The following is a 72,089-nucleotide window of genomic DNA, read 5'->3' on the forward strand; positions in this document are numbered from 1 at the left end:
GGTGACCGCTCCACTACTATACCCAGGTGACCGCTCCGCTACTATACCCAGGTGACCGCTCCGCTACTATACCCAGATGACCGCTCCGCTACTATACCCAGATGACCGCTCCGCTACTATACCCAGATGACCGCTCCGCTACTATACCCAGATGACCGCTCCGCTACCCAGATGACCGCTCCACTACTATACCCAGATGACCGCTCCGCTACCCAGATGACCGCTCCGCTACCCAGATGACCGCTCCACTACTATACCCAGATGCCCGCTCCACTACTATACCCAGGTGACCGCTCCACTACTATACCCAGGTGACCGCTCCACTACTATACCCAGGTGACCGCTCCACTACTATACCCAGGTGACCGCTCCACTACTATACCCAGGTGACCGCTCCACTGCTATACCCAGATGACCGCTCCACTGCTATACCCAGATGACCGCTCCACTGCTATACCCAGGTGACCGCTCCACTGCTATACCCAGGTGACCGCTCCACTGCTATACCCAGGTGACCGCTCCACTGCTATACCCAGGTGACCGCTCCACTGCTATACCCAGGTGACCGCTCCACTACTATACCCAGGTGACCGCTCCACTACTATACCCAGGTGACCGCTCCGCTACTATACCCAGGTGACCGCTCCTCTACTATACCCAGATGACTGCTCCACTACTATACCCAGGTGACCGCTCCACTACTATACCCAGGTGACCGCTCCACTACTATACCCAGGTGACCGCTCCACTACTATACCCAGGTGACCGCTCCACTACTATACCCAGATGACCGCTCCACTACTATTCCCAGATGACCGCTCCACTACTATACCCAGGTGACCGCTCCACTACTATACCCAGGTGACCGCTCCACTACTATACCCAGGTGACCGCTCCGCTACCCAGATGACCGCTCCCCTACTATACCCAGATGACCGCTCCACTACTATACCCAGATGACCGCTCCACTACTATACCCAGATGACCGCTCCACTACTATACCCAGATGACCGCTCCACTACCCAGATGACCGCTCCACTACTATACCCAGATGACCGCTCCGCTACCCAGATGACCGCTCCACTACTATACCCAGATGACCGCTCCACTACTATACCCAGATGACCGCTCCACTACTATACCCAGATGACCGCTCCACTACTATACCCAGATGACCGCTCCACTACTATACCCAGATGACCGCTCCACTACTATACCCAGGTGACCGCTCCACTACTATACCCAGGTGACCGCTCCGCTACTATACCCAGGTGACCGCTCCGCTACTATACCCAGATGACCGCTCCGCTACTATACCCAGATGACCGCTCCGCTACTATACCCAGATGACCGCTCCGCTACTATACCCAGATGACCGCTCCGCTACCCAGATGACCGCTCCACTACTATACCCAGATGACCGCTCCGCTACCCAGATGACCGCTCCGCTACCCAGATGACCGCTCCACTACTATACCCAGATGCCCGCTCCACTACTATACCCAGGTGACCGCTCCACTACTATACCCAGGTGACCGCTCCACTACTATACCCAGGTGACCGCTCCACTACTATACCCAGGTGACCGCTCCACTACTATACCCAGGTGACCGCTCCACTGCTATACCCAGATGACCGCTCCACTGCTATACCCAGATGACCGCTCCACTGCTATACCCAGGTGACCGCTCCACTGCTATACCCAGGTGACCGCTCCACTGCTATACCCAGGTGACCGCTCCACTGCTATACCCAGGTGACCGCTCCACTGCTATACCCAGGTGACCGCTCCACTACTATACCCAGGTGACCGCTCCACTACTATACCCAGGTGACCGCTCCACTACTATACCCAGGTGACCGCTCCACTGCTATACCCAGGTGACCGCTCCACTGCTATACCCAGATGACCGCTCCACTGCTATACCCAGATGACCGCTCCGCTAATATACCCAGATGACCGCTCCGCTACTATACCCAGATGACCGCTCCCTGCAGCCTATTGGTTCATTAATCAAGGCAAGCTTTATCAATCCCAGATGAATGTGTCTGAAATGGGCCAGTTACCTCAATATTATTAAAGCTGTCCGGCAGTGGTCGACCTCTCCTGTTTAGAGAAATAGTATTGGTCGAAAGAGTGGAGAGCACGCCCCCATCCACATCACCAGGGCTGGAGTGGAGCGGGACGAGAGGTCGAAGGTCCTTCACATCACTAAGGACTTAACATGGTCCACACACACCACCACAGTTACGAAGAGGGCACGGTAGCGCCTCGAGCCCCTCGGGGGGCTGAAAAGATTTGTCATGGGCACCTCCGATCCTCAAAGTTCGACAGCTGCACCAACAAGAGCATCTTGACTGGCTGCATCACCGCTTGGTACGGTAACTGCACCGCCCTTGACCTCAAAGCGCTACAGAGGGTGGTGCGGACAGCCCAGTACATCCCTGCCATCCTGGACCTCTATATCAGAGACTCCAGCCACCCAAGCCATAGACTGTTCACTCTGCTACCGTCCAGCAAACGCAGTGTTCTGATACTCCTTCCATTTCAATATTATCGCTTGCACAGTGCTCCTTGGGATGTTTAAAGCTTGGGAAATCTTTTTGTATCCAAATCCGGCTTTAAACTTCTTCACAACAGTATCTCGGACCTGCCTGGTGTGTTCCTTGTTCTTCATGATGCTCTCTGCGCTTTTAACGGACCTCTGAGACTATCACAGTGCAGGTGCATTTATACGGAGACTCGATTACACACAGGTGGATTGTAATTTATCATCATTAGTCATTTAGGTCAACATTGGATCATTCAAAGATCCTCACTGAACTTCTGGAGAGAGTTTGCTGCACTGAAAGTAAAGGGGCTGAATCATTTTGCACGCCCAATTTTTCAATTTTTGATTTGTTAAAAAAGTTTGAAATATCCAATAAATGTCGTTCCACTTAATGATTGTGTCCCACTTGTTGTTGATTCTTCACAAAAAAATATAGTTTTATGTCTTTATGTTTGAAGCCTGAAATGTGGCAAAAGGTCGCAAAGTTCAAGGGGGCCGAATACTTTCGCAAGGCACTGTGTACACTCACTAGACTATATATACACTCACTAGACTATATACACACTCACTAGACTATATATACACTTGATATACACACTCACTAGACTATATATACACTCACTAGACTATATATACACTCACTAGACTATATACACACTCACTAGACTATATACACACTCACTAGACTATATACACACTTACTAGACTATATACACACTCACTAGACTATATACACACTCACTAGACTATATACACACTCACTAGACTATATATACACTCACTAGACTATATATACACACTATATACACACTCACTAGACTATATACACACTATATACACACTCACTAGACTATATATACACACTCACTAGACTATATATACACTCACTAGACTATATACACACTCACTAGACTATATACACACTATATACACACTCACTAGACTATATATACACTCACTAGACTATATATACACACTCACTAGACTATATATACACACTATATTGTGACGGCCCTGAATTTTTCTGAACCGTCTCAGTGCAGCTCCTTCCAATAGGGCGCTTTCCCTTTAATTCCCAATTAAATGGCCAGTATCAGCTGCGCAAAAGTGGGGTTTTGTGATGGAGACGTGACTGAGGATGTGTTCAACCCTCAGTTCCGAAGCTTCTCTATTCCGTTTGTTTTGTTGCCGTTAAACGTGTGTTTTGTAGCCTAAGAGAGTTTACCCAGGATCGGATCCACTCTTTGCGTCCCTGGACTACACCTCTCCGTTCTTCGTGGCCTTTCTCCGCTGGAGATCTATTGGCGGATTGGATTGTCTGACTGACCGACTGACTACCACCTTTTTGTATATGGTATTTCATTTGTTTGGATGTGATGTATACTGTGATTTGTGTAGTTAGTGGTAGTTGAGGACTTAATTAAGAGTTGATCCGCTTTAAGGTTCTGTGGTAAAGTAATTGTTATATTGATTGTATGTTTAATACTGGGTTTACGCTACACGGAACGAACGGACAAACATCGCGTGACAAAAGTCACTTGAGTTCACTGAACTCCTTTACCGGGCAGGACTCTTTTTAGGCCCGAGGTACAGGACATTTCTGGAGGAACCAGAACTCATTGTGATATTATTATATATGTGTGTAATCATTGTTGTTGCTAATACAACCCACGCAACAGAATATAATTGTTTTTGAAGTTCTTTTCAATGTTTTAAGGGTTTATGAAAAGTTTATTTCCATCCTGACTTTTACATACGTCCTTTGTATTGGTGTAGACTTGATGGACCAGATGGGACTCATTCCCACCCAAACTAAAAGGAGAAACTAATGTTTTCTCTGGTAGGCACAACCTACCTGGCACCCCTATAAATAATAACCTCAAGCAATTAGCAAGACATCCCCCAATAAAGGAGTGGTTCTGCAGGTGATAACCACAGACCACTTCTCAGTTCCTATGCTTCCTGGCTGATGTTTTGGTCACTTTTGAATGCTGGCGGTGCTTTCACTCTAATGGTAGCATGAGACGGAGTCTACAACCCACACAAGTGGCTCAGGTAGTGCAGTTCATCCAGGATGGGACATCAATGCGAGCTGTGGCAAGAAGGTTTGCTTTGTCTGTCAGCGTAGTGTCCAGAGCATGGAGGCGCTCCAGGAGACAGGCCAGTACATCAGGAGACGTGGAGGAGGGCGTAGGAGGGCAACAACCCAGCAGCAGGACCGCTACCTTTGCCTTTGTGCAAGAAGGAGCAGGAGGAGCACTGCCAGAGCCCTGCAAAATGACCTGCAGCAGGCTACAAATGTGCATGTGTCTGCTCAAACGGTCAGAAACAGACTCCATGAGGGTGGTATGAGGGCCCGACGTCCACAGGTGGGGGTTGTGCTTACAGCCCAACACCGTGCAGGACGTTTGGCATTGGCCAGAGAACACCAAGATTGGCAAATTTGCCACTGGCGCCCTGTGCTCTTCACAGATGAAAGCAGATTCACACTGAGCACATGTGACAGACGTGACAGAGTCTGGAGACGCCGTGGAGAACGTTCTGCTCCCTGCAACATCCTCCAGCATGACCGGTTTGGCGGTGGGTCAGTCATGGTGTGGGGTGGCATTTCTTTGGGGGGCCGCACAGCCCTCCATGTGCTCGCCAGAGGTAGCCTGACTGCCATTAGGTACCGAGATGAGATCCTCTCGCTCCATCCACCAACACCACGTTGCACCACAGACTGTCCAGGATGCTTTAGTCCAGGTCTGGGAGGAGATCCCTCAGGAGACCATCCGCCACCTCATCAGGAGCATGCCCAGGTGTTGTAGGGAGGTCATACAGGCACGTGGAGGCCACACACTACTGAGCCTCATTTGGACTTGTTTTAAGGACATTACATCAAAGTTGGATCAGCCTGTAGTGTGGTTTTCCACTTTAATTTTGAGTGTGACTCCAAATACAGACCTCCATGCCTCCATGGGTTGATAAATTTTGATTTCCATTGATAATTTTTGTGTGATTTTGTTGTCAGCACATTCAACTATGTAAAGAATTTTTTTTTAAATAAGAATATTTAATTCATTCAGATCTAGGATGTGTTATTTTAGTGTTCCCTTTATTTTTTTGAGAAGTGTATATATATTTTTTTCTTGTGTATTTAGCTATTTGCTTTTGTTAAGATGTCATAAATCAACACTGCAGAGCTCTCCCTGTCCTCTGCCGTGCCCTGACTGTATTACTTTGCTGTTATTTTGAAACCCTCTCTGTTCCATCGCCTGCCTTCCCTCCATGTAAAGGGATATCAACCAGATTCCTTTCCCTATGGCTTCCACATGGTGTGAACAGTCTTTAGACATAATTTCAGGCTTTTATTCTGAAAAATTAGCGAAAATGATCACATTGCATCCCCAGAGTTTTGCGCCAACAGCTTGGAGCAGACCTTTTCTCTCTCTCTCTCTACTATTGAAAAAGCGACCGTACGGTTGAAATGTTATCAATTATTTATTGTAAAAACAACCTGAGGATTGATTATAAAAAACGTTTGTTTCTACGAACTTTACGGATAATATTTGGAATGTTCGTCTGCCCAAAACGCGCCAACCAAATGGAGATTTTTGGATATAAAAATTATCTTTATGAAGCAAAACGGACATTTATTGTGTAACTGGGAGTCTCATGAGTGCAAACATCCGAAGATCATCAAAGGTAAGCAATTCATTTTATTAAACATTCAAATAGCTCTTTAACTGTTGCTGGGTGCTATCGTCCTCCATCTTCACCGGCCTGTACCCGACCTGCTCTAAGTTCCCTCCTGGCACCTTACACTAAGTCTGAATTTGTCCTGCTAGGTGACCTAAACTGGGACATGCTTGTTACTGACAAGAAGCACATGGCTGAGCTCTTTAATCACCACTTCATTAAGTCAGGATTCCTATTTGACTCAGCCATGCCTCCTTGCCCGACCAACATTTCCTCATCTCCCACCTCTTCTAATGCGACTAGCCCCTAGGCTCCTCCCTCTTTTCCCACCTGCCCAGCTACAAAGTTTCTCCCTGCAGGCAGTCGCTGAGGTGCTGAAGGACCCCCAAAAAACATCTGGGTTTAGACCCTTTCTTCTTTAAGGTTGCTGCCCCTATCATCGCCAAGCCTCTCTCTGACCTTTTTAACCGGTCTCTCCTCTCTGGGAAGGTTCCCATTGCTTGGAAGGCAGCCACAGTGCATCCTTTATTTAAAGGGGGAGATCAAGCTGATCCTAACTGTTATAGGCCTATTTCTATTTTGCCCTGTTTATCAAAAGTGTTGGAAAAACTTTCAAAAATAACTGACTGGCTTTCTTGATGTCTATAGTATTCTCTCGGGTATGCAATCTGGTTTCCACTCAGGTTATGGATGTGTCACTGCAACCTTAAAGGTCCTCAATGATGTCACCATTGCCCTTGATTCTAAGCAATATTGTGCTGCTATTTTTATTGGCTTAGCAAAAACTTTTGGTACGCTAGACCATTCCATTCTTGTGGGCCGGCTAAGGAGTATTGGTGTCTCTGAGGGGTCTTTGGCCTGGTTTGCTAACTACCTCTTTCAGAGAGTGCAGTGTATGAAGTCAGAAAATCTGCTGTCTCAGCCACTACCTGTCACCAAGGGAGTACCCCAAGGCTCGATCCTAGGCCCCACGCTCTTCTCAATTTATGTCAATGTATGTATTGTTGTTTCTAACCTTCTTGCTCTTTGTGCTGTTGTCTGGGCCCTATAATGTTTGTACCATGTTTAGTGCTGCTGCCATGTTGTGTTGCTACCATGTTGTTGTCATGTTGTGTTTCAACCATGTTGTGTTGCTACCATGTTGTGTTGCTACCATGTTGTTGTCATGTTGTGTTGCTACCATGTTGTTGTCTTATTGTGTTGCTACCATGTTGTTGTCATGTTGTGTTGCTACCATGTTATTGTCTTATTGTGTTGCTACCATGTTGTTGTCATGTTGTGTTGCTACCATGTTGTTGTCTTATTGTGTTGCTACCATGTTGTTGTCTTATTGTGTTGCTACCATGTTGTTGTCATGTTGTGTTGCTACCATGTTGTTGTCATGTTGTGTTGCTACCATGTTGTTGTCTTATTGTGTTGCTACCATGTTGTTGTCATGTTGTGTTGCTACCATGTTGTTGTCATGTTGTGTTGCTACCATGTTGTTGTCATGTTGTGTTTCTACCATGTTGTTGTCATGTTGTGTTGCTACCATGTTGTTGTCATGTGTTGCTGCTTTGGTATGTTGTTGTCTTCGGTCTCTCTCTATGTAGTGCTGTGCTGTGTCTCTCTTGGTGTGATGTAAAACATATTTAAAAGATATGCATTACAAGGTAAATGGAGGAAGTTATTTAAGAACTCATCGGTAGACTCTCATGGATTGGAAATACAGAACATCTTTATCCAAGCTGTCACAGTGAACACAGCGGGACAATTTAATTGCCAAATTCATTTAATATTCATTTAATAGCGTTTTTCAGTAGAATCTACAGTTGTGATAACTTCAAGTTCATTACAAAATAGAGTCTTTGCAATAAATAAATAGAATATAGATTTATATTTATACTTTATATGTAATAAAATAAATATATAGTACATCTCATAAATATGATCATTCATATGTACATCTCAGCTGGTTGTATTTTAATAATGTTCCTCTGTACAGGCTGAACATTACAAGTCCCTTTCTCTCTCTGGTCTGTCCGTTCCAAAGCTCTCCCTCTGTGCAGGCTGAACATTACAAGTCCCTTTCTCTCTCTGGTCTGTCCGTTCCAAAGCTCTCCCTCTGTTCTACAGCTCTCCCTCTGCTCTAATGCTCTCCCTCTGCTCTACAGCTCTCCCTCTGTTCTACAGCTCTCCCTCTGTTCTACAGCTCTCCCTCTGCTCTACAGCTCTCCCTCTGCTCTACAGCTCTCCCTCTGCTCTACAGCTCTCCCTCTGTTCTACAGCTCTCCCTCTGTTCTACAGCTCTCCCTCTCCCTCTGCTCTACAGCTCTCCCTCTGCTCTACAGCTCTCCCTCTGTTCTACAGCTCTCCCTCTCCCTCTGTTCTACAGCTCTCCCTGTCCCTCTGTTCTACATCTCTCCCTCTGTTCTCCCTCTGCTCTACAGCTCTCCCTCTGTTCTACAGCTCTCCCTCTGTTCTACAGCTCTCCCTCTGCTCTACAGCTCTCCCTCTGCTCTACAGCTCTCCCTCTGCTCTACAGCTCTCCCTCTGCTCTACAGCTCTCCCTCTGCTCTACAGCTCTCCCTCTGCTCTACAGCTCTCCCTCTGTTCTACAGCTCTCCCTCTCCCTCTGCTCTACAGCTCTCCCTCTGCTCTACAGCTCTCCCTCTGCTCTACAACTCTTCTACAGTAACCTTACTCTAGTGTAACCTCACTCTAGTGCAACCTCACTGTAGTCTGGTAGTGTAACCTCACTGTAGTCTGGTAGTGTAACCTCACTGTAGTCTAGTAGTGTAACCTCACTGTAGTCTAGTAGTGTAACCTCACTGTAGTCTGGTGGTGTAACCTCACTGTAGTCTAGTGGTGTAACCTCACTGTAGTCTAGTAGTGTAACCTCACTGTAGTCTGGTGGTGTAACCTCACTGTAGTCTAGTAGTGTAACCTCCCTGTAGTCTAGTAGTGTAACCTCACTGTATTCTGGTAGTGTAACCTCACTGTAGTCTGGTAGTGTAACCTCACTGTAGTCTAGTAGTGTAACCTCACTGTAGTCTGGTAGTGTAACCTCACTGTAGTCTGGTAGTATAACCTCACTGTAGTCTGGTAGTGTAACCTCACTGTAGTCTGGTGGTGTAACCTCACTGTAGTCTAGTAGTGTAACCTCACTGTAGTCTGGTAGTGTAACCTCACTGTAGTCTAGTAGTGTAATCTCACTGTAGTCTAGTAGTGTAATCTCACTGTAGTCTAGTAGTGTAATCTCACTGTAGTCTGGTGGTGTAACCTCACTGTAGTCTAGTAGTGTAACCTCACTGTAGTATAGTAGTGTAACCTCACTGTAGTCTAGTAGTGTAACCTCACTGTAGTCTGGTAGTGTAACCTCACTGTAGTCTAGTAGTGTAACCTCACTGTAGTGTAACCTCCCTAGTCTGGTAGTGTAACCTCACTCTAGTCTGGTGGTGTAACCTCACTGTAGTCTGGTAGTGTAACCTCACTGTAGTCTAGTAGTGTAATCTCACTGTAGTGTAATCTCACTGTAGTCTGGTAGTGTAACCTCACTGTAGGCTGGTAGTGTAACCTCACTGTAGGCTGGTAGTGTAACCTCACTGTAGTCTGGTAGTGTAACCTCACTGTAGTGTAACCTCACTAGTCTGGTAGTGTAACCTCACTGTAGTGTAACCTCCCTAGTCTGGTAGTGTAACCTCACTGTAGTGTAACTTCACTAGTCTGGTAGTGCAACCTCACTGTAGTGTAACCTCACTAGTCTGGTAGTGTAACCTCACTAGTCTGGTAGTGCAACCTCACTGTAGTGTAACCTCCCTAGTCCGGTAGTGTAACCTCACTGTAGTGTAACCTCACTAGTCTGGTAGTGTAACCTCACTGTAGTGTAACCTCACTAGTCTGGTAGTGTAACCTCACTGTAGTGTAACCTCACTAGTCTGGTAGTGTAACCTCACTGTAGTGTAACTTCACTAGTCTGGTAGTGTATCCTCACTGTAGTCTAGTAGTGTAACCTCACTGTAGTCTGGTAGTGTAACCTCACTGTAGTGTAACTTCACTAGTCTGGTAGTGTAACCTCACTGTAGTGTAACCTCACTAGTCTGGTAGTGTAACCTCACTGTAGTCTAGTAGTGTATCCTCACTGTAGTCTGGTAGTGTATCCTCACTGTAGTGTAACCTCACTAGTCTGGTAGTGTATCCTCACTGTAGTCTGGTAGTGTATCCTCACTGTAGTCTGGTAGTGTATCCTCACTGTAGTCTGGTAGTGTAACCTCACTGTAGTCTAGTAGTGTAACCTCACTGTAGTGTAACCTCACTGTAGTCTAGTAGTGTAACCTCACTGTAGTCTAGTAGTGTAACCTCACTGTAGTCTAGTAGTGTAACCTCACTGTAGTCTGATAGTGTAACCTCACTGTAGTCTAGTAGTGTAACCTCACTGTAGTCTAGTAGTGTATCCTCACTGTAGTGTAACCTCACTAGTCTGGTAGTGTATCCTCACTGTAGTCTGGTAGTGTATCCTCACTGTAGTCTAGTAGTGTAACCTCACTGTAGTCTGGTAGTGTAACCTCACTGTAGTGTAACCTCACTAGTCTAGTAGTGTATCCTCACTGTAGTGTAACCTCACTAGTCTAGTAGTGTATCCTCACTAGTCTGGTAGTGTATCCTCACTGTAGTCTAGTAGTGTAACCTCACTAGTCTGGTAGTGTATCCTCACTGTAGTCTGGTAGTGTAACCTCACTGTAGTCTAGTAGTGTAACCTCACTGTAGTCTAGCAGTGTATCCTCACTGTAGTCTAGTAGTGTAACCTCACTAGTCTGGTAGTGTATCCTCACTGTAGTGTAACCTCACTAGTCTGGTAGTGTATCCTCACTGTAGTCTGGTAGTGTATCCTCACTGTAGTCGTATAGTGTAACCTCACTGTAGTCGTGTAGTGTAACCTCACTGTAGTCTGGTAGTGTATCCTCACTGTAGTCTGGTAGTGTATCCTCACTGTAGTCGTATAGTGTAACCTCACTGTAGTCGTATAGTGTAACCTCACTGTAGTCTGGTAGTGTAACCTCACTGTAGTGTAACCTCCCTAGTCTGGTAGTGCAACCTCACTGTAGTGTAACCTCACTAGTCTGGTAGTGTAACCTCACTGTAGTCTAGTAGTGTAACCTCACTAGTCTGGTAGTGTAACCTCACTGTAGTCTGGTAGTGTAACCTCACTGTAGTGTAACCTCACTAGTCTGGTAGTGTAACCTCACTGTAGTGTAACCTCACTAGTCTGGTAGTGTAACCTCACTGTAGTGTAACCTCACTAGTCTGGTAGTGTAACCTCACTGTAGTGTAACTTCACTAGTCTGGTAGTGTAACCTCACTGTAATGTAACCTCCCTAGTCTGGTAGTGTAACCTCACTGTAGTGTAACCTCACTAGTCTGGTAGTGTAACCTCACTGTAGTCTAGTAGTGTATAATCTCACTGTAGTGTAACCTCACTGTAGTCTACATACAGCATCTTCTAGTCTTTCTTGATGCCACAACATCTGCTATTATTATGAGTGTGAGGATAGTCTGTATCAGAGAGGAGAAGGCTGTTTGGTTGGCCTGCTCCCTCTGTTCTACAGAGGGGGGCAGTCAATTTGACCATGTAGAGGGAAATAGTAAGTGCTCTTTCATATTCCTATGTCTTACATTGTCAGATGTTTTCTCTTTTAGTTTGTCTCAATTACAAGCCTATTCTTTTCACGATTTCTCATTCATTGTCATAGGTATTTTCTTTGAACTGCAATCTAGCTGCACCATCCATGTCCTTGACTGTCCTTCTGTATTAATGTTTTACATTTATCACATAGTCAATACGTTTTACATGTATCTCAGCTTATCACATCTCTTTACATTGATCATATCACTTATGTGCCAAGTTCTGCCAACCCTGTTTCACCTGGATACTGCCTCATGGCCAATCTGTCTCCATCACATATACATACTAGGTAGTAGTGTACTCTCTCTCTCGCTGTCCCAGCTCAGCTCTGACATCACAATGACTAGTCAGAAGATGAGTTCTCTACACGTTGATTTAGAACACTCTGACATCACAATGACTAGTCAGAAGATGAGTTCTCTACACGTTGATTTAGAACACTCTGACATCACAATGACTAGTCAGAAGATGAGTTCTCTACACGTTGATTTAGAACACTCTGACATCACAATGACTAGTCAGAAGATGAGTTCTCTACACGTTGATTGAGAACTCTGACATCACAATGACTAGTCAGAAGATGAGTTCTCTACACGTTGATTTAGAACACTGACATCACAATGACTAGTCAGAAGATGAGTTCTCTCCACCTTGATTTAGAACACTGACATCACAATGACTAGTCAGAAGATGGGTTCTCTCTACACGTTGCTTTAGAACATTCTGACATTCTCTCAACTTCCATTGGTCAATCCCTCGCTCGCTCCCTGGAGTTCTCTGGTTGCTGTGGTGAATGGCTTGGCTAGAGTAGTGTCCACTGGTCATCTTAGCTAGTCTGATCAACTTTCCATTACTTGTTCATTACTAGTCCTCAGACCCCCTACTCAAACTGCTGAGGACTAACCCCAAACCCTTTTTATATTTGCAGTGAATGCTGGTTAAGTATCTTATGTATAAAAGTGGTTCTCATCAGGAGAAGTCTTTTGTCTTCTTCAGGTGGTTAGTGGTTCAGGTGGTTTTAACCTGCGGTTATCCCAGGGTGGGTTAGGCAGTCATACAGGCCTGACGCCAGTCCAGTCTCTCTCCCTCCATCTCTCTCTCCTATCCGTTTAGTGAAGAGATTATCTCCTCCGCTCGACTCTGTGCTCTCCTCCAGAGTGAGGTCTTATGGGCCTAATGACACCTCCCTGTAGTAGGACCTCCCCCCTCCTCCTCCTCAGTGGCTGGAGAGAAGAGCGTTTCCACTGCTCTGCTCTGACCCCTCTGAGGTCAAACAGCCCTTTTAGAAAGTTAATATCCAGCAACACAAGCTATGTTTATCTCTCTGGTTGTTGGTTCTCGGAGGAACGGGAGGGTTTTTGGGGGGGCTGGAAAGACAATACATAAACACCTTTGTTGGGGGTCGGGGCTGGAGACAAGGGAGCGAGGTCAGTGGGATGACTGAGTCCTGTCCTTAGTGCCAAACATCCACCTCTCTTCTCCCTTTCCTCCTCCTCATCCCCCTCTCCCAGGCTCAGCCCTGGTCACCTGTATTGGAACAGATCTCTGTAAGCCTGGGGGATCTTTTCTATCTCCACAGGCCGAGGCAGGAAGTGCGTTAGTTTCTGGTGTTTCTTCGTCCTCCCCCCCTCCCGTGGCGAGCCGTCCTTGTTGAGCGCTACGTAGTAGAAGCGTCCGGTGTCGGTGTGTTTGTAGAGCGTAGAGGCGTATGTGTTGTACCAATTCTCCTCAAACTGCTCTCTGAACACGCACTCCGCTGTTAACTTCTTCTGCGGAAGAGAGGGAGAGATGGTTGAGTGTGGTGTCCATACAGTAGCTTCATTAGGATAGAATTTATGGATCAGTTCATTTATATTGCATTCACATTTTGCCAACAGTTTGAGGAGCAAACTTCACAGCAACAAATTTACTACACAATAATCAACAACAAAGAAGGTAAGAAGGGGTACTAAGGGAGAGAGAAGGTAAGAAGGGGTACTAAGGGAGAGAGAAGGTAAGAAGGGGTACTAAGGGAGAGCGAAGGTAAGAAGGGGTACTAAGAGAGAGAGAAGGTAAGAAGGGGTACTAAGGGAGAGAGAAGGTAAGAAGGGGTACTAAGGGAGAGAGAAGGTAAGGGGTACTAAGGGAGAGCGAAGGTAAGGGGTACTAAGAGAGAGAGAAGGTAAGGGGTACTAAGGGAGAGCGAAGGTAAGGGGTACTAAGAGAGAGAGAAGGTAAGAAGGGGTACTAAGGGAGAGAGAAGGTAAGAAGGGGTACTAAGGGAGAGAGAAGGTAAGGGGTACTAAGGGAGAGAGAAGCTAAGAAGGGGTACTAAGAGAGAGAGAAGGTAAGAAGGGGTACTAAGGGAGAGAGAAGGTAAGGGGTACTAAGGGAGAGAGAAGGTAAGGTGTACTAAGGGAGAGAGAAAGGTAAGAAGGGGTACTAAGGGAGAGAGAAAGGTAAGAAGGGGTACTAAGGGAGAGAGAAGGTAAGTGGTACTAAGGGAGAGAGAAGGTAAGAAGGGGGACTAAGGGAGAGAGAAGGTAAGGGGTACTAAGGGAGAGAGAAGGTAAGAAGGGGTACTAAGGGAGAGAAGGTAAGAAGGGGTACTAAGGGAGAGAAGGTAAGAAGGGGTACTAAGGGAGAGAAGGTAAGAAGGGGTACTAAGGGAGAGAAGGTAAGAAGGGGTACTAAGGGAGAGAAGGTAAGAAGGGGTACTAAGGGAGAGAAGGTAAGAAGGGGTACTAAGGGAGAGAAGGTAAGAAGGGGTACTAAGGGAGAGAAGGTAAGAAGGGGTACTAAGGGAGAGAAGGTAAGAAGGGGTACTAAGGGAGAGAAGGTAAGAAGGGGTACTAAGGGAGAGAAGGTAAGAAGGGGTACTAAGGGAGAGAAGGTAAGAAGGGGGACTAAGGGAGAGAAGGTAAGAAGGGGTACTAAGGGAGAGAGAAGGTAAGAAGGGGTACTAAGGGAGAGAGAAGGTAAGAAGGGGTACTAAGAGAGAGAAGGTAAGAAGGGGTACTAAGGGAGAGAGAAGGTAAGAAGGGGTACTAAGGGAGAGAGAAGGTAAGAAGGGGTACTAAGGGAGAGAGAAGGTAAGGAAGGGGTACTAAGGAGAGAGAAGGTAAGGAAGGGGTACTAAGGGAGAGAAGGTAAGAAGGGGACTAAGAGAGAGAGAAGGTAAGAAGGGGACTAAGAGAGAGAGAAGGTAAGAAGGGGACTAAGAGAGAGAGAAGGTAAGGGGTACTAAGGGAGAGAGAAGGTAAGAAGGGGTACTAAGGGAGAGAGAAGGTAAGAAGGGGTACTAAGGGAGAGAGAAAGTAAGAAGGGGTACTAAGGGAGAGAGAAGGTAAGAAGGGCTACTAAGGGAGAGAGAAGGTAAGAAGGGGTACTAAGGGAGAGAGAAGGTAAGAAGGGGGACTAAGGAAGAGAAGGTAAGAAGGGGTACTAAGGGAGAGAGAAGGTAAGAAGGGGGACTAAGGAAGAGAGAAGGTAAGAAGGGGTACTAAGGGAGAGAGAAGGTAAGAAGGGGGACTAAGGAAGAGAAGGTAAGAAGGGGTACTAGGGTAGTGTGTTGTTATTGGTCACAGGGGAGGGTAGTGTGATGTTATTGGTCACAGGGGAGGGTAGTGTGTTGTTATTGGTCACAGGGGAGGGTAGTATGATGTTATTGGTCACAGGGGAGGGTAGTGTGATGTTATTGGCTGGCTAAGGAGTATTGGTGTATCTGAGGGGTCTTTGGCCTGGTTTGCTAACTACCTCTCTCAAAGAGGTCAGTGTATAAAGTCAAAAAATCTGCTGTCTCAGCCACTGCCCGTCAACAAGGGAGTACCCCAAGGCTCAATCCTAGGCCCCACGCACTTTCTCAATTTACATCAACAACATAGCTCAGGCAGTAGGAAACTCTCATCCATTTATATGCAGATAATACAGTCTTATACTCAGCTGGCCGCTCCCTGGATATTGTGTTAAATGCTCTACAATAAAGCTGTGTCCAACAAGCTTTCACTGCCCTTAACCCTGTTCTGAACACCTCCAAAACAAAGGTCATGTGGTTTTGTAAGAAGAATGCTACAGTCGGCCTTTATACAAACAAGCCATTTGCCACACAGGCCTGCTATCATTCACTATGAACTGGACTGTGTGTTTACAGGCAGTAGGGCCTGCCATCATTCACTATGAACTGGACTGTGTGTTTACAGGCAGTAGGGCCTGCCATCATTCACTATGAACTGGACTGTGTGTTTACAGGCAGTAGGGCCTGCCATCATTCACTATGAACTGGACTGTGTGTTTACAGGCAGTAGGGCCTGCCATCATTCACTATGAACTGGACTGTGTGTTTACAGGCAGTAGGGCCTGTTAGTCACTATGAACTGGACTGTGTGTTTACAGGCAGTAGGGCCTGCCATCATTCACTATGAACTGGACTGTGTGTTTACAGACAGTAGGGCCTGTCATCATTCACTATGAACTGGACTGTGTGTTTATAGACAGTAGGGCCTGTCAGTCACTATGAACTGGACTGTGTGTTTACAGGCAGTAGGGCCTGTCATCATTCACTATGAACTGGACTGTGTGTTTACAGACAGTAGGGCCTGTCATCATTCACTATGAACTGGACTGTGTGTTTACAGGCAGTAGGGCCTGCCATCATTCACTATGAACTGGACTGTGTGTTTACAGGCAGTAGGGCCTGTCATCATTCACTATGAACTGGACTGTGTGTTTACAGGCAGTAGGGCCTGTCATCATTCACTATGAACTGGACTGTGTGTTTACAGGCAGTAGGGCCTGCCATCATTCACTATGAACTGGACTGTGTGTTTACAGGCAGTAGGGCCTGTCATCATTCACTATGAACTGGACTGTGTGTTTACAGACAGTAGGGCCTGTCATCATTCACTTTGAACTGGACTGTGTGTTTACAGGCAGTAGGGCCTGTCAGTCACTTTGAACTGGACTGTGTGTTTACAGGAAGTATCAACAGCACGACTTTAGATCATTAGAAAGCATTTGCCAAAAGCCATAAAATGCACCTGAATGTAAATATGTCAACACCACTGGAGTCCTCTTACATTTGGGAACTTTACAGTCCTATTGATCGAACAACCATGAAAAGGTAGGCTCTCTCTCCCTCAGTTATACACATCAACAACCATGAAAAGGTTGGCTCTCTCTCCCTCAGTTATACACATCAACAACCATGAAAAGGTAGTCTCTCTCTCCCTCAGTTATACACATCAACAACCATGAAAAGGTAGGCTCTCTCTCCCTCAGTTATACACATCAACAACCATGAAAAGGTAGTCTCTCTCTCCCTCAGTTATACACATCAACAACCATGAAAAGGTAGTCTCTCTCTCCCTCAGTTATACACATCAACAACCATGAAAAGGTAGTCTCTCTCTCCCTCAGTTATACACATCAACAACCATGAAAAGGTAGTCTCTCTCTCCCTCAGTTATACACATCAACAACCATGAAAAGGTAGGCTCTCTCTCTGTTATGCACATCAACAAGATAAACAACTAATGCTAGCCAGAGCAAGATGAGCTTAAATCAAATGAAGGAACATTAGATAAACCCTAAACAGTTTCAGCAAGATGGCTGTCAAAATTGTACTGATAAACGATGGCTGTCAAAATTGTACTGATAAACGATGGCTGTCAAAATTGTACTGATAAACGATGGCTGTCAAAATTGTACTGATAAACGATGGCTGTCAAAATTGTACTGATAAACGATGGCTGTCAAAATTGTACTGATAAACGATGGCTGTCAAAATTGTACTGATAAACGATGGCTGTCAAAATTGTACTGATAAACGATGACATGAAAATTGTACTGATAAACGATGGCTGTCAAAATTGTACTGATAAACGATGGGGAATTGTAGCCTAATCGTCCTTCTGCAGCTTGCTTGCAACCAAGCACCAAAGCTAACTGGCTAAAGTTGACTAGCTAGCTACTTCCAGACACAAATGAGAGAACACCTCACTCTGACCATTTTACTCATCGTAGCAGAGCTGGTTAGGATGTTTACATGTTATCTAGAACATTCTTAATTAACTATTACTTTTTTTGTCTGCGTTTACTGCATTTGTCTGGCCTATATCGAATCTTCCATTCCTCTCAAAAATGTTAGAAAAGGCTGCCTTCCTGAAGACAATGTATACGAAATGCTTCAGTCTGGTTTTAGACCCCATCATAGCACTGAGACTGCACTTGTGAAGGTGGTAAATGACATTTTAATGGTATCAGACCGAGGCTCTGCATCTGTCCTCGCGCTCCTAGACCTTTGTGCTGCTTTTGATACCATCGATCACCACATTCTTTTGGAGAGATTGGAAACCCAAATTGGTCGACACGGACAAGTTCTGGCCTGGTTTAGATCTCATCTGTCAGAAAGATATCAGTTTGTCTCTGTGAATGGTTTGTCTTCTGTACCTCAAGGTTCCGTTTTAGGACCACTATTGTTTTCACTATTTATTTTACCTCTTGGGGATGTCATTCGAAAACATGTTAACTTTCACTGCTATGCGGATGACACACAGCTGTACATTTCAATGAAACATGGTGAAGCCCCAAAATTGCCCTTGCTAGAAGCATGTGTTTCAGACATAAGGAAGTGGATGGCTGCAAACTTTCTACTATTAAACTCGGACAAAACAGAGATGCTTGTTCTAGGTCCCAAGAAACAAAGAGATCTTCTGTTGAATCTGACAATTAATCTTATTGGTTGTACAGTCGTCTCAAATAAAACTGTGAGGGACCTCTGCGTTACTCTGGACCCTGATCTCTCTTTTGAAGAACATATCAAGACCATTTCAAGGACAGCTTTTTTCCATCTACTTAACATTGCAAAAATCAGAAACTTTCTGTCCTGTATCCATGTTTTGTCACTTCTAGGTTAGACTACTGCAATGCTCTACTTTCCGGCTACCCGGATAAAGCACTAAATAAACTTCAGTTAGTGCTAAATACGGCTGCTAGAATCCTGACTAAAACTAAAACAATTGATCATATTACTCCAGTGCTAGTCTCCCTACACTGGCTTCCTGTCAAAGCAAGGGCTGATTTCAAGGTTTTACTGCTAACCTACAAAGTATTACATGGGCTTGCTCCTACCCATCTCTCTGATTTGGTCCTACATACCTACACGTACACTACGGTCACAAGACGCAGGCCTCCTAATTGTCCCTAGAATTTCTAAGCAAACAGCTGGAGGCAGGGCTTTCTCCAATAGAGCTCCATTTTTATGGAATGGTCTGCCTACCCATGTGAGAGACACAAATTCAGTCTCAACCTTTAAGTCTTTACTGAAGACTCATCTCTTCAGAGGGTCATATGACTGAGTGTAGTCTGGCCCAGGAGTGTGAAGGTGAATGGAAAGGCTCTGGAGCAAAGAACCGTCCTTGCTGTTTCTGCCTGGCCGGTTCCCCTCTCAGAGTCACTGGCTTACTGGTGCTCTTCCATGTCGTCCCTAGGAGGAGTGCGTCACAGACACGATCTTCCTGACCGGTTTTATGCCCCCCTAGGGCTCGTATGGTGGCTTGTCTCAGTATAGTAAATTTGGTCTGTTGATATCCCTCTTGTGGTGTGGGGGCTGTGCTTCGGCAAAGTGGGTGGGGTTATATCCTGCCTGTTTGGCCCTGTCCGGGGGTATCATCGGATGGGGCAACAGTGTCTCCTGACCCCTTCGGTCTCAGCCTCCAGTATTTATGCTGCAGTAGTTTATGTGTCGGGGGGCTAGGGTCAGTTTGTTATATCTGGAGTACTTCTCCTGTCCTATTCGGTGTCCTGTGTGAATCTAAGTGTGCGTTCTCTAATTCTCTCCTTCTCTCTTTCTTTCTCTCTCTCGGAGGACCTGAGCCCTAGGACCATGCCTCAGGACTACCTGGCATGATGACTCCTTGCTGTCCCCAGTCCACCTGGCCGTGCTGCTGCTCCAGTTTCAACTGTTCTGCCTGCGGCTATGGACCCCTGACCTGTTCATTGGACGTGCTACCTGTCCCAGACCTGCTGTTTTTGACTCTCTCTCTCTACCGCACCTGCTATCTCTGACTCTGAATGATGGGGGTGCAGAGACGAGGATAGAAGACAGGAGAGTCAAGGAGTGGAGGGAGTAGAGGAGAGGAGAGGAGAGGGGGGGTAGAGATGAGGATAGAGGACAGGAGAGTCAAGGAGAGGAGGGAGTAGAGGAGAGGAGAGGGGGGGTAGAGATGAGGATAGAGGACAGGAGAGTCAAGGAGATGACGGAGGAGAGGAGAGAGGAGAGGAGGAATGTGTAGAGGGGGGTAGAGGACAGGAGAGTCAAGGAGTGGAGGGAGTAGAGGATAGGAGAGGAGGGGTAGAGATGAGGATAGAGGACAGGAGAGTCGAGGAGAGGAGGGAGTAGAGGGGGTAGAGGAGAGGAGGGAGTAGAGGAGAGGAGGGAGTAGAGGAGAGGAGGGAGTAGAAGAGAGGAGGAATGTGTAGAGGGGGGTAGAGGACAGGAGAGTCAAGGAGTGGAGGGAGTAGAGGATAGGAAAGGAGGGGTAGAGATGAGGATAGAGGACAGGAGAGTCAAGGAGAGGAGGGAGTAGAGAGGAGGGAGTAGAGGAGATGAGGGAGTAGAAGAGAGGAGAGGAGGGGTAGAGATGAGGATAGAGGACAGGAGAGGAGGGAGTAGAGGAGAGAGGAGAGGAGGAATGTGTAGAGGGGGGTAGAGGAGAGGAGGGAGTAGAGGAGAGGAGGGAGTAGAGGAGAGGAGGGAGTAGAAGAGAGGAGGAATGTGTAGAGGGGGTAGAGGACAGGAGAGTCAAGGAGTGGAGGGAGTAGAGGATAGGAAAGGAGGGGTAGAGATGAGGATAGAGGACAGGAGAGTCAAGGAGAGGAGGGAGTAGAGAGGAGGGAGTAGAGGAGATGAGGGAGTAGAAGAGAGGAGGAATGTGTAGAGGGGGGTAGAGGAGAGGAGGGAGTAGAGGAGAGGAGGAATGTGTAGAGGGGGGTAGAGAAGTGTTTAACTTACCGACCCATAGAGCTCTCCTCTCTCGTTCATGCCCAGGTAGAGTCCTGCGTCCACTCCTCTAATACTGACCAGCCCTACAGCCAGACTGATGAACTCTAGGATACCTGGAGAGGACAGAGACAACACCTGTCAGAGATATAGACCAGCCCTACAGCCAGACTGATGAACTCTAGGATACCTGGAGAGGACAGAGACAACACCTGTCAGAGATATAGACCAGCCCTACAGCCTGGACAGACAAGTATGTGAACTCTTTGGAATGACCTGGACTTCTGCATAAATTGGTCATAAAATGTGATCTGATCTTCATCTAAATCACGACACCAGACAAACCCAGTCTGCTTAAACTAATAACACACTAATTATTGTAATTTTCTTGTCTATATTGAATGTGTCATTTAAACATTCCCAGTGTAGGTTGTGAATGTATGTGAACCCCCCCCCCCCTAATGGCTAATGACTTCTCCAAAAACTAATTGGAGTCAGTATAATATATATAACTATAGGTTATATTAGTATACTGTAACTATAATATATATATATATATAACTATAGGTTATATTAGTATACTGTCACTATAATATATAACTATAGGTTATATTAGTATACTGTCACTATAATATATAACTATAGGTTATATTAGTATACTGTAACTATAATATATAACTATAGGTTATATTAGTATACTGTAACTATAATATATATATATAACTATAGGTTATATTAGTATACTGTAACTATAATATATAACTATAGGTTATATTAGTATACTGTAACTATAATATATATATAACTATAGGTTATATTAGTATACTGTCACTATAATATATATATATATATAACTATAGGTTATATTAGTATACTGTAACTATAATATATAACTATAGGTTATATTAGTATACTGTCACTATAATATATATATAACTATAGGTTATATTAGTATACTGTAACTATAATATATAACTATAGGTTATATTAGTATACTGTAACTATAATATATAACTATAGGTTATATTAGTATACTGTAACTATAATATATATATAACTATAGGTTATATTAGTATACTGTCACTATAATATATATATATAACTATAGGTTATATTAGTATACTGTAACTATAATATATATATAACTATAGGTTATATTAGTATACTGTAACTATAATATATATATAACTATAGGTTATATTAGTATACTGTAACTATAATATATATATAACTATAGGTTATATTAGTATACTGTAACTATAATATATATATATAGGTTATATTAGTATACTGTAACTATAATATATATATATATATAACTATAGGTTATATTAGTATACTGTCACTATAATATATATATATATATAACTATAGGTTATATTAGTATACTGTAACTATAATATATAACTATAGGTTATATTAGTATACTGTCACTATAATATATATATAACTATAGGTTATATTAGTATACTGTAACTATAATATATAACTATAGGTTATATTAGTATACTGTAACTATAATATATAACTATAGGTTATATTAGTATACTGTAACTATAATATATATATAACTATAGGTTATATTAGTATACTGTCACTATAATATATATATATAACTATAGGTTATATTAGTATACTGTAACTATAATATATATATAACTATAGGTTATATTAGTATACTGTAACTATAATATATATATAACTATAGGTTATATTAGTATACTGTAACTATAATATATATATATATATATATATATATATATATATATATATATATATATATATAACTATAGGTTATATTAGTATACTGTCACTATAATATATATATATAACTATAGGTTATATTAGTATACTGTCACTATAATATATATATAACTATAGGTTATATTAGTATACTGTAACTATAATATATATATATATAACTATAGGTTATATTAGTATACTGTCACTATAATATATATATAACTATAGGTTATATTAGTATACTGTCACTATAATATATATATATATAACTATAGGTTATATTAGTATACTGTAACTATAATATATATATAGGTTATATTAGTATACTGTCACTATAATATATAACTATAGGTTATATTAGTATACTGTAACTATAATATATATATATAACTATAGGTTATATTAGTATACTGTCACTATAATATATATATATATAACTATAGGTTATATTAGTATACTGTCACTATAATATATATATAACTATAGGTTATATTAGTATACTGTAACTATAATATATATATATATAACTATAGGTTATATTAGTATACTGTAACTATAATATATATATATATAACTATAGGTTATATTAGTATACTGTCACTATAATATATATATAACTATAGGTTATATTAGTATACTGTAACTATAATATATATATATAACTATAGGTTATATTAGTATACTGTCACTATAATATATATATAACTATAGGTTATATTAGTATACTGTAACTATAATATATATATATATAGGTTATATTAGTATACTGTAACTATAATATATATATATATATATATATAACTATAGGTTATATTAGTATACTGTAACTATAATATATAACTATAGGTTATATTAGTATACTGTAACTATAATATATATATATATAACTATAGGTTATATTAGTATACTGTCACTATAATATATATATATAACTATAGGTTATATTAGTATACTGTCACTATAATATATATATAACTATAGGTTATATTAGTATACTGTAACTATAATATATATATATATATAACTATAGGTTATATTAGTATACTGTAACTATAATATATATATATATAGGTTATATTAGTATACTGTAACTATAATATATAACTATAGGTTATATTAGTATACTGTCACTATAATATATATATAATATAGGTTATATTAGTATACTGTAACTATAATATATACTATAATATAATATATAACTATAGGTTATATTAGTATACTGTAACTATAATATATATATATAGGTTATATTAGTATACTGTCACTATAATATATATATATATAACTATAGGTTATATTAGTATACTGTAACTATAATATATAACTATAGGTTATATTATATACTGTAACTATAATATATATATATAACTATAGGTTATATTAGTATACTGTAACTATAATAATATATAACTATAGGTTATATTAGTATACTGTAACTATAGGTTATATATATATAACTATAGGTTATATTAGTATACTGTAACTATAATATATATATATAACTATAGGTTATATTAGTATACTGTAACTATAATATATATATATAACTATAGGTTATATTAGTATACTGTCACTATAATATATATATAACTATAGGTTATATTATAATACTATATATATATAACTATAGGTTATATTAGTATACTGTAACTATAATATATATATATATATATATAACTATAGGTTATATAGTATACTGTCATATATATATAACTATAGGTTATATTAGTATACTGTAACTATAATATATATATATATAACTATAGGTTATATTAGTATACTGTCACTATAATATATATATATAACTATAGGTTATATTAGTATACTGTCACTATAATATATATATAACTATAGGTTATATTAGTATACTGTAACTATAATATATATATATATAACTATAGGTTATATTAGTATACTGTAACTATAATATATATATATATAACTATAGGTTATATTAGTATAACTATAATATATATATAACTATAGGTTATATTAGTATACTGTAATATATAATATAGGTTATATATATAGGTTATATTAGTATATAACTATAATATATAACTATAGGTTATATTAGTATACTGTAACTATAATATATATAACTATAGGTTATATTAGTATACTGTCACTATAATATATATATACTATAGGTTATATTAGTATACTGTCACTATAATATATATATAACTATAGGTTATATTAGTATACTGTAACTATAGGTTATATTAGTATACTGTAACTATATAATATATACCTATAGGTTATATTAGTATACTGTAACTATAATATATATATATATAGGTTATATTAGTATACTGTAACTATAATATATACCTATAGGTTATATTAGTATACTGTCACTATAATATATATATATATAGGTTATATTAGTATACTGTAACTATAATATATACCTATAGGTTATATTAGTATACTGTAACTATAATATATATATATAGGTTATATTAGTATACTGTCACTATAATATATATATAACTATAGGTTATATTAGTATATACTATAATATATATATATATAGGTTATATTAGTAACTATAATATATATATAACTATAGGTTATATTAGTATACTGTAACTATAATATATACTGTAACTATAGGTTATATTAGTATACTGTAACTATAATATATACCTATAGGTTATATTAGTATACTGTCACTATAATATATATATAACTATAGGTTATATTAGTATACTGTAACTATAATATATACCTATAGGTTATATTAGTATACTGTAACTATAATATATAACTATAGGTTATATTAGTATACTGTAACTATAATATATATATATAGGTTATATTAGTATACTGTAACTATAATATATAACTATAGGTTATATTAGTATACTGTAACTATAATATATATATATATAACTATATGTTATATTAGTATACTGTAACTATAATATATAACTATAGGTTATATTAGTATACTGTAACTATATTATATAACTATAGGTTATATTAGTATACTGTAACTATAATATATACCTATAGGTTATATTAGTATACTGTAACTATAATAAATATATATATAACTATAGGTTATATTAGTATACTGTAACTATAATATATAACTATAGGTTATATTAGTATACTGTAACTATAATAAATATATATATAACTATAGGTTATATTAGTATACTGTAACTATAATAAATATATATATAACTATAGGTTATATTAGTATACTGTAACTATAATATATATATAACTATAGGTTATATTAGTATACTGTAACTATAATATATAACTATAGGTTATATTAGTATACTGTAACTATAATATATAACTATAGGTTATTAGTATACTGTAACTATAATATATAACTATAGGTTATATTAGTATACTGTAACTATAATATATATATATATAACTATATGTTATATTAGTATACTGTAACTATAATATATAACTATAGGTTATATTAGTATACTGTAACTATAATATATAACTATAGGTTATATTAGTATACTGTAACTATAATATATATATATATATAACTATAGGTTATATTAGTATACTGTAACTATAATATATATATAACTATAGGTTATATTAGTATACTGTAACTATAATATATATATAACTATAGGTTATATTAGTATACTGTAACTATAATATATATATAGGTTATATTAGTATACTGTAACTATAATATATATATATATATAACTATGTTATATTAGTATACTGTAACTATAATATATATATATATATAACTATAGGTTATATTAGTATACTGTAACTATAATATATACCTATAGGTTATATTAGTATACTGTAACTATAATATATAACTATAGGTTATATTAGTATACTGTAACTATAATATATATATATAGGTTATATTAGTATACTGTAACTATAATATATAACTATAGGTTATATTAGTATACTGTAACTATAATATATATATATATAACTATATGTTATATTAGTATACTGTAACTATAATATATAACTATAGGTTATATTAGTATACTGTAACTATAATAAATATATATATAACTATAGGTTATATTAGTATACTGTAACTATAATATATAACTATAGGTTATATTAGTATACTGTAACTATAATATATAACTATAGGTTATATTAGTATACTGTAACTATAATATATATATATATATATAACTATAGGTTATATTAGTATACTGTAACTATAATATATAACTATAGGTTATATTAGTATACTGTAACTATAATATATATATATATAACTATAGGTTATATTAGTATACTGTAACTATAATATATAACTATAGGTTATATTAGTATACTGTAACTATAATATATATATATAACTATAGGTTATATTAGTATACTGTAACTATAATATATAACTATAGGTTATATTAGTATACTGTAACTATAATATATAACTATAGGTTATATTAGTATACTGTAACTATAATATATAACTATAGGTTATATTAGTATACTGTAACTATAATATATACCTATAGGTTATATTAGTATACTGTAACTATAATTTATATATTATATTATATATTAACTAATTGGAGTCAGTATAATATATATATAACTATAGGTTATATTAGTATACTGTAACTATAATATATAACTATAGGTTATATTAGTATACTGTAACTATAATATATAACTATAGGTTATATTAGTATACTGTCACTATAATATATAACTATAGGTTATATTAGTATACTGTCACTATAATATATATATATATATAACTATATGTTATATTAGTATACTGTAACTATAATATATATATATATAACTATGTTATATTAGTATACTGTAACTATAATATATATATAACTATGTTATATTAGTATACTGTAACTATATATAATATATATAACTATATGTTATATTAGTATACTGTAACTATAATAATAATAATAATAATAATATATATATATATATATATAACTATAGGTTATATTAGTATACTGTAACTATAATATATATATATATAACTATAGGTTATATTAGTATACTGTAACTATAATATATAACTATAGGTTATATTAGTATACTGTAACTATAATAAATATAACTACAGGTTATATTAGTATACTGTAACTATAATATATAACTATAGGTTATATTAGTATACTGTAACTATAATAAATATAACTACAGGTTATATTAGTATACTGTAACTATAATATATAACTATAGGTTATATTAGTATACTGTAACTATAATATATATATATAGGTTATATTAGTATACTGTAACTATAATAAATATAACTACAGGTTATATTAGTATACTGTAACTATAATATATATATAACTATAGGTTATATTAGTATACTGTCACTATAATATATATATAACTATAGGTTATATTAGTATACTGTAACTATAATATATATATATAGGTTATATTAGTATACTGTAACTATATAATATATATATATATATATATATATATATATATATATATAACTATAGGTTATATTAGTATACTGTAACTATAATATATAACTATAGGTTATATTAGTATACTGTAACTATAATATATACCTATAGGTTATATTAGTATACTGTAACTATAATATATATATAACTATAGGTTATATTAGTATACTGTCACTATAATATATATATAACTATAGGTTATATTAGTATACTGTAACTATAATATATAACTATAGGTTATATTAGTATACTGTAACTATAATATATATATAACTATAGGTTATATTAGTATACTGTAACTATAATATATATATAACTATAGGTTATATTAGTATACTGTAACTATAATATATATATAACTATAGGTTATATTAGTATACTGTAACTATAATATATATATAACTATAGGTTATATTAGTATACTGTCACTATAATATATAACTATAGGTTATATTAGTATACTGTAACTATAATATATACCTATAGGTTATATTAGTATACTGTAACTATAATATATATATAACTATAGGTTATATTAGTATACTGTAACTATAATATATATATAACTATAGGTTATATTAGTATACTGTCACTATAATATATATATATAGGTTATATTAGTATACTGTAACTATAATATATATATAACTATAGGTTATATTAGTATACTGTAACTATAATATATATATATATATAACTATGTTATATTAGTATACTGTAACTATAATATATATATATATAACTATAGGTTATATTAGTATACTGTCACTATAATATATATATAACTATAGGTTATATTAGTATACTGTAACTATAATATATACCTATAGGTTATATTAGTATACTGTCACTATAATATATATAACTATAGGTTATATTAGTATACTGTAACTATAATATATATATATATATAACTATGTTATATTAGTATACTGTAACTATAATATATATATAACTATGTTATATTAGTATACTGTAACTATAATATATATATAACTATAGGTTATATTAGTATACTGTAACTATAATATATATATAACTATAGGTTATATTAGTATACTGTAACTATAATATATAACTATAGGTTATATTAGTATACTGTAACTATAATATATATATAACTATAGGTTATATTAGTATACTGTAACTATAATATATATATAACTATAGGTTATATTAGTATACTGTAACTATAATATATAACTATAGGTTATATTAGTATACTGTAACTATAATATATAACTATAGGTTATATTAGTATACTGTAACTATAATATATAACTATAGGTTATATTAGTATACTGTCACTATAATATATATATATATATATAACTATAGGTTATATTAGTATACTGTAACTATAATATATATATATATAACTATAGGTTGTATTAGTATACTGTAACTATAATATATATATATAGGTTATATTAGTATACTGTAACTATAATATATATATATAGGTTATATTAGTATACTGTAACTATAATATATATATAACTATAGGTTATATTAGTATACTGTAACTATAATAAATATATATATATAACTATAGGTTATATTAGTATACTGTAACTATAATAAATATATATATATAACTATAGGTTATATTAGTATACTGTAACTATAATATATATATATATAACTATAGGTTGTATTAGTATACTGTAACTATAATATATATATAACTATAGGTTATATTAGTATACTGTAACTATAATATATATATATAGGTTATATTAGTATACTGTAACTATAATATATATATATAGGTTATATTAGTATACTGTAACTATAATATATATATATAGGTTATATTAGTATACTGTAACTATAATATATATATATAGGTTATATTAGTATACTGTAACTATAATATATATATATAGGTTATATTAGTATACTGTAACTATAATATATAACTATAGGTTATATTAGTATACTGTAACTATAATATATATATATAACTATAGGTTATATTAGTATACTGTAACTATAATATATATATATATAACTATAGGTTGTATTAGTATACTGTAACTATAATATATATATAACTATAGGTTATATTAGTATACTGTAACTATAATATATATATATATAACTATAGGTTATATTAGTATACTGTAACTATAATATATATATAACTATAGGTTATATTAGTATACTGTAACTATAATATATATATAACTATAGGTTATATTAGTATACTGTAACTATAATATATATATATAGGTTATATTAGTATACTGTAACTATAATATATATATAACTATAGGTTATATTAGTATACTGTAACTATAATATATATATATAACTATGTTATATTAGTATACTGTAACTATAATATATATATATATAACTATAGGTTATATTAGTATACTGTCACTATAATATATATATAACTATAGGTTATATTAGTATACTGTAACTATAATATATACCTATAGGTTATATTAGTATACTGTAACTATAATATATATATATAGGTTATATTAGTATACTGTAACTATAATATATATATATATACCTATAGGTTATATTAGTATACTGTAACTATAATATATATATATAGGTTATATTAGTATACTGTAACTATAATATATATATATAGGTTATATTAGTATACTGTAACTATAATATATATATATATAACTATAGGTTATATTAGTATACTGTCACTATAATATATATATATAACTATAGGTTATATTAGTATACTGTAACTATAATATATATATATATATAACTATAGGTTATATTAGTATACTGTAACTATAATATATATATAACTATAGGTTATATTAGTATACTGTAACTATAATATATATATAACTATAGGTTATATTAGTATACTGTAACTATAATATATATATAGGTTATATTAGTATACTGTAACTATAATATATATATATATATAACTATGTTATATTAGTATACTGTAACTATAATATATATATATATATATAACTATAGGTTATATTAGTATACTGTCACTATAATATATATATAACTATAGGTTATATTAGTATACTGTAACTATAATATATACCTATAGGTTATATTAGTATACTGTAACTATAATATATATATATAGGTTATATTAGTATACTGTAACTATAATATATATATATATATATATATATAACTATAGGTTATATTAGTATACTGTAACTATAATATATACCTATAGGTTATATTAGTATACTGTAACTATAATATATATATATAGGTTATATTAGTATACTGTAACTATAATATATATATATAGGTTATATTAGTATACTGTAACTATAATATATATATATAGGTTATATTAGTATACTGTAACTATAATATATAACTATAGGTTATATTAGTATACTGTAACTATAATATATAACTATAGGTTATATTAGTATACTGTAACTATAATATATAACTATAGGTTATATTAGTATACTGTAACTATAATATATATATAACTATAGGTTATATTAGTATACTGTAACTATAATATATATATATATATATATAACTATGTTATATTAGTATACTGTAACTATAATATATATATATATATATATAACTATGTTATATTAGTATACTGTAACTATAATATATATATATATATATATATATATAACTATGTTATATTAGTATACTGTAACTATATATAATATATATAACTATATGTTATATTAGTATACTGTAACTATAATAATAATAATAATAATAATATATATATATATAACTATAGGTTATATTAGTATACTGTAACTATAATATATAACTATAGGTTATATTAGTATACTGTAACTATAATAAATATAACTACAGGTTATATTAGTATACTGTAACTATAATATATAACTATAGGTTATATTAGTATACTGTAACTATAATAAATATAACTACAGGTTATATTAGTATACTGTAACTATAATATATATATAACTATAGGTTATATTAGTATACTGTAACTATAATATATATATATAACTATAGGTTATATTAGTATACTGTAACTATAATATATATATATAACTATAGGTTATATTAGTATACTGTAACTATAATATATAACTATAGGTTGTTAGTATACTGTAACTATAATAAATATAACTACAGGTTATATTAGTACACTGACACACCTACGGGAGTCTGCATTGTGTTGCTCACTAGCTAAGTGGCTAGATGTCAAGATCTTCTTGGTTACGTTGTTTTATGCATCAACATGTTTTTTTTAGTAACCAAAAAAGTATAAAACAAATCTAAAAATATATATTTTAGATTCTTCAAAGTAGCCACCCTTTGCCTTGATGACAGCTTTGCACACACTTGGCATTCTCTCAACCAGCAACATGAGGTAGTCAGCTGGAATGCATTTCAATTAACAGGTATGTCTTCTTAAAAGTTAATTTGGCGAATTTCTTTCCTTCTTAATGCATTTGAGCCAATTAGTTATGTTGTGACAAGGTAGGGGTGGTATACAGAAGATAGCCCTATTTGGTAAAAGACCAAGTCCATATTATGGCAGGAACAGATCAAATAAGCAAAGAGAAACGACAGACCATCATTACTTTAAGACATGAAGATCAGTCAATACGGAACATTTCAAGAACTTTGAAAGTTTCTTCAAGTGCAGTCGCAAAAACCATCAAGCGCTGTGATGAAACGGGCTCTAATTTTTATTTAACCTTTATTTAACGAGGCAAGTCAGTTAAGAACAAATTCTTATTTTCAATGAGGAACAGTGGGTTAACTGTTCAGAGGCAGAACAACAGATTTGTACCTTGTCAGTTCGGGGGTTTGAACTTGCAACCTTCCGGTTACTAGTCCAACGCGCTAACCACTAGGCTACCCTGCCGCCCCTCATGAGGACTGCCACAGTAAAGGAAGACCCAGAGTCCCCATTGGGGACGAGCCAATGATTGGGACTGGGTTGGGGACAGCTGCTCTCTGACCAGTTGTTATGGGAAGCAGAGGTGCGTCCCACTCGTTCTAGATGTTTCTCTCCATGAGGTGCGTCCCACTCGTTCTAGATGTTTCTCTCCATGAGGTGCGTCCTACTCGTTCTAGATATTTCTCTCCATGAGGTGCGTCCTACTCGTTCTGGATGTTTCTCTCCATGAGGTGCATCCCAAATGGCACCCTATAATTCCCTTCAGAGTGTGCTACTTTTGACCAGAGCCCATAGACAGAACATATTGAATGTTTTCCCACAGTATTTGGACTCTACCTGAGGTGAAGCCTGAACAGGGATGTTTTCTAATAGTGGATAGAAACTGTGGATAAACACCAGCACAGCTGATGCAGAATACAGATGCTATTAGTGCTTAGTTCGTGTTTACCATCCGGTCCACCCCTGGACAGGACACGACTGGGCTGTATTCCAAATGTAGTGCACTATTAATGACCAGGGCACATAGGGTGCCATTTGGGACTCAGCCAGCCTCTTAGTCTCTGATCCTCTAGGCCAGTGGTTCCCAAACGTTTTATAGTCCCTTCAAACGTTCAACCTCCAGCTGCGTACCCCCTCTAGCGCCAGGGTCATCTGTACCCCCTCTAGCGCCAGGGTCATCTGTACCCCCTCTAGCACCAGGTTCAGCTGTACCCCCTCTAGCACCAGGGTCAGCTGTACCCCCTCTAGCACCAGGGTCAGCTGTACCCCCTCTAGCACCAGGGTCAGCTGTACCCCCTCTAGCACCAGGGTCAGCTGTACCCCCTCTAGCACCAGGGTCAGCTGTACCCCCTCTAGCACCAGGGTCAGCTGTACCCCCTCTAGCACCAGGGTCAGCTGTACCCCCTCTAGCACCAGAGTCAGCTGTACCCCCTCTAGCACCAGGGTCAGCTGTACCCCCTCTAGCACCAGCGTCAGCTGTACCTCCTCTAGCACCAGCGTCAGCTGTACCTCCTCTAGCACCAGGGTCAGCTGTACCCCCTCTAGCACCAGGGTCAGCTGTACCCCCTCTAGCACCAGGGTCAGCTGTACCCCCTCTAGCACCAGCGTCAGCTGTACCTCCTCTAGCACCAGCGTCAGCTGTACCTCCTCTAGCACCAGGGTCAGCTGTACCCCCTCTAGCACCAGGGTCAGCGCACTCTCAAATGTTGTTGTTTGCCATCATCGTAAGCCTGCCACACACACTATACGATATATTTATTAAACATTAGAATGAGTGTGAGTTTGTCACAACCGGCTCGTGGGAAGTGACAAAGAGCTCTTATAGACCAGGGCACAAATAATAATATCATAATAATCAATCATTTTGCTCTTTATTTAACCATCTTACATATAAAACCTTATTTGTTCATCTAAAATGGTGAATAACTCACCACAGGTTAATAAGAAGGGTGTGCTTGAAAGGATGCACATAACTCTGCAATGTTGGGTTGTGTTGGAGAGAGTCTCGGTCTTAAATCATTTTCCACACACAGTCTGTGCCTGTATTTAGTTTTCATGCTAGTGAGGGCCGAGAATCCACTCTCACATCAAACAAAGTGTCAATACTTTGCCCCTTGATAACCAGCGCACTTCTGTATGTTGTAAAAGCGTTACATGGTCGCTGCCCATATCAGTGCATAGTGCAGAAAATACAGAAGAGTTCAGAGGTCTTGCTTTAACAAAGTTAACCATTTTCACTGTGGTGACAAAAACATATTTCAAGCTGTCAGGCATTCCCTTGGCAGCAAGAGCCTCTAGGTGGATGCTGCAGTGTACCCAAGAGCCTCTCGGTGGATGCTGCAGTGTACCCAAGAGCCTCTAGGTGGATGCTGTAGGGTGCCCAAGAGCCTCTAGGTGGATGCTGTAGGGTACCCAAGAGCCTCTAGGTGGATGCTGTAGGGTACCCAAGAGCCTCTAGGTGGATGCTGTAGGGTACCCAAGAGCCTCTAGGTGGATGCTGTAGGGTACCCAAGAGCCTCTAGGTGGATGCTGCAGTGTACCCAAGAGCCTCTAGGTGGTTGCTGCAGTGTACCCAAGAGCCTCTAGGTGGATGCTGTAGGGTACCCAAGAGCCTCTCGGTGGATGCTGCAGTGTACCCAAGAGCCTCTCGGTGGATGCTGCAGTGTACCCAAGAGCCTCTCGGTGGATGCTGCAGTGTACCCAAGAGCCTCTAGGTGGATGCTGTAGGGTACCCAAGAGCCTCTAGGTGGTTGCTGCAGTGTACCCAAGAGCCTCTAGGTGGATGCTGTAGGGTACCCAAGAGCCTCTAGGTGGATGCTGCAGTGTACCCAAGAGCCTCTCGGTGGATGCTGCAGTGTACCCAAGAGCCTCTAGGTGGATGCTGTAGGGTACCCAAGAGCCTCTCGGTGGATGCTGCAGTGTACCCAAGAGCCTCTCGGGTGGATGCTGCAGTGTACCCAAGAGCCTCTAGGTGGATGCTGTAGGGTACCCAAGAGCCTCTAGGTGGATGCTGTAGGGTACCCAAGAGCCTCTCGGTGGATGCTGCAGTGTACCCAAGAGCCTCTAGGTGGATGCTGTAGGGTACCCAAGAGCCTCTAGGTGGATGCTGTAGGGTACCCAAGAGCCTCTAGGTGGATGCTGCAGTGTACCCAAGAGCCTCTAGGGGGATGCTACAGTGTACCCACGTGGTGTCGGGAGCAACTGTTGCAGGCATGTTACCACTCCACTATGTCTCCCTGTTATGGCTTTGGTGCCGTCAGTACAGATACCAACATGAGCAGCAGCTATGTTTGGCTACATATGGACCGTTAGTGGAATTTACATGAGAGGGTAACGGTTAATGTGATTGGATGAGTAACGGTTAATGTGATTGGATGAGTAACGGTTAATGTGATTGGATGAGTAACGGTTCATGTGATTGGGATGAGTCATTTGGGACTCCATTTGGGTTAATGTGGTGCCATTTGGGTTAATGTGATTGGATGAGTAACGGTTAATGTGATTGGATGAGTAACGGTTAATGTGATTGGATGAGTAACGGTTAATGTGATTGGATGAGTAACGGTTAATGTGATTGGATGAGTAACGGTTAATGTGATTGGATGAGTAATGGTTAATGTGATTGGATGAGTAACGGTTAATATGATTGGATGTTCATTATTTGACCAGGCTACCTGTATTTGACATTGTGTTGTAATTTCGCTGAACACTAGATGGTTGAATATTATTTTTGGCAGAGAAACGAGGCTACTGAGGTGAGAGAAAAAAACTCACCTAAATGTATAGTCCCGTTGGAAAATATAAATGGGGAAAAAAAGTGAACCACATTATTATTTGGCGTACCCCCAACGGCATTGGGAATACCTGCTCTCTGATAATGCTGCCAGGGAAGGAAACACCAGCTCTCTCTGATTCTCTACGATAATGCTGCCAGGGAAGGAAACACGAGCTCTCGCTGATCCTCTACGATAATGCTGCCAGGGAAGGAAACACGAGCTCTCGCTGATCCTCTACGATAATGCTGTCAGGGAATGAAACACGAGCTCTCTCTGATTCTCTATGATAATGCTGTCAGGGAATGAAACACGAGCTCTCTCTGATTCTCTACGATAATGCTGTCAGGGAATGAAACACCAGCTCTCTCTGATCCTGGCCACCTTTTAATCAAACCCATCTTCTCCCAGCACTGACACCTGCTCTGCATTCTAACCCAAAGTGAAGCCAGAAACAAACACTACCCAACCCTCTCCAGGCCTGTTTCAGCCTCCTCAACCCTGTTCATCACTCCTCAACCCTGTTCATCACTCCTCAACCCTCTCCAGGCCTGTTTCAGCCTCCTCAACCCTGTTCATCACTCCTCAACCCTGTTCATCACTCCTCAACCCTGTTCATCACTCCTCAGCCCTGTTCATCACTCCTCAACCCTGTTCATCACTCCTCAACCCTGTTCATCACTCCTCAACCCTGTTCATCACTCCTCAACCCTCTCCAACCCTGTTCATCACTCCTCAACCCTGTTCATCACTCCTCAACCCTGTTCATCACTCCTCAACCCTGTTCATCACTCCTCAACCCTCTCCAACCCTGTTCATCACTCCTCAACCCTGTTCATCACTCCTCAACCCTGTTCATCACTCCTCAACCCTGTTCATCACTCCTCAACCCTGTTCATCACTCCTCAACCCTGTTCATCACTCCTCAACCCTGTTCATCACTCCTCAACCCTGTTCATCACTCCTCAACCCTGTTCATCACTCCTCAACCCTGTTCATCACTCCTCAACCCTGTTCATCACTCATCAACCCTGTTCATCACTCCTCAACCCTCTCCAACCCTGTTCATCACTCCTCAACCATGTTCATCACTCCTCAACCCTGTTCATCACTCCTCAACCCTGTTCATCACTCCTCAACCCTGTTCATCACTCCTCAACCCTGTTCATCACTCCTCAACCCTGTTCATCACTCCTCAGTCCTGTTCAAATGTGTTCAGCCCTCCTCAGCCTGGTTCAAACCTCCTCAATACTCTGCAGCCCTCCTCAGCCCTCTCCAGCCCTGCTCAGCCCTCCTCAACCCTCTCCAGCCCTGTTCAGCCCTCCCCAGTCCTCTCCAGCCCTGTTCAGCCCTCCTCAGTCCTCTCCAGTCCTCTTCAGCCCTCCCCAGTCCTCTCCAGCCCTCCCATGTCCCCTCCAGCCCTCCCCAGCCCTCCCCAGTCCTCTCCAGCCCTCCCCAGTCCTCTCCAGCCCTCCCCAGTCCTCTTCAGTCCTCTTCAGTCCTCTCCAGCCCTCCCAGCCCTGTTCAGTCCTCTCCAGCCCTGTTCAGTCCTCTCCAGCCCTGTTCAGTCCTGTCCAGCCCTGTTCAGCCCTCTCCAGCCCTCTTCAGCCCTCTCCATCCCTGTTCAGCCCTCTCCAGCCTTCCCCAGTCCTCTCCAGTCCTCTCCTGCCCTTTTCAATCCTCTTCAGTCCTGTTCAGTCCTCTCCAGCCCTGTTCAGCCCTCTCCAGCCCTCCCCAGTCCTCTCCAGCCCTCCCCAGTCCTCTCATGCCTTTTCAGCCCTCCCCAGTCCTCTCCTGCCCTGTTCAGCCCTCCCAGCCCTCTCCAGCCCTCCCCAGTCCTCTACTGCCCTGTTCAGTCCTCCTCAGCCCTCTCCAGGCCTCTCCAGCCCTACCCAGCCCTCTCCAGTCCTCCCCAGTCCTCCCCAGCCCTCTCCAGTCCTCCCCAGCCCTCTCCAGCCCTCCTCAGCCCTCCCCAATCTTCTCCAGCCCTCCCCAGTCCTCTCCAGCCCTCTCCAGGCCTCTCCAGCCCTCTCCAGTCCTCCCCAGTCCTCTCCAGTCCTCTCCAGTCCTCCCCAGCCCTCCCCAGCCCTCCCCAGTCCTCCCCAGCCCTCCCCAGTCCTCTCCAGCCCTCCCCAGTCCTCTCCAGCCCTCCCCAGTCCTCTCCAGCCCTCTCCAGCCCTCCCCAGCCCTGTTCAGCCCTCTCCAGTCCTCTCCAACCCTGTTCAGCCCTCTCCAGTCCTCTCCTGCCCTGTTCAGCCCTCCCCAGTCCTCTCCTGCCCTGTTCAGCCCTCCCCAGTCCTCTCCTGCCCTGTTCAGCCCTCCCCAGTCCACTCCAGCCCTCTCCAGTCCTCTCCAGCCCTGTTCAGCCCTGTTCAGCCCTCTCCAGCCCTCTCCATCCCTGTTCAGCCCTCTCCAGCCCTCTCCATCCCTGTTCAGCCCTCTCCAGCCTTCCCCAGCCCTCTCCTGCCCTTTTCAGCCCTCCCGAGTCCTCTTCAGTCCTGTTCAGCCCTCCCCAGTCCTCTCCAGCCCTCCCCAGTCCTCTCCTGCCCTTTTCAGTCCTCTCCTGCCCTGTTCAGTCCTCCTCAGCCCTCTCCAGGCCTCTCCAGCCCTACCAAGCCCTCTCCAGTCCTCCCCAGCCCTCTCCAGCCCTCTCCAGCCCTCCCAATCTTCTCCAGCCCTCCCCAGCCCCCTCCAGCCCTCTCCAGGCCTCTCCAGGCCTCTCCAGCCCTCTCCAGTCCTCCCCAGCCCTCTTCAGCCCTCCCCAGCCCTCTTCAGCCCTCCCCAGCCCTCTTCAGCCCTCCCCAGTCCTCTCCAGCCCTCTCCAGTCCTCTCCAGCCCTCTCCAGTCCTTTCCAGTCCTTTCCAGTCCTCTCCAGCCCTCCCCAGCCCTCTCCAGCCCTCCCCAGCCCTCTCCAGCCCTCCCCAGCCCTCTCCAGCACTCCCCAGTCCTCTACAGCCCTCCCCAGCCCTGTTCAGCCCTCTCCAGTCCTCTCCAGCCCTGTTCAGCCCTCTCCAGCCCTCCCCAGTCCTCTCCTGCCCTGTTCAGCCCTCCCCCAGTCCTCTCCTGCCCTGTTCAGCCCTCCCCAGTCCACTCCAGCCCTCTCCAGTCCTCTCCAGCCCTCCCCAGTCCTCTCCTGACCTGTTCAGCCCTCCCCAGTCCTCTCCTGCCCTGTTCAGCCCTCCCCAGTCCTCTCCTGCCCTGTTCAGCCCTCCCAGTCCTCTCCAGCCCTCCCCAGTCCTCTCCAGCCCTCTCCTGCCCTGTTCAGCCCTCCCCAGTCCTCTCCAGCCCTCCCCAGTCATCTCCTGCCCTGTTCAGCCCTCTCCAGCCCTCTCCAGCCCTGTTCAGCGCTCCTCAGTCCTCTCCAGCCCTGTTAAGCCCTCCTCAGTCCTCTCCTGCCCTGTTCAGCCCTCCTCGGTCCTCTCCTGCCCTGTTCAGCCCTCCTCAGTCCTCTCCAGCCCTGTTCAGCCCTCCTCAGTCCTCTCCTGCCCTGTTCAGCCCTCCCCAGTCCTCTCCTGCCCTGTTCAGCCCTCCCCAGTCCTCCCCAGCCCTCTCCAGTCCTCCCCAGCCCTCTCCAGTCCTCCCCAGCCCTCTCCAGTCCTCTTCAGCCCTCTCCAGTCCTCTTCAGCCCTCTCCAGCCCTCCTCAGCCCTCCCCAATCTTCTCCAGCCCTACCCAGTCCTCTCCAGCCCTCCGCAGCCCTCTCCAGGCCTCTCCAGCCCATCCCCAGTCCTCTACAGTCCTCTACAGTCCTCCCCAGCCCTCTTCAGCCGTCCCCAGCCCTCCCCAGCCCTCTTCAGCCCTCCCCAGTCCTCTCCAGCCCTCCCCAGCCCTCTCCAGTCCTTTCCAGTCCTCTCCAGTTCTCTCCAGCCCTCTCCAGCCCTCCCCAGTCCTCTCCAGCCCTCCCCAGCCCTCTCCAGCCCTGTTCAGTCCTCACCAGCCCTACCCAGCCCTGTTCAGCCCTCTCCAGTCCTCTCCAGCCCTGTTCAGCCCTCTCCAGCCCTCCCCAGTCCTCTCCTGCCCTGTTCAGCCCTCCCCAGTCCTCTCCTGCCCTGTTCAGCCCTCCCCAGTCCTCTCCTGCCCTGTTCAGCCCTCCCCAGTCCACTCCAGCCCTCTCCAGTCCTCTCCAGCCCTCCCCAGTCCTCTCCTGCCCTGTTCAGCCCTCCCCAGTCCTCTCCTGCCCTGTTCAGCCCTCCCCAGTCCTCTCCTGCCCTGTTCAGCCCTCCCCAGTCCTCTCCTGCCCTCTCCAGTCCTCTCCAGCCCTCTCCTGCCCTGTTCAGCCCTCCCCAGTCCTCTCCAGCCCTCCCCAGTCCTCTCCAGCCCTGTTCAGCCCTCTCCAGCCCCGTTCAGCCCTCTCCTGCCCTGTTCACCCCTCCTCAGTCCTCTCCAGCCCTCCCCCGTCCTCTCCAGTCCTCCTCAGTCCTCTCCTGCACTGTTCAGCCCTCCTCAGTCCTCTCCAGCCCTCCCCAGTCCTCTCCTGCCCTGTTCAGCCCTCCCCAGTCCTCTCCAGCCCTCCCCAGTCCTCTCCAGCCCTCCCCAGTCCTCTCCAGCCCTCCCCAGTCCTCTCCAGCCCTGTTCAGCCCTCCTCAGTCCTCTCCAGCCCTGTTCAGCCCTCCTCAGTCCTCTCCTGCCCTGTTCAGCCCTCCTCAGTCCTCTCCTGCCCTGTTCAGCCCTCCTCAGTCCTCTACAACCCTGTTCAGCCCTCCTCAGTCCTCTCCTGCCCTGTTCAGCCCTCCCCAGTCCTCTCCTGCCCTGTTCAGCCCTCCTCAGTCCTCTCCAGCCCTGTTCAGCCCTCCTCAGTCCTCTCCAGTCCTCTTCAGCCCTCCTCAGTCCTCTCCAGTCCTCCCCAGCCCTCCCCAGTCCCCTCCAGCCCTGTTCAGCCCTCCCCAGTCCTCTCCAGCCCTCTCCAGTCCTCCCCAGTCCTCCCCAGTCCTCCCCAGTCCTCCCCAGTCCTCTCCAGTCCTCCTCAGTCCTCTCCAGCCCTCCTCAGTCCTCTCCAGCCCTCCTCAGTCCTCTCCAGCCCTCCCCAGTCCTCTCCAGCCCTCCTCAGTCCTCTCCAGCCCTCCCCAGTCCTCTCCAGTCCTCCCCAGTCCTCTCCAGCCCTCCCCAGTCCTCTCCAGCCCTCCCCAGTCCTCTCCAGTCCTCCCCAGTCCTCTCCAGTCCTCCCCAGCCCTCCCCAGTCCTCTCCAGCCCTCCCCAGCCCTCCCCAGTCCTCCCCAGTCCTCTCCAGTCCTCCCCAGTCCTCTCCAGTCCTCTCCAGCCCTCTCCAGTCCTCTCCAGCCCTCTCCAGTCCTCTCTCCCCAGTCCTCTCTCCCCAGTCCTCTCCAGCCCTCTCCAGCCCTCCCCAGTCCTCTCCAGCCCTCCCCAGTCCTCTCCAGCCCTCCCCAGTCCTCTCCAGCCCTCTTCAGTCCTCCCCAGTCCCCTCCAGTCCTCTCCAGCCCTCCCCAGTCCTCTCCAGCCCTCCCCAGTCCTCTCCAGCCCTGTTCAGACATGTACACCATCGGCTTGTCTTGACTGCCGACCGCCAGCTTTAAACCATCTCTAGCTTTACAGCTATTCTCTCTCTTTCTCAAATCAAATCAAATGTATTTGTCACATACACATGGTTAGCAGATGTTAATGCACCCCCCCCTCTCTCTCCCCATCTCTCTCTGTCCCTCTCCCACTCACCATTTCTCTCTCCCTCTCTCTCTATCCCTCTCTCTCCATCTCTCTCCCCATCTCTCTCCCCATCTCTCTCTCCCCATCTCTCTCTCCCCATCTCTCTCTCCCCATCTCTCTCTCCCCATCTCTCTCTCCCCATCTCTCTCCCCATCTCTCTCTCTCCATCTCTCTCACCATCTCTCTCTCCCTCTCCCCATCTCTCTCTCTCCATCTCTCTCCCCATTTCTCTCTCTCCATCTCTCTCCCCATCTCTCTTTCTCTCTCAGGCAGGCAGTGAGCCTAACAGAGTGCTGCACCTGCAGAATGACTGCATGGACATGAGGTGCAGAGAATGTGCATGTTTTCTCTGTGACCTCATGTGTCTGTGATAGTGATTGGAACCACACCTCCAATGATTCGTATTAATAGTAGAATTAGGAGAGAGAGTGCCGGTATGGTCCCTTTGAACCAGTTAAACAGAGAACCAGACACGGACCACTGCCTGTCCAGCTCTCTCTCTCTCTCTCTCTCTCTCTCTCTCTCTCTCTCTCTCTCTCTCTCTCTCTCTCTCTCTCTCTCTCTCTCTCTCTCTCTCTCTCTCTCTCTCTCTCTCTCTCTCTCTCCTTCTCTCTCTCTCTCTCTCTCTCTCTCTCTCTCTCTCTCTCCTCTCTCTCTCTCTCTCTCTCTCTCTCTCTCTCTCTCTCTCTCTCTCTCTCTCTCTCTCTCTCTCTCTCTCCTCTCTCTCTCTCTCTCTCTCTCTCTCTCTCTCTCTCTCTCTCTCTCTCTCTCTCTCTCTCTCTCTCTCTCTCTCTCTCTCTCTCTCTCTCTCTCTCTCTCTCTCTCTCTCTCTCTCTCTCTCTCTCTCTCTCTCTCTCTCTCTCTCTCTCTCTCTCTCTCCTCTCTCTCTCTCTCTCTCTCTCTCTCTCTCTCTCTCTCTCCTTCTCTCTCTCCTTCTCTCTCTCTCTCTCTCTCCTCTCTCTCTCTCTCTCTCTCTCTCTCTCTCTCTCTCTCCTCTCTCTCTCTCTCCTTCTCTCTCTCCTTCTCTCTCTCTCTCTCTCTCTCTCTCTCTTCTCTCTCTCTCTCTCTCTCTCTCTCTCTCTCTCTCTCTCTCTCTCTCTCTCTCTCTCGCTCTCTCTTGCTCTCTCTCCTCTCTCTCTCTCTCTCTCTCTCTCTCTCTCTCTCTCTCTCTCTCTCTCTCTCTCTCTCTCTCTCTCTCTCTCTCTCTCTCTCTCTCTCTCTCTCTCTCTCTCTCTCTCTCTCTCTCTCTCTCTCTCTCTCTCTCTCTCTCTCTCTCTCTCTCTCTCTCTCTCTCTCTCTCTCTCTCTCTCTCTCCTTCTCTCTCTCTCTCTCTCTCTCTCTCCTCTCTCTCTCTCTCTCTCTCTCTCTCTCTCTCTCTCTCTCTCTCTCTCTCTCTCTCTCTCTCTCTCTCTCTCTCTCTTCTCTCTCTCTCTCTCTCTCTCTCTCTCTCTCTCTCTCTCTCTCTCTCTCTCTCTCTCTCTCTCTCTCTCTCTCTCTCTCTCTCTCTCTCTCTCTCTCTCTCTCTCTCTCTCTCTCTCTCTCTCTCTCTCTCTCTCTCTCTCTCTCTCTCTCTCTCTCTCTCTCTCTCTCTCTCTCTCTCTCTCTCTCTCTCTCTCTCTCTCTCTCTCTCTCTCTCTCTCTCTCTCTCTCTCTCTCTCTCTCTCCTCTCTCTCTCTCTCTCTCCTTCTCTCTCTCTCCTTCTCTCTCTCTCTCTCCTTCTCTCTCTCTCTCTCTCTCTCTCGGGAGCCACCTGCCTGCCGCTCCTGCACCCTCTTAGAGGCATGGTGGCCTGGAGAAGGAAGGCATGTGCCTGTCCTGCTGACTGGATGACACACACACACACACACACACACACACACACACACACACACACACACACACACACACACACACACACACACACACACACACACACACACACACACACACACACACACACACACACACACACACACACACACACGCCCACACACACACCTGAAACCCTTCAGCAAAATGACTAATCATATTCTGAGAAGGCAGACATAATAGGTGTCGAATGGCCTGCATTACAATCCTTCTGTTACCGGTTAAATATGACACATGTCCTGTTACCGGTTAAATATGACACATCTATATTACTGGGAACGACAGAAAAAAATGCAGCTCAATCATCGCACCCAACGCTTTGGGAAAGGAAAACTGTCAAATAAATAACCAGGTTTCAAATGTAAAAGTTGTTGCAGAAGATGTTGCTCTTGGCCCGTGCAAACAAAACCGCACCAAGTTCACATGCAATTGTTGGACGCTCACCGAATCTGCTGTGGTCCTGTCTTGTCCCGTACACGGTCCCGTTGGGGAATATCTCCAGCTGGAATCCGGTTCGACAATACAGCTGCCTCCGCCGCAGAATCCCTTTAAGGTGCTCGAAATCTGTCAGCGAGCCTCGCTGTAACCTCCCATCGATCTGTCCCAGCCTTTCATCCAGTAACCCCGCTGGCGCCTCTGCCAAGGGCATACTTCCTAGTGCGGGGAAACTCTGTAAATCCAAGTCGAGTGTACCTAGAAAGCCCCCAACCTCCGCCATGGCGCAAAACTGACGGGATCTGATAATGCAATTAAAATATCAGTTGAATCAAGGAAGCAACATACAAAGTCAAATCCCATGCGCAGGTATGCTACCCGATGTAATGCGTCATCCAGCCTTTGTTTTGTGTCGCGCTGCCTCGGTCTCGTCCTGATGCCGCTGTAGGATCACTAGTCTTCTGAACTAACAATCCCAGACAGCTACTCTTCACTCCGGCAGGCTGTAGCAGGACAACCTCCCTGCTCGGCTCTCTGTGGCTTTCTGCTGATAAAACCACCACGGAACCAAGAGCAGGAAACTCTGGTGAGAGTTTGTGGTGCATTGAAATAACGAACAGATTCCGGAATGAAAGCCGCAATCATCATTAAAACACCGATGGAAGTTGACACAGAGTTGATCAACTACATGTTTCACTGCATCAGGCTACCAATGAGTCCGTTCACAATCCATCCATATAGAACTCTTAAAATAACTCTTCACCGTTTGGACCGCAGGGGGGTGCCTCTATTATCTCTAAGAAAGTCAAGAAGCTCCGTCCTAATGTCTTTTGCGGATTTCAAACAGAAAATCTCCGTTCAACTCGGTCCCATTTTATAACGGTGCAGCCAGTCAGTCATTAACTCTGTCTTCTGTTCTGAGTGATATTCGAGCCGCTGGAATTTAGAATTGGAAGTTTGGATGAAAGCGTTTATATCCACCTCCTCTCTCTCTCTCTCTCTAACCTGCCTCTCTTTCTCTCTCTCTCTCTCCCCCCTCTCTCTCTCTCTCTCTAACCTGCCTCTCTTTCTCTCTCTTTCTCTCTCTCTCTCTCTCTCTCTCTCTCTCTCTCTCTCTCTCTCTCTCTCTCTCTCTCTCTCTCTCTCTCTCTCTCTCTCTCTCTCTCTCTCTCTCCCTCTCTAACCTGCCTCTCTCTCTCTCTAACCTGCTCTCTCTCTCTCTCTCTCTCTCCTCTCTAACCTCCCTCTCTAACCTGCCTCTCTCTCTCTCTCTAACCTGCCTCTCTCTCTCTCTCTCTCTCTCTCTCTCTCTCTAATCTGCTTCTCTCTCTCTTTTTCTCGCTCTCTGTCTGTCTGTCTGTCTGTCTGTCTGTCTGTCTGTCTGTCTGTCTGTCTGTCTGTCTGTCTGTCTGTCTGTCTGTCTGTCTGTCTGTCTGTCTGTCTGTCTGTCTGTCTGTCTGTCTGTCTGTCTGTCTGTCTGTCTGTCTGTCTGTCTGTCTGTCTGTCTGTCTGTCTGTCTGTCTGTCTGTCTGTCTGTCTGTCTGTCTGTCTGTCTGTCTGTCTGTCTGTCTGTCTGTCTGTCTGTCTGTCTGTCTGTCAGCAGGTGCTTCCTCGTGCTCTCCCTGGGCTCCGCTGTAGCCCGAGATCAGCTGCCAGATACATACAATGCGGAGCTGGCTCTGGTGCTGCCTTACAAGAGGAGACATTGGGTGGGGGGAAATTATCATCTTTGATGACAGTTCAACAGCTACATACACTGAATTTACAAAACATTAGGAACACCTTCCTGATATTGAGTTGCACCCCCTTTTGCCCTCAAAACAGACTCAATTAGTCGGGGAAATTGACTAAAATGTTGAGTACAATGCTTGCCCTTCGTGTTCGCTCACATACCCTACAATTCTGTATCTCTTTGTGGCTTACTTGTATACAGGTAGATGAGAAAAGCCACATTCCTGATTGGCAGATGAGTGGCAACACTGATTAGAAGCACCTGCTGCTCATTGGTTGTTCTTTATAAATGCTGTTTTGAATTAAAATATAATAGTACTTACACACTGAAGGCTGTAAAGCCACAAGGTCTGTGTACGTTATGTAGTGTTGTGGTGTCTCTCTTTATGTAGTGTTGTGGTGTCTCTCTTTATGTAGTGTTGTGGTGTCTCTCTTTATGTAGTGTTGTGGTGTCTCTCTTTATGTAGTGTTGTCTCTCTTTATGTAGTGTTGTGGTGTCTCTCTTTATGTAGTGTTGTGGTGTCTCTCTTTATGTAGTGTTGTGGTGTCTCTCTTTATCTAGTGTTGTGGTGTCTCTCTTTATGTAGTGTTGTGGTGTCTCTCTTTATGTAGTGTTGTGGTGTCTCTCTTTATGTAGTGTTGTGGTGTCTCTCTTTATGTAGTGTTGTGGTGTCTCTCTTTATGTAGTGTTGTGGTGTCTCTCTTTATGTAGTGTTGTGGTGTCTCTCTTTATGTAGTGTTGTGGTGTCTCTCTTTATGTAGTGTTGTGGTGTCTCTCTTTATGTAGTGTTGTGGTGTCTCTCTTTATGTAGTGTTGTGGTGTCTCTCTTTATGTAGTGTTGTGGTGTCTCTCTTTATGTAGTGTTGTGGTGTCTCTCTTTATGTAGTGTTGTGGTGTCTCTCTTTATGTAGTGTTGTGGTGTCTCTCTTGTGTTTTGTCCTTTATTTTTCTCCCCACAGGAGACCTTTTTTGACCTTCTGGTAGGTCGTCATTGTAAATACGAATTTGTTCTTAAAACCTCTTAAGGACTGGACACTTCTTTTCTCCAATTTCCACCTAAAATGACATACCAAAATCTAACTTCCTGTTGCTCAGGACCTACAATGACATACCCAAATCTAACTTCCTGTAGCTCAGGACCTGAAGCAAGGATATGCATTTTATTGATGCCATTTGAAAGGAAACACTTTGAAGTTTGTGGAAATGTGAAATTAATGTAAGAGAATATTACATCTAGTAAAAGATAATACAAAGAAAAAAAACGATTTTTTTTGTTTGTTCCATTATTTTTTAAATGAGGCGACACTGTGTGTGTGTGTGTGTGTGTGCACCGGTTTAGACTGATCCAATGAACCCTTGTATTTCTGTTCAAAATGTTGTATCAAGACTGCTCCTAAAGGGCCTAATTGGTTTATTAATAACTTTTCCAGTTCATAACTGTGCACTCTCCTCAAACAATAGCATGGTATTAGTTCACTGTAATAGCTACTGTAAATTGGACAGTGCAGTTAGATTAACAAGCATTTAAGCTTTCTGCCAATATCAGACATGTCTGTCTAAATTCAGTGTATGAAGCTGTTGAACTGTCATTGTTTTTATGTCATCAAAGATTATAATTTCCCCCAATGTCTATATACAGGAAGTACCAGGTAATAACATGGTTATATACAGGGAGGTAATAACATGGTTATATACAGGAAGTACCAGGTAATAACATGGCTATATACAGGAAGTACCAGGTAATAACATGGTTATATACAGGGATGTAATAACATGGTTATATACAGGAAGTACCAGGTAATAACATGGTTATATACAGGGAGGTAATAACATGGTTATATACAGGAAGTACCAGGTAATAACATGGCTATATACAGGAAGTACCAGGTAATAACATGGTTATATACAGGAAGTACCAGGTAATAACATGGCTATATACAGGGAGTAGCAGGTAATAACATGGCTATATACAGGGAGTAGCAGGTAATAACATGGCTATATACAGGAAGTACCAGGTAATAACATGGTTATATACAGGAAGTACCAGGTAATAACATGTTATATACAGGAAGTACCAGGTAATAACATGGTTATATACAGGAAGTACCAGGTAATAACATGGCTATATACAGGGAGGTAATACCATGGTTATATACAGGGAGTACCAGGTAATAACCTGGCTATATACAGGGAGGTAATAACATGGCTATATACAGGGAGTAGCAGGTAATAACATGGCTATATACAGGGAGTAGCAGGTAATAACATGGCTATATACAGGGAGTAGCAGGTAATAACATGGTTATATACAGGGAGTAGCAGGTAATAACATGGTTATAAACAGGAAGTACCAGGTAATAACATGGTTATATACAGGGGGTACCAGGTAATAACATGGTTATATACAGGAAGTACCAGGTAATAACATGGCTATATACAGGAAGTACCAGGTAATAACATGGCTATATACAGGGAGGTAATAACATGGCTATATACAGGAAGTACCAGGTAATAACCTGGCTATATACAGGGAGGTAATAACATGGCTATATACAGGAAGTACCAGGTAATAACATGGCTATATACAGGAAGCACCAGGTAATAACATGGCTATATACAGGAAGTACCAGGTAATAACATGGCTATATACAGGAAGTACCAGGTAATAACATGGCTATATACAGGAAGTACCAGGTAATAACATGGCTATATACAGGAAGTACCAGGTAATAACATGGCTATATACAGGAAGTACCAGGTAATAACATGGCTATATACAGGAAGTACCAGGTAATAGCATGGCTATATACAGGAAGTACCAGGTAATAACATGGTTATATACAGGAAGTACCAGGTAATAACATGGTTATATACAGGAAGTACCAGGTAATAACATGGCTATATACAGGAAGTACCAGGTAATAACATGGCTATATACAGGGAGGTAATAACATGGTTATATACAGGAAGTATCAGGTAATAACATGGTTATATACAGGGAGGTAATAACATGGTTATATACAGGAAGTATCAGGTAATAACATGGTTATATACAGGAAGTATCAGGTAATAACATGGTTATATACAGGGAGGTAATAACATGGTTATATACAGGAAGTACCAGGTAATAACATGGTTATATACAGGAAGTACCAGGTAATAACATGGTTATATACAGGGGGTACCAGGTAATAACATGGTTATATACAGGAAGTACCAGGTAATAACATGGCTATATACAGGAAGTACCAGGTAATAACATGGCTATATACAGGGAGGTAATAACATGGCTATATACAGGAAGTACCAGGTAATAACCTGGCTATATACAGGGAGGTAATAACATGGCTATATACAGGAAGTACCAGGTAATAACATGGCTATATACAGGAAGTACCAGGTAATAACATGGCTATATACAGGAAGTACCAGGTAATAACATGGTTATATACAGGAAGTACCAGGTAATAACATGGCTATATACAGGAAGTACCAGGTAATAACATGGCTATATACAGGAAGTACCAGGTAATAACATGGCTATATACAGGAAGTACCAGGTAATAACATGGCTATATACAGGAAGTACCAGGTAATAGCATGGCTATATACAGGAAGTACCAGGTAATAACATGGTTATATACAGGAAGTACCAGGTAATAACATGGTTATATACAGGAAGTACCAGGTAATAACATGGCTATATACAGGAAGTACCAGGTAATAACATGGCTATATACAGGGAGGTAATAACATGGTTATATACAGGAAGTATCAGGTAATAACATGGTTATATACAGGGAGGTAATAACATGGTTATATACAGGAAGTATCAGGTAATAACATGGTTATATACAGGAAGTATCAGGTAATAACATGGTTATATACAGGGAGGTAATAACATGGTTATATACAGGAAGTACCAGGTAATAACATGGTTATATACAGGAAGTACCAGGTAATAACATGGTTATATACAGGAAGTATCAGGTAATAACATGGTTATATACAGGGAGGTAATAACATGGTTATATACAGGAAGTACCAGGTAATAACATGGTTATATACAGGGAGGTAATAACATGGTTATATACAGGGAGGTAATAACATGGTTATATACAGGGAGGTAATAACATGGTTATATACAGGCAGGTAATAACATGGTTATATACAGGGAGGTAATAACATGGCTATATACAGGAAGTACCAGGTAATAACATGGTTATATACAGGGAGGTATATCATGGTTATATACAGGAAGTACCAGGTAATAACATGGTTATATACAGGGAGGTAATAACATGGTTATATACAGGGAGGTAATAACATGGCTATATACAGGAAGTACCAGGTAATAACATGGTTATATACAGGAAGTGCCAGGTAATAACATGGTTATATACAGGGAGGTAATAACATGGTTATATACAGGGAGGTAATAACATGGTTATATACAGGAAGTACCAGGTAATAACATGGTTATATACAGGGAGGTAATAACATGGTTATATACAGGGAGGTATATCATGGTTATATACAGGAAGTACCAGGTAATAACATGGTTATATACAGGAAGTACCAGGTAATAACATGGTTATATACAGGGAGGTAATAACATGGTTATATACAGGAAGTACCAGGTAATAACATGGCTATATACAGGGAGTACCAGGTAATAACATGGCTATATACAGGAAGTACCAGGTAATAACATGGCTATATACAGGAAGTACCAGGTAATAACATGGTTATATACAGGGAGGTAATAACATGGCTATATACAGGAAGTACCAGGTAATAACATGGTTATATACAGGGAGGTAATAACATGGTTATATACAGGAAGTACCAGGTAATAACATGGCTATATACAGGAAGTACCAGGTAATAACATGGTTATATACAGGAAGTACCAGGTAATAACATGGTTATATACAGGGAGGTAATAACATGGTTATATACAGGAAGTACCAGGTAATAACATGGCTATATACAGGAAGTACCAGGTAATAACATGGTTATATACAGGGAGGTAATAACATGGCTATATACAGGAAGTACCAGGTAATAACATGGCTATATACAGGGAGTACCAGGTAATAACATGGCTATATACTGGGAGGTAATACCATGGTTATATACAGGGAGTAGCAGGTAATAACATGGTTATATACAAGGAGTACCAGGTAATAACATGGTTATATACAGGGAGGTAATAACATGGCTATATACAGGGAGGTAATAACATGGCTATATACAGGAAGTACCAGGTAATACCATGGCTATATACAGGGAGGTAATAACATGGCTATATACAGGAAGTACCAGGTAATAACATGGTTATATACAGGGAGGTAATAACATGGTTATATACAGGAAGTACCAGGTAATAACATGGCTATATACAGGAAGTACCAGGTAATAACATGGTTATATACAGGGAGGTAATAACATGGCTATATACAGGGGAGTACCAGGTAATAACATGGCTATATACTGGGAGGTAATACCATGGTTATATACAGGGAGTACCAGGTAATAACATGGCTATATACAGGGAGTATCAGGTAATAACATGGCTATATACAGGGAGGTAATAACATGGCTATATACAGGGAGTACCAGGTAATAACATGGTTATATACAGAAAGTACCAGGTAATAACATGGCTATATACAGGGAGTACCAGGTAATAACATGGCTATATACAGGAAGTACCAGGTAATAACATGGTTATATACAGGGAGTACCAGGGAATAACATGGTTATATACAGGAAGGTAATAACATGGCTATATACAGGGGGTACCAGGTAATAACATGGTTATATACAGGGAGTACCAGGTAATAACATGGTTATATACAGGAAGTACCAGGTAATAACATGTTTATATACAGGGAGTACCAGGGAATAACATGGCTATATACAGGGAGTACCAGGTAATAACATGGTTATATACAGGGAGTACAGGGAGTACCAGGTAATAACATGGCTAATAACATGGCTATATACAGGAAGTACCAGGTAATATACAGGAAGTACCAGGTAATAACATGGTTATATACAGGGAGTACCAGGGAATAACATGGTTATATACAGGGAGGTAATAACATGGCTATATACAGGGAGGTAATAACATGGTTATATACAGGAAGTACCAGGTAATAACATGGTTACATACAGGAAGTACCAGGGAATAACATGGTTATATACAGGGAGGTAATAACATGGCTATATACAGGGAGGTAATAACATGGTTATATACAGGAAGTACCAGGTAATAACATGGCTATATACAGGGAGGTAATAACATGGTTATATACAGGAAGTACCAGGTAATAACATGGCTATATACAGGAAGTACCAGGTAATAACATGGCTATATACAGGGAGGTAATAACATGGTTATATACAGGAAGTACCAGGTAATAACATGGCTATATACAGGGAGTACCAGGTACTAACATGGCTATATATAGGGAGGTAATAACATGGCTATATACAGGAAGTACCAGGTACTAACATGGCTATATACAGGGAGGTAATAACATGGCTATATACAGGGAGGTAATAACATGGTTATATACAGGGAGGTAATAACATGGTTATATACAGGGAGGTAATAACATGGCTATATACAGGAAGTACAAGGTATTAACATGGCTATATACAGGGAGGTAATAACATGGTTATATACATTGAGTACCCGGTAATAACATGGCTATATACAGTGAGTACCAGGTAATAACATGGCTATATACAGGGAGGTAATAACATGGCTATATACAGGGAGTACCAGGTAATAACATGGCTATATACAGGGAGTAGCAGGTAATAACCTGGCTATATACAGGGAGTACCAGGTAATAACATGGTTATATACAGGGAGTATCAGGTAATAACATGGCTATATACAGGGAGTACCAGGTAATAACATGGCTATATACAGGGAGTACCAGGTAATAACATGGTTATATACAGGAAGTACCAGGTAATAACATGGTTGTATACAGGGAGTACCAGGTAATAACATGGCTGTATACAGGGAGTACCAGGTAATAACATGGCTATATACAGGGAGTAGCAGGTAATAACCTGGCTATATACAAGGAGGTAATAACATGGCTATATACAGGGAGTACCAGGTAATAACATGGCTATATACAGGGAGGTAATAACATGGCTATATATAGGGAGGTAATAACATGGCTATATACAGGAAGTACCAGGTAATAACATGGCTATATACAGGGAGTACCAGGTAATAACATGGCTATATACAGGGAGTACCAGGTAATAACATGGCTATATACAGGGAGGTAATAACATGGCTATATATAGGGAGGTAATAACATGGCTATATACAGGAAGTACCAGGTAATAACATGGCTATATACAGGGAGTACCAGGTAATAACATGGCTATATACAGGTAGTACCAGGTAATAACCTGGCTATATACAGGGAGTAGCAGGTAATAACCTGGCTATATACAGGGAGGTAATAACATGGCTATATACAGGAAGTACCAGGTACTAACATGGCTATATACAGGGAGTACCAGGTACTAACATGGCTATATACAGGGAGGTAATAACATGGCTATATACAGGGAGGTAATAACATGGCTATATACAGGGAGGTAATAACATGGCTATATACAGGGAGGTAATAACATGGTTATATACAGGGAGGTAATAACATGGTTATATACAGGGAGGTAATAACATGGTTATATACAGGGAGGTAATAACATGGTTATATACAGGGAGGTAATAACATGGTTATATACAGGGAGGTAATAACATGGTTATATACAGGGAGGTAATAACATGGTTATATACAGGGAGGTAATAACATGGTTATATACAGGGAGGTAATAACATGGTTATATACAGGGAGGTAATAACATGGTTATATACAGGGAGGTAATAACATGGCTATATACAGGGAGGTAATAACATGGCTATATACAGGGAGGTAATAACATGGTTATATACAGGGAGGTAATAACATGGTTATATACAGGGAGGTAATAACATGGCTATATACAGGAAGTACAAGGTAATAACATGGCTATATACAGGAAGTACAAGGTAATAACATGGCTATATACAGGGAGGTAATAACATGGTTATATACATTGAGTACCCGGTAATAACATGGCTATATACAGGAAGTACCAGGTAATCACATGGCTATATACAGGAAGTACCAGGTAATAACATGGCTATATACAGGAAGTACCAGGTAATAACATGGCTATATACAGGGAGTATCAGGTAATAACATGGCTATATACAGGAAGTACCAGGTAATAACATGGCTTGAAGCTGCAGCTGCAAGTTTAAAGTGGTTTGAACTTTGAATCTCAACACGAGGTGGAGATGATAAACACCCCTTCTGCACAATGGGGCGGCAGGGTAGCCTAGTGGTTAGAGCGTTGGACTAGTAACCGGAAGGTTGCGAGTTCAAACCCCCGAGCTGACAAGGTACAAAACTGTCGTTCTGCCCCTGAACAGGCAGTTAACCCGCTGTTCCTAGGCCATCATTGAAAATAAGAATTTGTTCTTAACTGACTTGCCTGAAGGTAAAATAAAATATAAATAAAATAAACAACCACAGGTACGGCTGATTAGCTGTTCTAATTAAAGATCTTCGAAAAGTGAAATTGAGTTGGACCATCCTGGTACTCTGCTCAAACCATCGTATTTTGCTAATCTCATCACCCCACTGGGAAACCATCGATACGGCTGGATAGCCGCTTCAAAGAAGCATCTTCAAGAATGAATGTAAGGAAAGTTCTGGACAACTATAGAGAAGGACAAAAGCAGAAGACTTGTCGGAACCATTTCGGACAATCGGAAGACCTTCTAGCGTGCTGCGAAAAGTCCCAACTCCCTTTTTAAGGCCTAGTGGTTAGAGCGTTGGGCCAGTAACCGAAAGGTTGCTGGATTGAATCCCCGAGCGGACAAGGTAAAAATCTGTCATTCTGCCCCTGAGCAAGGCAGTTAACCCACTGTTCCCTTGGCACCGAAGACTTGGATGTCGATTAAAGCAGCCCCCCCGCACCTCTCTGATTCAGAATGCTGAAGACACATTTCAGTTGAACAACTGACCCCATATTTCCTTTATTTTTTATCCCCTTTTCTCCCCAGTTGTTAATAGTTACGATCTTATCTCATCGCTACAATTCCCGTACGGGTTCGGGAGAGACAAAGGTCGAAAGCCATGCGTCCTCCGAATCACAACCCAACCATGCTTCTTCACACAGCGCGCATCCAACCCGGAAGGAAACACCGTGCACCTGGCGAACTGGTTGAACTGATGACCCAGGTTACTCACTCAACCAACTGGAATGGATACCAATAGTGTTGGATCTGTGCCATCCACTTGTATTGATCTTCACTAATGCTGCAGGGCTTCGCTCCAAAACAATCCAAAACAATATCAGTTCCCTTCGGCTGTAGTGACCATGACATTGTGGCAATAACAAGGAAAATCAAAGTGCCAAACATTGGGCCTAAAGTCGTTTAAAAGAGACACAAATCTGATCCGATCTGACGCACACTGATGACCTCACACACAAAACTTTTCCTTTTTTATTGAAGACGTCTGATGTGTATGAGGAAGTGAATCCAGACGCAGCATTGGAAGTATTTGTAAAACTATTCATGCCAGTTGTTGACCAGCACCTGTTAAGAAACTAACTGAGACAACTGTTAGAGCCTCCTGGATTGATGATGAAGTCAAACGTTCAAAGAAATGATTCAAAAGAGGTGGCAAACAAGTCAAGCTGCTCAGCTGATTGGTTGACATACTGTACATTTAGACATTTTGTGACTAAACTTAAGAACTTTAAGAATATTACCAAACCAAGAAAAATGAAATAAAACACAATGGAAATAGACTGAGGTCTTTAAATTCAGAATACCCAATTCATATCCATCATTCATTGAAGTTGATTGGTCATTTATAAGGATGTCATAAGGTGAATGCACCAATTTGTAAGTCGCTCTGGATAAGAGCGTCTGCTAAATGACTTAAATGTAAATGTAAAAATTTATAACACAACCTTTCGATATTAGCCAATCATTTCAATAACTTTTTCACTAGTAAAATGGAAAAGCTCAGAAGTGAAATGACATCATTGAACAGTGAGCCATCGTGTCTTTGTATCTAGTAAATTACTGTTTTGAATTTGGTCAAGTTAGTGTGGGAGAGGTGGAACAACTATTGTTATCCATCAATAATGATACTCCACCAGCTTCACTCATTACTCAAAGTGGGACAGGAAGGTCAACACAATCTCCTTCAGTTTGGCATCAGCTGTCGCTAAGATGGTGGTGAGCAGGGCCTGTTGCTGGCTTGTCCCAAGGAAGGCCTTCTCAAACCTGATGATCTTGGAAGGGTCCATCTTGTCAAAATGACCTATGTAAGGGGTCAGAGTCACCCTAACTAGCCCTGGTTTTAGTCTGATAGGGGTCAGAGTCACCCTAACTAGCCCTGGGTTTAGTCTGATAGGGGTCAGAGTAACCCTAACTAACCCTGGTAATAGTCTGATAGGAGTCAGTGTAACCCTAACTAACCCTGGTAATAGTCTGATAGGAGTCAGTGTAACCCTAACTAACCCTGGTAATAGTCTGATAGGAGTCAGTGTAACCCTAACTAACCCTGGTAATAGTCTGATAGGAGTCAGAGTAGCCCTAACTAACCCTGGTAATAGTCTGATAGGAGTCAGTGTAACCCTGGTTATAGTCTGATAGGAGTCAGTGTAACCCTAACTAACCCTGGTAATAGTCTGATAGGAGTCAGAGTAACCCTAACTAACCCTGGTTATAGTCTGATAGGAGTCAGTGTAACCCTAACTAACCCTGGTAATAGTCTGATAGGAGTCAGTGTAACCCTAACTAACCCTGGTAATAGTCTGATAGGAGTCACTGTAACCCTAACTAACCCTGGTAATAGTCTGATAGGAGTCAGTGTAACTAACCCTGGTAATAATCTGATAGGAGTCAGTGTAACCCTGGTTATAGTCTGATAGGAGTCACTGTAACCCTAACTAACCCTGGTAATAGTCTGATAGGAGTCAGTGTAACCCTAACTAACCCTGGTAATAATCTGATAGGAGTCAGTGTAACCCTGGTTATAGTCTGGTAGGAGTCAGTGTAACCCTAACTAACCCTGGTAATAGTCTGATAGGAGTCAGTGTAACCCTAACTAACCCTGGTAATAGTCTGATAGGAGTCAGTGTAACTAATCCTGGTAATAGTCTGATAGGAGTCAGTGTAACCCTAACTAACCCTGGTAATAGTCTGATAGGAGTCAGTGTAACCCTAACTAACCCTGATAATAGTCTGATAGGAGCCAGTGTAACCCTAACTAACCCTGGTAATAGTCTGATAGGAGTCAGTGTAACCCTGGTTATAGTCTGGTAGGAGTCAGTGTAACCCTAACTAACCCTGGTAATAGTCTGATAGGAGTCAGTGTAACCCTGGTTATAGTCTGGTAGGAGTCAGTGTAACCCTAACTAACCCTGGTAATAGTCTGATAGGAGTCAGTGTAACCCTGGTTATAGTCTGATAGGAGTCAGTGTAACCCTAACTAACCCTGGTAATAGTCTGATAGGAGTCAGTGTAACCCTAACTAACCCTGGTAATAGTCTGATAGGAGTCAGTGTAACCCTAACTTACCCTGGTAATAGTCTGATAGGAGTCAGTGTAACCCTAACTAACCCTGGTAATAGTCTGATAGGAGCCAGTGTAACCCTAACTAACCCTGGTAATAGTCTGATAGGAGTCAGTGTAACCCTGGTTATAGTCTGGTAGGAGTCAGTGTAACCCTAACTAACCCTGGTAATAGTCTGATAGGAGTCAGTGTAACCCTGGTTATAGTCTGGTAGGAGTCAGTGTAACCCTAACTAACCCTGGTAATAGTCTGATAGGAGTCAGTGTAACCCTAACTAACCCTGGTAATAGTCTGATAGGAGTCAGTGTAACCCTAACTAACCCTGGTAATAGTCTGATAGGAGTCAGTGTAACCCTAACTAACCCTGGTAATAGTCTGATAGGAGTCAGTGTAACCCTAACTAACCCTGGTAATAGTCTGATAGGAGCCAGTGTAACCCTAACTAACCCTGGTAATAGTCTGATAGGAGTCAGTGTAACCCTGGTTATAGTCTGGTAGGAGTCAGTGTAACCCTAACTAACCCTGGTAATAGTCTGATAGGAGTCAGTGTAACCCTGGTTATAGTCTGGTAGGAGTCAGTGTAACCCTAACTAACCCTGGTAATAGTCTGATAGGAGTCAGTGTAACCCTGGTTATAGTCTGATAGGAGTCAGTGTAACCCTAACTAACCCTGGTAATAGTCTGATAGGAGTCACTGTAACTAACCCTGGTTATAGTCTGATAGGAGTCAGTGTAACCCTGGTTATAGTCTGGTAGGAGTCAGTGTAACCCTAACTAACCCTGGTAATAGTCTGATAGGAGTCAGTGTAACCCTGGTTATAGTCTGATAGGAGTCAGTGTAACCCTAACTAACCCTGGTAATAGTCTGATAGGAGTCAGTGTAACCCTGGTAATAGTCTGATAGGAGTCAGTGTAACCCTGGTAATAGTCTGATAGGAGTCAGTGTAACCCTGGTTATAGTCTGATAGGAGTCAGTGTAACCCTAACTAACCCTGGTAATAGTCTGATAGGAGTCAGTGTAACCCTGGTAATAGTCTGATAGGAGTCAGTGTAACCCTGGTAATAGTCTGATAGGAGTCAGTGTAACCCTGGTTATAGTCTGATAGGAGTCAGTGTAACCCTGGTAATAGTCTGATAGGAGTCAGTGTAACTAACCCTGGTAATAGTCTGATAGGAGTCAGTGTAACCCTAACTAACCCTGGTAATAGTCTGATAGGAGTCAGTGTAACCCTGGTAATAGTCTGATAGGAGTCAGTGTAACTAATCCTGGTAATAGTCTGATAGGAGTCAGTGTAACCCTGGTTATAGTCTGGTAGGAGTCAGTGTAACCCTAACTAACCCTGGTAATAGTCTGATAGGAGTCAGTGTAACTAACCCTGGTAATAGTCTGATAGGAGTCAGTGTAACTAACCCTGGTAATAGTCTGATAGGAGTCAGGGTAACTAACCCTAGACCAACTTCATCTGTCTCCACTACAGAGAGGTGATAACCTGAGTCATGTCCTCCTGCTCCTTTAACAGAGAGGGGAACAGAACATACAGGGTTATCTCTGAGGACCCCAAACCTGCTCCTCTAACACTGCTAGACCTGTATGGAGTGTCTCCTGCTGTGGTTATTCCACGACCTCCCACGGAGGTCCTCTCACCCTCAGCAGAGCAGAGAGAGAGACAGGAGTTCATGTGAAGAAAAAGAAAGCAAGAACCTCGATCCCAGAAGAAGAAAGAAGGAGGATGAGAGGAATTAAATGATATCATCTGTTCTTATTTTACCTTTTGTCTAGCGAGCGACACGTGGCGGAAAATGATCTCCTCACTGAGTTATTTGCAGAGCTGGATCTGTTATCCTTGTTATTATATTCCGTAGCAGAGACATAACAGCCGAGGTCTCCTCTTAGACACAGGTGGTCCCTCCGCCTCGACACACACGCAGGCACACACGCACACAACGAAGACTGTGTTCAGGGCCATGCTGCGCTGGGGTCACGGGTTGGAGGAAGAAGTGGGGTGGGGTGAAGACACGGACAGATGCATGTGAATTTAGCTAAGGGTGTTACATTTCAGCACCTGCTTTCCTTGGCCTGTTAGCCCAGCTGGCTGGTCACAGTGTGTAGAGATAGTGATAATTCATCTGGCCTTCAGCTTTAGAGGAGCCGTGTGCACGGAGGAACACCGTCTAAAACCGACATTTGTTCAACAAATTACTCACATATGTTTTTCTCTGAAGAGAGAGATAGGAGGAGAGAGATAGGAGGAGAGAGATAGGAGGAGAGAGATAGGAGGAGAGAGATAGGAGGAGAGAGATAGGAGGAGAGAGATAGGAGGAGAGAGATAGGAGGAGAGAGATAGGAGGAGGAGAGGTAGGAGAGAGAGAGAGAGAGAGAGAGAGAGAGATAGGAGGAGAGAGATAGGAGAGAGAGAGGAGGAGAGAGAGAGGAGGAGAGAGATAGGAGGAGAGAGAGAGGAGGAGAGAGATAGGAGGAGAGATAGGAGGAGAGAGAGAGAGAGAGATAGGAGGAGAGAGATAGGAGGAGGAGAGGTAGGAGAGAGAGAGAGAGGAGAAAGATAGGAGGAGAGAGATGGGAGGAGAGAGATGGGAGGAGAGAGATGGGAGGAGAGAGCGAGGAGGAGAGAGCGAGGAGAGAGAGAGAGGAGAGAGAGAGGAGGAGAGAGAGAGGAGGAGAGAGAGGAGGAAGGAGGAGAGAGAGGGTGAGGAGAGAGATAGGAGGAGAGAGATAGGAGAGAGAGAGAGAGGGAGAGAGAGAGGAGAGAGAGAGAGGAGAGAGAGAGGAGAGAGAGAGAGAGAGAGAGAGAGAGAGAGAGAGAGAGAGAGAGAGAGAGAGAGAGAGAGAGAGAGAGAGAGAGAGAGAGAGAGAGAGAGAGAGAGAGAGAGAGAGAGAGAGAGAGAGAGAGAGAGAGAGAGAGAGAGAGAGAGAGAGAGAGAGAGAGAGAGAGAGAGAGAGGAGTCAAGTCTTGTCGTCTACTCCACAAGGAAAGGACCTCTTGGACGAGTCCCAAATGGCATCCTATTTCCTACGTATCTAGTGGTCAAAAGTAGTGCACTATGAAGGAAACAGGGTGGCATTTAGTCACAGATCTTCCACCTTTAACCAGTCAGTCAATCAGTCAGCCAGCCTTCCATTTAATTAGGCAGTCAATCAGTCAGCCAGCCTTTCATTTAATTAGGCAGTCAATCAGTCAGCCAGTCAATTAGCCAGTTAGCCAGTCAGTCTCTCATTAGCCAGTCAGCCAGTCAGTCTCTCATTAGCCAGTTAGCCAGTCAGTCTTTCAGTTAGCCAATCAGCCAGTCAGTCTTTCAGTTAGTCAATCAGCCAGTCAGTCTTTCAGTTAGTCAATCAGCCAGTCAGTCTTTCAGTCAGTCAATCAGCCAGTCAGTCTTTCATTCAGCCAGTCAGTCTTTCAGTTAGTCATTCAGCCAGTCAGTCTTTCAGTTAGTCAATCAGCCAGTCTGTCTGTCTGTCTGTCTGTCTGTCTGTCTGTCTGTCTGTCTGTCTGTCTGTCTGTCTGTCTGTCTGTCTGTCTGTCTGTCTGTCTGTCTGTCTGTCTGTCTGTCTGTCTGTCTGTCTGTCTGTCTGTCTGTCTGTCTGTCTGTCTGTCTGTCTGTCTGTCTGTCTCTGTCTGTCTGTCTGTCTGTCATCCACAGGATCAAGGTGTGGATTAACAATAACAGTTGTGGTTCAGTTTCTCAGCGTTGAGTGGGTCCCCTCTGTATCTGATGAGGGAGGGAGGAGGAGGGGGGGGTCGAGGAGGAGGGGGAGGGAGGGAGGGAGAGAGAGAGAGAGAGAGAGAAAGAGAGAGAGAGAGAGTCAGGTTAGAGAGAGAAAGAGAGGCAGGTTAGAGAGAGAGAGAGAGAGAGAGAGAGAGAGAGAGAGAGAACTATGTATTCATGATCCAGTGTGATGAGAAAACAGTGCTGTGAGGAGACTGTTATTGTAACTTCAACGCAGAACAGAGTAGATCAGAACCGAGCAGGAATCCAGCCTGGAACAGATGGTGAAGGCCTTTTGTAGAACCCTTGGCTCCAAGACCCACCCTACCTCCCCAACTATTTACATAGCAAGGCAGCTGCTCCTTCCCTCCCTCCCTACCCCCATCTCTCACCCCAATAACTTTAACCTCTCTCTCTCTCTCTCTCTCTCTCTCTCTCTCTCTCTCTCTCTCTCTCTCTCTCTCTCTCTCTCTCTCTCTCTCTCTCTCTCTCTCTCTCTCTCTCTCTCTCTCTCTCTCAATTCAATTCAAGGGGCTTTATTCAAAACATTGTGTCAATACTTTGCCCCTTGATAACCAGTGCACTTCTGTATGTTGTAAAAGCGTTACATGGTCACTGCCCATATCAGTGCATAGTGCAGAAAATACAGAAGAGTTCAGAGGTCTTGCTTTAACAAAGTTAACCATTTTCACTGTGGTGACAAAAACATATTTCAAGCTGTCAGGCATTCCCTTGGCAGCAAGAGCCTCTAGGTGGATGCTGCAGTGTACCCAAGAGCCTCTAGGTGGATGCTGCAGTGTACCCAAGAGCCTCTAGGTGGATGCTGCAGTGTACCCAAGAGCCTCTAGGTGGATGCTGCAGTGTACCCAAGAGCCTCTAGGTGGATGCTGCAGTGTACCCAAGAGCCTCTAGGTGGATGCTGCAGTGTACCCAAGAGCCTCTAGGTGGATGCTGCAGTGTACCCAAGAGCCTCTAGGTGGATGCTGCAGTGTACCCAAGAGCCTCTAGGTGGATGCTGCAGTGTACCCAAGAGCCTCTAGGTGGTTGCTGCAGTGTACCCAAGAGCCTCTAGGTGGATGCTGCAGTCTACCCAAGAGCCTCTAGGTTGATACTGCAGTGTACCCAAGAGCCTCTAGGTTGATTCTGCAGTCTACCCAAGAGCCTCTCGGTGGTTGCTGCAGTGTACCCAAGAGCCTCTAGGTTGATTCTGCAGTCTACCCAAGAGCCTCTAGGTGGATGCTACAGTGTACCCAAGAGCCTCTAGGTGGATGCTGCAGTGTACCCAAGAGCCTCTAGGTGGATGCTGCAGTGTACCCAAGAGCCTCTAGGTGGATGCTGCAGTGTACCCACGTGGTGTCGGGAGCAACTGCTTGCACGAGCGTTACCAGTCCACTATGTCTCCCTGTCATGGCTTTTGTGCCATCAGTACAGACACCAACACATCTTGACCACCAAAGTTCATTTGATGTCACAAAGCTGTCCAGTACTTTAAAAATATCCTCTTCTGTTGTCCTGGTTTCCAGTGGTTTGCAGAAGAGGATGTCTTCCTTAATTGACCCCTATAAACATAACGGACATATACCAGGAGCTGTACCAGGCGTGCCACATCTGCTGACTCATCCAGCTGTAACGCATATAATTCACTGGCTTGTATGCGAAGCAGTAATTGTTTCAAAACATGTCCTGCCATGTCACTGATGCGTCGTGAAACAGTGTTGTTTGATAAAGGCATTGTCTGTATAGTTTTTTGGGCCTTTTCCCCAAACATTTCCCCAGCCACATTCGCGGCAGCAGGAAGAATGAAGTCCTCCACAATAGTATGTCCCTTCCCTGTCCCAGTCACTTCGTAGCTCACCATATAAGACGCTTCTCTACCCTTCTTATTAATGGTATCTGTTGCTTGTATACATGTCTTAGTACTCGAAAGTCGTCTTAATTCTCGCTCAAAAAACTTTCCCTGGTTTTACTGTCAGCCCAGGTCTGTCAGGGCCCAGGTCTGTCAGGGCCCAGGTCTGTCAGGGCCCAGGTCTGGCAGAATCTGTGCAGAAGATCTAGGTGCTGCTGTAGGCCCTCCTTGGTTGGGGACAGAAGCACTAGATCATCAGCAAAGAGGAGACATTTGACTTCAGATTCTAGTAGGGTGATGCCGGGTGCAGCAGACAGCATGCAGGTGCCCGGCCCGCCACAAGGAGACGCTAGAGCACGATGAGACAAGCTAATCTCGGCCTGGAAAAACCTTCCCCTAATCCAGACAGTGCTGGGCCAATTGTGCGCCGCCTCATGGGTCTCCCGGTTACGGCCTGCTACAGCCTGGGATCGAACCCCAGGCTGTAGTGATGCTTCTAGCACTGCGATGCACCACTTTGGGAGGCCCCTACCCTAACACACACGGTCTCCAAACACACTGGGCACAGACATTCCATCTATCTATCTCCAACACACTGGGCACAGACATTCCATCTATCTATCTCCAACACACTGGGCACAGACCTTCATTTACAAACATTACATTTATGTCATTTAGCAGACGCTCTTATTCAGAGCGACTTACAAATTGGTGCATTCACCTTATGACATCCAGTAGAACAGTCACTTTACAATAGTGCATCTAAATCTTAAAGGGGGGGGTGAGAAGGATTACTTATCCTATCCTAGGTATTCCTTGAAGAGGTGGGGTTTCAGGTGTCTCCGGAAGGTGGTGATTGACTCCGCTGTCCTGGCGTCGTGAGGGAGTTTGTTCCACCATTGGGGGGCCAGAGCAGCGAACAGTTTTGACTGGGCTGAGCGGGAACTGTACTTCCTCAGTGGTAGGGAGGCGAGCAGGCCAGAGGTGGATGAACGCAGTGCCCTTGTTTGGGTGTAGAGCCTGATCAGAGCCTGGAGGTACTGAGGTGCCGTTCCCCTCACAGCTCCGTAGGCAAGCACCATGGTCTTGTAGCGGATGCGAGCTTCAACTGGAAGCCAGTGGAGAGAGCGGAGGAGCGGGGTGACGTGAGAGAACTTGGGAAGGTTGAACACCAGACGGGCTGCGGCGTTCTGGATGAGTTGTAGGGGTTTAATGGCACAGGCAGGGAGCCCAGCCAACAGCGAGTTGCAGTAATCCAGACGGGAGATGACGAGTGCCTGGATTAGGACCTGCGCCGCTTCCTGTGTGAGGCAGGGTCGTACTCTGCGGATGTTGTAGAGCATGAACCTACAGGAACGGGCCACCGCCTTGATGTTAGTTGAGAACGACAGGGTGTTGTCCAGGATCACGCCAAGGTTCTTAGCGCTCTGCGCTCCTTGCCAAGACTCTCAAGAACCTTCCATCTATCTATCTCCAAACACACTGAGCATAGACCTTCCATCTATCTATCTCCAACACACTGGGCACAGACCTTCTATCTACCTATCTCCAACACACTGAGCACAGACCTTCCATCTACCTATCTATAAACACACTGGGCACAGACCTTCCATCTATCTATCTCCACCACAGATCTTATTCTGTTCAGAAACCTGCTCTAAGATTGTTTGCCCAGCCAGCCAGAGCTGAGGACCTCGCCAGGGACCTCAGGGTTCAAAGTCCAACCATATGTTCTGTTCTCCAATGTTCCACTATGATGCCCTGCAGAGAGAGATGAGAGAGACTGATAGGAACGTTCACAGGGTTCTGTACCAATGTTCCACTATGATGCCCTGCAGAGAGAGATGTGAGAGACTGATAGGAACGGGGTTCTGACTTTCTGCGAATGACTCAGGTTTATAGAGGCAGGGTTATAGAGCCAGGGTTATAGAGCCAGGGTTATAGAGCCAGGGTTATAGAGCCAGGGTTATAGAGCCAGGGTTGTAGAGCCAGGGTTGTAGAGTCAGGGTTGTAGAGTCAGGGTTGTAGAGCCAGGGTTGTAGAGCCAGGGTTGTAGAGTCAGGGTTATAGAGTCAGGGTTATAGAGTCAGGGTTATAGAGTCAGGGTTGTAGAGCCAGTGTTACAGAGCCAGTGTTATAGAGCCAGGGTTATAGAGCCAGGGTGATAGAGCCAGGGTTATAGAGTCAGGGTTATAGAGCCAGGGTTATAGAGTCAGGGTTATAGAGTCAGGGTTATAGAGTCAGGGTTGTAGAGCCAGTGTTATAGAGCCAGGGTTATAGAGCCAGGGTGATAGAGCCAGGGTTATAGAGTCAGGGTTGTAGAGCCAGGGTTATAGAGCCAGGGTTATAGAGTCAGGGTTATAGAGCCAGGGTCAGGGTTATAGAGCCAGGGTTATAGAGCCAGGGTTATAGAGTCAGGGTTATAGAGCCAGGGTTAGAGTTATAGAGCCAGGGTTATAGAGCCAGGGTAATAGAGCCAAGGTTATAGAGCCAGGGTTATAGACCCTGGACTGTCTCTATGACCGTGTTCACCTGTACAGGGAGACAGTTCCCATCCTTGCCAAGACTCTCAAGAACGTTGCTTTAAACCGCAGCCTGACCTCTCCACCCAGGAACAGCGGAGCAATCTCCACCCCGCCCAGATCACCTAGACAACACCCCGGACCAGCACCCTGGAACCCCCAGCCACGATCACAGCACCACAACCCTCAATGCCCTCCACAGCCAGCAAAGCACAGACCACCCCAGCCCAGCTTCACAGCCAACCAGACGAGGCTTCCCACCCCCCTGCCCCCACCGCAGACCCACACTTGGAGGAGCCACAGCCCAGCAGGCAGAGCTACGCACAGGCTGTGAGAGGAGCAACTGGCCCAGCGCCCACCAACCAAATGAGTGACATTAAACACATGCTGAGTCTACTATGCTCACATGTGATAGGCCGAGGGTCATGGATGCTCACATGTGATAGGCCGAGGGTCATGGATGCTCACATGTGATAGGCCGAGGGTCATGGTAAGATGAGCACAAGAACTCCACCATCCTCACACTACACCCACCCAAGTGGCACTACACAAATCTTAAATGATAAACAAATCACATTTGCATAATGAGAGTTTACTTTAATTGAAAAATCCTATTTAATAACACTGCCTCTATAACCCTGCCTCTATAACCCTGGCTCTAAAACCCTGGCTCTCTAATCCTGGCTCTATAACCCTTACCCTGCCTCTGTAACCCTGGCTCTATAACCCTGGCTCTATAACCCTGGCTCTGTAACCCTGGCTCTATAACCCTGGCTCTATAACCCTGGCTCTATAAGCCTGACCCTGGCTCTATAACCCTGACTCTACAAACCTTACCCTGGCTCTACAACCCTGACTCTATAACCCTGATCCTGGCTCTATAACCATGGCTCTATAACCCTGACCCTGGCTCTATAACCCTGGCTCTATGACCCTGGCTCTATAAGCCTGACCCTGGCTCTTTAACCCTGACTCTATAACCCTTACCCTGGCTATAAAACCCTGACTCTATAACCCGGATCCTGGCTCTATAACCCTGGCTCTATAACCCTGGCTCTATAACCCTGGCTCTGTAACCCTGGCTCTATAACCCTGGCTCTATAACCCTGGCTCTATAACCCTGGCTCTATAACCCTGGCTCTATAACCCTGGCTCCATAACCCTGGCTCTATAACCCTGGCTCTATAACCCTGGCTCTATAACCCTGACCCTAGCTCTATAACCCTGACCCTGGCTCTATAACCCTGGCTCTATAACCCTGAACATGGCTCTATAACCCTGACCCTGGCTCTATAACCCTGGCTCTATAACCCTGACCCTGACTCTATAACCCTGACCCTGGCTCTATAACCATGGCTCTATAACCCTGACCCTGGCTCTATAACCCTAGCGCTATAACCCTGGCTCTATAACCCTGACCCTGACTCCATAACCCTGACCCTGGCTCTATAACCCTGACCCTGACTCTATAACCCTGGCTCTATAACCCTGGCTCTATAACCCTGACCCTGGCTCTATAACCCTGGCTCTATAACCCTGGCTCTATAACCCTGGCTCTATAACCCTTACCCTGGCTCTATAAGATCGAGGATGGGAAGGTGGGCCAGTTGTACATTGGGTCGCAGGGCACAGTCCTCGGAGAGGCTGGCATTTATTCTTTGTATTGTGGCAGGATGGAAGTCCTTCCTCTGTAGGGGCTCCGGGCAGCCGAGCGGAAATGGAGGAAAACTCGCCTCCCTGCGGACCTGGCAGCCTTTCATTCCCTCCTCTCTACATTTTCCTCCTCTGTCTCTGCTGCTAAAGCCATTTTCTACCACTCTAAATCCCAAGCATCTGCCTCTAACCCTAGGAAGCTCTTTGCCACCTTCTCCTCCCTCCTGAATCCCCCCCCCTCCTCCCTCTCTGCAGATGACTTCGTCAACCATTTTGAAAAGAAGGTCGACGACATCCGATCCTCGTTTGCTAAGTCAAACGGCACCGCTGGTTCTGCTCACACTGCCCTACCCTGTGCTCTGACCTCTTTCTCCCCTCTCTCTCCAGATGAAATCTCGCGTCTTGTGACGGCCGGCCGCCCAACAACCTGCCTGCTTGACCCTATCCCCTCCTCTCTTCTCCAGACCATTTCCGGAGACCTTCTCCCTTACCTCACCTCGCTCATCAACTCATCCCTGACCGCTGGCTACGTCCCTTCCGTCTTCAAGAGAGCGAGAGTTGCACCCCTTCTGAAAAAACCTACACTCGATCCCTCCGATGTCAACAACTACAGACCAGTATCCCTTCTTTCTTTTCTCTCCAAAACACTTGAACGTGCCGTCCATGGCCAGCTCTCCCGCTATCTCTCTCTGAATGACCTTCTTGATCCAAATCATTCAGGTTTCAAGACCAGTCATTCAACTGAGACTGCTCTTCTCTGTATCACGGAGGCGCTCCGCACTGCTAAAGCTAACTCTCTCTCCTCTGCTCTCATCCTTCTAGACCTATCGGCTGCCTTCGATACTGTGAACCATCAGATCCTCCTCTCCACCCTCTCCGAGTTGGGCATCTCCGGCGCGGCCCACGCTTGGATTGCGTCCTAACTGACAGGTCGCTCCTACCAGGTGGCGTGGCGAGAATCTGTCTCCTCACCACACGCTCTCACCACTGGTGTCCCCCAGGGCTCTGTTCTAGGCCCTCTCCTTTTCTCGCTATACACCAAGTCACTTGGCTCTGTCATAACCTCACATGGTCTCTCCTATCATTGCTATGCAGATGACACACAATTAATCTTCTCCTTTCCCCCTTCTGATGACCAGGTGGCGAATCGCATCTCTGCATGTCTGGCAGACATATCAGTGTGGATGACGGATCACCACCTCAAGCTGAACCTCGGCAAGACGGAGCTGCTCTTCCTCCCGGGGAAGGACTGCCCGTTCCATGATCTCGCCATCACGGTTGACAACTCCATTGTGTCCTCCTCCCAGAGCGCTAAGAACCTTGGCGTGATCCTGGACAACACCCTGTAGTTTTCAACTAACATCAAGGCGGTGGCCCGTTCCTGTAGGTTCATGCTCTACAACATCCGCAGAGTACGACCCTGCCTCACACAGGAAGCGGCGCAGGTCCTAATCCAGGCACTTGTCATCTCCCGTCTGGATTACTGCAACTCGCTGTTGGCTGGGCTCCCTGCCTGTGCCATTAAACCCCTACAACTCATCCAGAACGCCGCAGCCCGTCTGGTGTTCAACCTTCCCAAGTTCTCTCACGTCACTCCGCTCCTCCGCTCTCTCCACTGGCTTCCAGTTGAAGCTTGCATCCGCTACAAGACCATGGTGCTTGCCTACGGAGCTGTGAGGGGAACGGCACCTCAGTACCTCCAGGCTCTGATCAGGCCCTACACCCAAACAAGGGCACTGCGTTCATCCACCTCTGGCCTGCTCGCCTCCCTACCACTGAGGAAGTACAGTTCCCGCTCAGCCCAGTCAAAACTGTTCGCTGCTCTGGCCCCCCAATGGTGGAACAAACTCCCTCACGACGCCAGGACAGCGGAGTCAATCACCACCTTCCGGAGACACCTGAAACCCCACCTCTTTAAGGAATACCTAGGATAGGATAAGTAATCCCTCTCACCCCCCCTTTAAGATTTAGATGCACTATTGTAAAGTGACTGTTCTACTGGATGTCATAAGGTGAATGCACCAATTTGTAAGTCGCTCTGGATAAGAGCGTCTGCTAAATTACTTAAATGTAAATGTAAATGTAATGATGTAAATGTAGAAGGGTTGACACCACGATCCTTGAGTTGGGGAAGTTTGCGGAGACCTTCTCAATCACTCCCCGTAGTGAAGTCGCCACCCTCTCCTGCTGAGCACGCAGGTCATTGCTTCCGGTGTGTATGATTATGTGGCTTGGTGACCCGAGACAGGGAGGGGGCAGAGGGGGGGCTGGTGGGTGTTGGAGCTGGGGTGTTATGGACTGGAGGGGGCAGAGGGGGCTGGTGGGTGTTGGAGCTGGAGGGGGCAGAGGGGGCTGGTGGGTGTTGGAGCTGGAGAGGGTAGAGGGGGGCTGGTGGGTGTTGGAGCTGGGGTGTTATGGACTGGAGGGGACAGAGGGGGCTGGTGGGTGTTGGAGCTGGAGGGGGCAGAGGGGGCTGTTGGGTGTTGGAGCTGGAGGGGGCAGAGGGGGGCTGGTGGGTGTTGGAGCTGGAGGGGGCAGAGGGGGCTGGTGGGTGTTGGAGCTGGAGGGGGCAGAGGAGGGGCTGGTGGGTGTTGGAGCTGGAGGGGGCAGAGGGGGCTGGTGGGTGTTGGAGCTGGAGGGGGCAGAGGGGGGCTGGTGGGTGTTGGAGCTGGAGGGGGCAGAGGGGGGCTGGTGGGTGTTGGAGCTGGAGAGGGTAGAGGGGGGCTGGTGGGTGTTGGAGCTGGAGGGGGCAGAGGGGGCTGGTGGGTGTTGGAGCTGGAGGGGACAGAGGGGGGCTGGTGGGTGTTGGAGCTGGAGGGGCAGAGGGGGGCTGGTGGGTGTTGGAGCTGGAGGGGGCAGAGGGGGGCTGGTGGGTGTTGGAGCTGGAGAGGGTAGAGGGGGCTGGTGGGTGTTGGAGCTGGAGGGGGCAGAGGGGGGCTGGTGGGTGTTGGAGCTGGATGTGGCAGAGGGGGGCTGGTGGGTGTTGGAGCTGGAGGGGGCAGAGGGGGGGCTGGTGGGTGTTGGAGCTGGGATGTGGCTTGTCTGTCAGTGGGAGGCTGTGCTGTGGGTCATCCCTCATGTCAGCCATGGTGGTGAGGAGGGCCACCTCCAGTCTGGTGAACTCATCCCTCATGTCAGCCATTGTGGTGAGGAGGGTCACCTCCAGTCTGGTGAACTCATCCCTCATGTCAGCCATGGTGGTGAGGAGGGCCACCTCCAGTCTGGTGAACTCATCCCTCATGGCAGCCATGGTGGTGAGGAGGGCCACCTCCAGTCTGGTGAACTCATCCCTCATGGCAGCCATGGTGGTGAGGAGGGCCACCTCCAGTCTGGTGAACTCATCCCTCATGTCAGCCATGGTGGTGAGGAGGGCCACCTCCAGTCTGGTGAACTCATCCCTCATGGCAGCCATGGTGGTGAGGAGGGCCACCTCCAGTCTGGTGAACTCATCCCTCATGTCAGCCATGGTGGTGAGGAGGGCCACCTCCAGTCTGGTGAACTCATCCCTCATGTCAGCCATGGTGGTGAGGTGGGTCACCTCCAGTCTGGTGAACTCATCCCTCATGACAGCCATGGTGGTGAGGAGGGTCACCTCCAGTCTGGTGAACTCATCCCTCATGTCAGCCATGGTGGTGAGGAGGTCCACCTCCAGTCTGGTGAACTCATCCCTCATGGCAGCCATGGTGGTGAGGAGGGCCACCTCCAGTCTGGTGAACTTGTCCCTCATGGCAGCCATGGTGGTGAGGAGGGCCACCTCCAGTCTGCGCTGAACTCATCCTCCTCATGTCACCCATGGTGGGAAGAGAGGGCTGGATGTGCCTGCTCTGGGTGGGGGGTCGCTCTCCTCCTGGGGCGTGTCCTCCACTATGGTGGGAAGAGAGGTGCTGGATGTGCCTTTTTGGGTGGGGAGAGTAGGGGTGGGGGTGGTGCAGGATGTGCCTTTTTGGGTGGGGAGAGTAGGGGTGGGGGTGGTGCAGGATGTGCCTTTTTGGGTGGGGAGAGTAGGGGTGGGGGTGGTGCAGGATGTGCCTTTTTGGGTGGGGAGAGTAGGGGTGGGGGTGGTGCAGGATGTGCCTTTTTGGCTGGGGAGAGTAGGGGTGGGGGTGGTGCAGGATGTGCCTTTTTGGCTGGGGAGAGTAGGGGTGGGGGTGGTGCAGGATGTGCCTTTTTGGCTGGGGAGAGTAGGGGTGAGGGTGGTGCTGGTGGAGTTTGTCTTGTGGGAGGTCATGTCACTGGTGGTGTCCTGCTCTTTCTCTGCTCTCTCCTTATTGGTCTGAAGGTCTGTTTCAAACAGCCTAATGTTACCTTGCACCATGACAGTCCCAGTCTTGTAGAGGTTGATTGATGTTTCAAACAGCCTAATGTTACCTTGCACCATGACAGTCCCAGTCTTGTAGAGGTTGATTGATGTTTCAAACAGCCTAATGTTACCTTGCACCATGACAGTCCCAGTCTTGTAGAGGTTGATTGATGTTTCAAACAGCCTAATGTTACCTTGCACCATGACAGTCCCAGTCTTGTAGAGGTTGATTGATGTTTCAAACAGCCTAATGTTACCTTGCACCATGACAGTCCCAGTCTTGTAGAGGTTGATTGATGTTTCAAACAGCCTAATGTTACCTTGCACCATGACAGTCCCAGTCTTGTAGAGGTTGATTGATGTTTCAAACAGCCTAATGTTACCTTGCACCATGACAGTCCCAGTCTTGTAGAGGTTGATTGATGTTTCAAACAGCCTAATGTTACCTTGCACCATGACAGTCCCAG

General features: G+C 43.2%; 1 protein-coding gene across 2 annotated transcripts; it reads right to left on the bottom strand.

The window, feature by feature from the left end:
• Nucleotides 1-11,579: 11,579 nt before the first annotated feature.
• Nucleotides 11,580-45,215, bottom strand: fgf16 (fibroblast growth factor 16). 2 transcript variants are annotated; one of them, XM_046325093.1, is made up of 3 exons: nt 44,166-45,215; nt 20,885-20,988; nt 11,580-13,661 (listed from the first exon to the last, which is right to left on the bottom strand). In XM_046325093.1, exons 1-3 carry the CDS (start codon nt 44,437-44,439, stop codon nt 13,419-13,421), a joined length of 621 nt encoding a protein of 206 aa, XP_046181049.1. In that variant the 5' UTR covers nt 44,440-45,215; the 3' UTR covers nt 11,580-13,418. The 2 variants fall into 2 exon arrangements, with proteins under 2 accessions (XP_046181049.1, XP_046181048.1); XM_046325092.1 differs by having other exon boundaries at nt 11,580-13,664.
• Nucleotides 45,216-72,089: the final 26,874 nt, after the last annotated feature.

This window comes from Oncorhynchus gorbuscha, linkage group LG23 (genome assembly GCF_021184085.1).
Source record: "Oncorhynchus gorbuscha isolate QuinsamMale2020 ecotype Even-year linkage group LG23, OgorEven_v1.0, whole genome shotgun sequence".
In the NCBI taxonomy this organism is placed as follows: Eukaryota; Metazoa; Chordata; class Actinopteri; order Salmoniformes; family Salmonidae; genus Oncorhynchus; species Oncorhynchus gorbuscha.

Excerpts from the sequence above, each read along its gene's own strand:
- fgf16 (XM_046325092.1), bottom strand. The coding sequence starts at position 44,439 with ATGGCGGAGGTTGGGGGCTTTCTAGGTACACTCGACTTGGATTTACAG. Across the intron at positions 20,989-44,165 it reads ACAGGACCACAGCAGATTCG|GTATCCTAGAGTTCATCAGT; the intron begins GTGAGCGTCCAA and ends TGTCCTCTCCAG. Across the intron at positions 13,665-20,884 it reads GAGGAGAGCTCTATGGGTCG|AAGAAGTTAACAGCGGAGTG; the intron begins GTAAGTTAAACA and ends TCTCTTCCGCAG.